At 38.3% G+C, this 72,089-nt stretch overlaps 1 protein-coding gene across 1 annotated transcript; it reads left to right on the top strand.

The window, feature by feature from the left end:
- The first annotated feature begins 581 nt into the window (after positions 1-581).
- On the top strand, positions 582-9,180 carry LOC100755649 (non-histone chromosomal protein HMG-17-like). Its single transcript, XM_035445825.1, has 2 exons — positions 582-639; positions 8,897-9,180. The coding sequence occupies exons 1-2, from the start codon at positions 582-584 to the stop codon at positions 9,178-9,180; spliced, it is 342 nt and encodes a 113-aa protein (XP_035301716.1).
- The last annotated feature ends 62,909 nt before the right edge of the window (positions 9,181-72,089 follow it).

A 72,089-nucleotide genomic window follows, 5' to 3' on the forward strand; every position in this document is an offset into this window, starting at 1 on the left:
TGAGCTAACAATTATATAAGTTTCTTAGCTGTCCTTTGTTGTGGTAACTTGGCCATTCTGTCAAATGACTAAAGGTATTGAGCAGGCCGGCCCTATGGGAGTGGTCTTCTCTGAGTATCTGATAAGAACTCAGGACTGTCAAATCATTTGGGGCAGGACCTAGGCCCTCCACTATGCAACTAGGCTGAGAGAGTATCCATTCATAGTGAATGGGCTCCCAAAGCCTATTCATGCACTAGGGATAAATACTGGTTCCTCTGCTAGTGGCCCAGTAGACTGCCCAAGCCCCCAGTGGACAGCCATGTTGGGAGGGGCTGGTTTGGTCTTATGCAGATTCCCCAGCTGTTCCTCCATTCGAGGCCTCACCCTGAAGAGTGGATAGGGTTGGGATGGGAAGATGTTGGGGGGAATGGGAAGTCTTGAGGAAGAGGGAACTGGGATTGTTATGTAAATAAGATTTTTTTAATTTAAATAAAAATTAATTTAAAAAAAGAACTGAGGACTAAGGGTCACTAGCTCTCTTGGACAGTGTGGGTGCTAGCAGAGCCACGACTTGGTTCGCATCCCCTTTGGGGGCTGCAATGGAACAGCATCGGTGTATTGGCTGGACCTGCAGCAGCAGCAGTTTCGTTCTGTCCTGTGAGTGCAGTACTTTGATTTCCTTATTTGTCTGTCAGTAAACTGTACGTGACCCCATTTGGATTCTCACTTTCATTCCTTTCATACTATAGTACACACAACATGTTTTATGAGCAACTAACTCACCAACTATCATAATCTATATTACATGCTGGACGATAGGTCAGAGGCTATTCTTACAATGTTAATGTGGTCTGAGGATTTAAAAGGTTGGGGAAGAAGAGAGAAAGAAAGTTAAAAAAAAAAAGACGAGAAAGAAAGTAAATATGAAGGACAACTTGGAAGAAACAAGAACTAAAACGAACTGAGACGACCAGGCACAACACACCATAATGCACTTGGATTCTTAACACTAGCTTTTGTTTCTACACATTGAAAGTTGGCAGTGTCCAATGAAACACATCTATGATAGGTGGCACAGTAGGAAATATAAAGAAAAAAATCTATAAAAAACATGTAGCTTACTTAACTGGAATATTTTTACCACCAAGTAATGTAATTATCATAGAAAATATTGTAAAATTAATATTAAAATATACTAGCTTCTCAGAACTGAAATCATTGTAACTATTCATATTCCTCAAATAATTTAAAATCTTAAGTATAATATGAAAACTATTGTCATGAGTTTACTTTGCTAAATCTAGAGTATAAAATGAAACAGTATTTCAGCTCTCACTGAGAGACACATGAGATGTTTGCACCATTTCTAATCCTACAAGTTGATCTACCATGGTTTCGGAGATACCAGAGATACAAACTATTAACCCTAACACAAAAGTCCTGCTATGAGTAATAGGTGTTACCAGAAATGAGCAGCCAGAGTGTCAGTGTTTTTGAACCCTAATTTCCACAGAGTGACAGATAGAGGCCAAGATGACATCTGCATGCCTGGTGTTTTGTACTTTAAGAAGAAAGTCTGAGCTTAGGTAATGTAAGTCTGTTAGCATAGAATTAGATTAAAAACAAAAGTAGTCAGAGCCTCTGCTTGCCAAATGGGCAGAAATGTGATAGACCTGTGGAGAGCCATCTACTAACAACCACCCAAAGAGTAAAAATGAATTTCATCTAAAAGACTATGGGATAGATACTGAGAAATTTTGTTTTATGGATTATGAATTTTGTTTTGCAAAAGTCTTTCACTGAGGAGAAGGCAATGGTCAACAAAGAAAGAGTAGTTGTCTTTTGCTGGAGAAGGACTTCTCCATATTAACATGAGAAAAATTATTATTTTTATTATTTTGTTTGCAGGCTTTTCAACAAGTTGTGTAAAAATGGACAAGAGAAACGTCCTGGACTGGGCATATAATTTTTGTTTAAAGGAAGTCATACTTTAGGTAAAACAGATTGCATCTAAAATGTGTCACAAGAGAAAAGTTCCAACCTCAACCATTTGCTGTGAAACCGTCGTTTTAAATTCTACATTCATCCTGTATAAACATAGCAAAGCCACACAATGTGCAGTTCTATAAAGTACATATATGATGCTGAAGTTCACCAATGTTGCTCATTTGAAAGAGACACAAGCAGTGAAACAGCAAAGGTAGATTCTAGGTCAATTTAAATCACTTTATGTAAATAGAGTGAGATAGAAAATTCAGATATTATAAGTCTTCAGAATAGTCATATTTTCCACTACAGGTAGAACAAGACAGCTCCTTATCAATCTGCTCACTCATAAGTACACAAGCTCAGTCCATATGTGGACTAAATGCAGTAAATATCAACAGCAAGAAGTTATAAAGAAAATGATTGCCAGAAATATACATAAACTATGGATGAATTTTCTTCTTATTAATTGCTGTCACTTACAGAATTTATCCGTTCTCCATCCCCTAATAATAATCTCCATCAGATGCAAGATGGTATCAGTAATTTGACATAAATATTGAGGAATGAACACTTGACAGTTTGGAATACATTTTTATTTCTTCCATTTTACATATTATTTTAACATTATTTCCTTTCTTCAGAGTTTTAAAACTTACCTACCTAATCATTTAACTTCACAATGCAAAATAACAAAGTTGTTAAGATCACGGATTGAGACAGTCACTGTTCCCATTCATACATCTAAGCATTTTCTAAAAGGAGGTCAAATATAGGGGGAAGCATAGATGAGTTTAAGAGAGAGAAACGTACACCTTTATTTCTCTCTCTTGCTTCCTCTGCTCTCTCTCTCTCTCTCTCTCTCTCTCTCTCTCTCTCTCTCTCTGTGTGTGTGTGTGTGTGTGTGTGTGTGTGTGTGTGTGTGTGTGACAGATCACCAGAGTTAAAGAGATCTCAGTGTCTGATCACCAACATGTTCAAGTGAATGGTTCAGATGTATTCTGTCTACAGAGGTATTCACTGATCCATTATTACAGCTGACTCTGAAGGCATATGGTGTCATTGTAAATTTTACTGTTCCTCTTTCCAAGCAGCACATGAGCAGTCAAGATTATAGATATCCACACAAAAGACGGCAGAACTTCTTTCGGCTCTGCTTTGTTGCCTGCTGATGTACCACCAGTTACAGATATTAATATTCACATGCTCTAGAAACCCTTATTGAACACTTGTTATGAGACATACAATGAGTGAATTTCTAAGGGATTCAAAAATGAATAGCATGGATGGGATACCTGTTCTTTGTAAAGTACAGTTTAGCAACAGAGCGAAAATTAAACAAATCCAAGAGATATATCCTTCTAAAAAAAAGAGGGCAGAGTTCAAGGAAGAATGCATCAAGCTCCAAGGCAGAGATGGAGAGCTCAGATAAAGCTTTGTAAAAGAGAATCAAAGATTCTGTGTGCTGGGGTAAGAAGCAAGGTACTGAAGGGTTTAAGCACTAGAGGGACAATGTCAAAATTTTGTGCTAGGAAATTAAATGTCTATAATGTGGAAATGCATGAGAAATCAACCAAATTTCTGCTTCTAGGTGATAACTAAATTGAATATTTGCAATCACAAATGCAGGAATAGTTACAAAAATGTTGTATTTCTTTGACATATGAGCTATGAACTCCTCCAGAACAAAGAGTTTACACAGAGCTGTAGGACAGGGTTACATCTTTTGTAATCTGGAACCACAAACAAGTCGTTTACAACCCTAAAAGTGGTTATGGTTATGAGTTGTATAATTTAAAATCACCTTGAGTTTATAATCTGCTATAGTATGAGGGTAGTTTGTCTGCCAACGGTCTGCTCTGAGTGAAGGCTTTGTCTGAGGAGTGGTGTCACCTGGAGGTAGTCAAACACCTGACAGATTGGTTTATGAAAAAGGGTTTGGGTCACTGGGAAATGCCCCTAGGGGAGACCGTGGAACATCAGCCTCACTTTTACTTCCTGTTTGTTAAGATAAACTCTTACAATCTCTCTCTCTCTCTCTCTTTCTTTCTCTCTCTCTCTCTCTCTTTCTCTCTCTCTCTCAAACACACACACACACACACACACACACACACACACACACACACACCTACTCTGCCTCTAGGTCTGAACACTGGATTTTGAAACTTCAAAATTGTTATCTAAATTTCCATGTGCAGCCATGTCAAATATTCACCACACTGATGCAAAACTGTCTAATTCACTTTTTTCTCCAATGTCATTGCTTTTTCAACTAAATATCATGTCAAAGTTTGACTAATGTTCTATAACTACTTCACTTTAAATGTCACCTACCCTTTATCTTGACAATTCCCTTATTCCTGTATTCTGAGAAAGTGAGATCATGGGAGGGGAATAAGTAAGTAAGTAAATAAATAAATAAATAAATAAATAACTCTTCCAGGTATCTTTCCAGGTAATTTCTCGAATAGGTTCTCAATAGGAATACTATGTGTGCTTTAGAATGAATTAACCCAACCGTGATGTAGAAGACAGAAGACCCGCTTACAGGACAGTTCCATATCAAAATTCTTACTACCGGAAGGAAAATTCACCTCTAAACTTTCATCCAGATCAAAGTCTAAATATGGAAGGAAGAGAAAGAGAACCCTGGTGGCAAAAGCAACCACATAATACTAATTAGGTGTCTCCACTATGCTCCTAGGCAGCCCAGCTAGCCAATTAAGCCTAATTGCTGAGCAGGAGGGCCTTTGGGGTCCACCCCTACAGAGCTCACAGCAGTAGCTGCAGGGACATCTTTGCCCAGAGCATACACTTCTTTAACCATACACTTCTCAAACTAATTTCAGTGACACTTTATCCTAATACACAAGAGAGGAGAGAGGGCATATTCTACTTTTAAAGTAATGTGATATTATTTAGGATTGATTTCTAATTAATTTTGTTCTCTGAATTTCAATATATTCCCAAGCCTTTGCTACTTTGGTTCGTTTATGAAAATCCAGAGGAAAGCTGGAAAATAAATACACCTTGAAAGACCCCCATGGGGTGAGACCCCGGGGTGACTACTGGAGCAGAGACCCCAGTCACCAGACAGAGGTGAGAACTTGATGCAAACAGCAAGAGGCTTTATTATTCAGCCACAGGAGCACCCCGACCCAGCACATTACTCACGTAGGAGCAGAGGAGCTTGACCCAGAGCTGTGATCTAGGGACTTCTTAAAGGTAAAAACTGCAAACAGATGGGGTCTGGGGTGAGAGAGACGGAAACAGTTCTGATTGGCTCGTTCCAGGTGGCCAACCACAATCTCTGGGCTCATGGGTCATTCAGGGCAGTTACATCTCTATCTCTGGGAATCATTTGTGAGGGTGGAAACTTCAACCTTAACGGCTCTTTCCTGTTAAGGTCATAAATTCAGGTTCTCATGTATTTGCAAAGAAAACATCTTAGGCTGGGGTCCTTCAGGATCTCATTGCATAGCGGGCAAATGAGATACCACCCAGCCAAAAGAGAACCTTTTAAAAAGGACAGACCATAAGGTAGGAGACCATAAATTACAGAGTTTCCACAGTTACTTAAGGTCATACAAAGAACAGAGTTAGTTAGTAACTATACATTTTAAGGGAGATACATTTGACTGAGATAAGACAGGGCATTGGCTTGTAGGGTTACAGAGTCACTGGGTCTGTCAGTTATCCCCAGGGCTGGGGGATCTTTATGACCAGCAATAAGCAAAGGAATGTTGACAGGAGTGGTGGACAGCTACCTCTCCTTCTCTGAGAGCTGGGGATCAGGATCCAGTCATGGCACTCCTGATTTAAGGAGTTAAATTTTCCTTTATCATTAGAGGTTCCCTAAGTTTTTAAACTTTTTTAATTTGAATTTTTGGTCCTTCAACCTGAGGGAAAAGATGAGTGTAAAATTGTCATCACAAAATCTAAGATGTACAACTGAATGCAAATCAGAACTCACTGTATAATTTTTAGATTTCACACTAAAAATTTTACTCTTTTTCTCTAACTGAGAAAATATTCTAGAAAGTGATGGCTGTAGGAATCCTTTCCCTTGTTTAGTGCTTTCCAGCATCTTTATAACTATGGTTTATCAGTTTGTGTTCTTTGTCTCTGATCAAAATCAAACTGCAGAGCTTAGTCTGCCTCTTCTGATTGATTTTAATAAATGACTAAGATGTTGTGCCTCCCATTCACAGTGACAGCTTTCTGTTGTGCCCCGAAACTTGCCCCTCCACCTGACAAACTTGTCCCACTTAGTTTCCAATATTTGCATTTAAAATGAAGGAAGGCTGGATTTCATTCTTACTCAAGGCCTACTGCAAAAGGGTTTGCATCTAGGTTGCTACTGGAATGTGAAAACTCTCCACACTGCATTCATTAGTCAGAGAAACAAGCAAATAGGACTTATAGGAAATGACTGTGTCCAAGGGCTGTTACTTTTCCTTTCTGACATTATCATTCATTTCCCAAGTTCTTTCCACATTCGTTTAGTACTAGGAACACACATGATAGTTGAGAAATTTGCCAGATGTAACTAATTACAATCTTTCAAGACAAAATGTAAGTGAAGTGGATAGGCGAGAGTGTGTCTATGTGACAAATGCAGGGGAAATGAGAACAAAGGAGGGAGAAAGCCAGAGAGAGATGGGGGAAAGAGAAAGAGAGAAGAAACGCATCAATGACTAGACAGAAATGGCTACAAACAAGAAGAGACTTCAAAAGAGAAAGATACTTCTATAAGGACTTTACCAGTTACAAGGAATAAAATATAGTACAGGTTTTGCAGGTTTTTTTTTTAATTCTGCCACTATGACCTTAAGTTTAATATTGAAAGGGGAAAATTAATAAAAGTCTAAAACCCAGACTCTAAAGCCCAAATAGAAAACTCTAAGTTCCCAAAAGGCAGGCCAGCAGACAAGGTTAAACATAGGTCCACAGGACTCAAGCCCTTAAACCAGATATCATACCCTAGAGTGGTGTCAACATTCCTTTAGTTCAAAGAGGATCAGATAATCATCAGTTGTAGAAATCCCCAGCCCAGGAGACAATTAACAAACTCATTTCCTCTGCAGCATCCTGTTTGATTGTGCCTTGCCTAAAGCATACAACCATTGTCCTGTCCTGGGTAACCACGGAAGTTTTGTAATTTTGGGACTTCCAGACTTACAATTTTGCCTTATAAAAACACCCCTCAGTCAAAAGTAGGTACTCCATTTGTTCCCGAATAAATAGGGACCTTGCTGCGGCTCGTAAAGAAATCTTTGTCCTTGCATTCGGTTAGTTGTCTCCTTGTTGATGGGTTCTTTTGTGATTCAGGAATCTGGGCACACAATATTTATATTCATAATGTAAGACCACCGGAAGCTCAGGCTTCCAGGATCTCAGGCCAGGACCGAGGTCACCCCAATCACCAGGCAAATTCGAAAGCTTGATGCAAACTGCACGAGGCTTTATTATAGTTGTTTAACGAGCTAACCCCATGTTAGCTCGGGTCTTTCATCCATCCACCATGGCGGATGGCTAGGAAAAGACAGCTCGAAGCATCTGCATAGAGATCTTATAGGGCAGCGTGAGGGGAGTGTCTAGGGCTACACACAGGCTCAAGATTGGTGTGCCTTCAGGCTTGGAGGGTTTGCCCTGTGTTGATTGGTCAACTGGTTGTTATGGCCCATAGGCCCTCCCAGGGTGGTTGCTATGATCTTCGAGTCATTGCTGTGCACACCCAGAACCATAAAGCATAGTACCACCAGCTAACTTCTGATTGGTTCCTTGCCACGAGGCAGGCATCTGACCTCTTAGTGACCAAAGTAAGGTCAGACAAGCAGGTGTTCGGCTGTTATGGCTGCCAAAATGGGGAGCTGGTCCCTTCAATATATACTATAATTTGACAGTCTTCTCCATGATGATCAAGTTAATTCTATGGTTTTGATCCTCTAAAACTACATTTAAAAAAAAATAGGTGAAAGGAAGGCAAGATCATAAAGGGCATTTTCAATCAGATACTATCTAGTTATGGATCAATAAAATCATCAGCAAACTCAGAGAACAACCAAGAAGCCAGAATGTAGATTTAGAAAGTGCTTGTACAAAAAAGCAAGGTCTTCACATAGGCTTGTAAATTACCAGAAGTAGGATAAGTACCTCACATACCTTCCTTTATTTTACATTGGGCTCCTTCCCTTTGTGTCAGATCTTGGCTAAACTCTGCACACAGACATCTTAATCATTCACAGAGTGCTGCCTAAAACTGATGATAACTAGCCTATGGCATTCAACTTCAAGGCTGAAGGCACAGAGATAAGAGTACCTAGCTTATTGAACTTTAGGCTAGGTACTTTTAAGATGTCCTGTTCTAGACCCCATAAAAAAGCTGCTAGAGGTTTCTCCTCAATGTTTTAAAGCTCGGTTCCCTTTAATTCTAAGAACTGTAGAGCCTGAGAAGAACATTCATTGATAAAGTCATCTGTAGACAGAGGCATTCATCTTGAGGAAACTAGATAGTTCTCTCCAGTAATTAGGACTTCTCTAGAGGCATCTTGCAGAACCACAATTCAGCCAATTACCACCCGCAGTTTGACCAAGACTGATAAACAAGGAAGCGCTTAACCTGCCCCATTTCTCCATAGCTAAAGCATTTGGCAGACTCTTAGAGAACGTAGAGCAAAATACTTAATCTCCATTTTCTCTAAATAGACTTGTTGATGAAAATCCTTTCCTCCCTTTTCTCCATTACTTCCAATTGCCTTCTGTGATGCCAGTGGCCAAGCTGGTTTATTAGAGGTTTCGGAGTCAGGTCTCTGGCCTAGAACTCCAGTTATAGTGCTTTAAAAATAAACAAATAGGAGCAGTGTGAAGAAGCGAGAATGACCCCTGGATCGACCAAACTCGGGCACCGCTGTATCCCCAAATTCAGCGCCAACGTCCCCGTCGCCATTCCCCCAAAGAAAGGGTGAAGGGGATACTAAAGGAGATAAAGCCAAGGTGAAGGACGAGCCACAGAGATCTGCAATGTTGTCTGCTAAACCTGCTCCTCCAAAGCCAGAGCCCAAGCCTCAAGAGACAACCTGCAAAGAAGGGAGAGCCAAGGGGAAGAAGGGGAAAGCGGATGCTGGCAAGGATGCAAGTAACCCTGCAGAAAATGGAGACGCCAAAACAAAACAGGCGCAAAAAGCTGAAGGTGCCAGAGATGCCAAGTGAAGTGTGTGTATTTTCGCTAACTGTATTTCTGGTGACTGTACAGTTTCAAATACTATTTTTTATCAAGTTTTACTAAAATGCGGAATTTTGTTTTACTTTTTTTAAAGCTATGTTGTTACCACACAGAACACTTCATTATCTATTTTATTTATTTTGGAGGGTGGAGGAACATGTGTCACTAACAAAATATCTCCTAAGCTGGATTAACTGATGGTGGAAAACATCTTTTCTTGACGATTTAGAAAGTCTCCTCTTGGCTCAAGAGAGACGTCATGGTGTTGAGATATGTGGCCACCATGCCACAGAATGCCTTGTGTGCAAAACTCTAAATTCATTCTTCTAACCTCTTCCCCCTGTACCATCAACATAGACTTAACTCCCTTAAAACCAGAGACCTGTTGGAACCTGACTCTAAAAATGGTTTTGCTGGTCTACTGGATAATCTGGACTTTGCAGTGAAAATGATACCCTCAAAAGAGCAGCAGTTCCTTTTATATACAAGATCAAGATTGTGGATCTTTCGATTGGTAATTCTGCCATTTTCATTTCCTTTCCTGAAAGTCAGGGTCAACTTGTGAAAAGTTGTTAAACAACATCCTTAATGTGAAATATCAACCCTCACTCTAAGCTCTTCCCCTTTTCAAAGCATTGAATGAAGACTTCAATGGATTTTACAGTGGCTTTCTGATTTTGGTAGTCCATACAAGAAGGGAGTCTGGAAGTTCTTGTAAACTGTTACTGATTGTCTGCCCATGTCCTGCCTGAAATACCATGACTGTTTATGGAAAGTACCTTTAATAAAACTGGATACAAAGTTTGGCTTTGAAAAAAATTAAAATAAAAATAAATAAATTAATAAATAAGTATAGAGCTGGAGAGATAAAATGTTACAGTTGGAGTGAAATTTTTTCTGAGAAAAAGATTGGTGTGTAAAAAAAGAAGATGCAGATGAATAAACTCTTCCTCTGGAAAAAAAGAAACAATTGTTAACTATAAAAAAAGATTGGAGTCACAAGACAATAAAGAGAATGTTAAAAAATCTCAAATTAGCAGATAAAAGGAGGCAGCATGACTTCTGTGGCTGAGGCAGAATAGTCAAAATGAAGGCTGAAAGCTACAGTCTGTAGGTAACTCTCATATTTTGCTTTAAAAATAATCATTAAGGTGCCCCATCAGTAGATCTTGGCATTCTTAGGGACCCACGCTGACTGTTCAATGGGAAATAGCTATCTCACCAGAACTGTTGGAAACAAAATGATCCAAGCAAGATCATGCCCCTCTGGGTGTCACCATACCTGTGTGTGTGTGTACAGCATCAATTGGATTCAATAAGGTATTTTTTAAATGTACATGAATTTGAGAGTGAATGGAAGCATAATGATGGTTCTTAGGGTTTTAGAGGAGTTAAGAGAGGAATATGAGGTCAATATGACCAAAATATATAGTATACATGTATTAAATTCTTAAGGAACCAATTAAAATTTTAGATTTTAAAAAATCAACAATAAATATCTAGAAAACAACCCTAAAGAAATGGATGCATAAGACTCATTTGAGAAAGAATTCAAATCACCATCATCTTGATGATTCAAGAGAGGACAAATAGACAAGCAAGTATAACCATAAAAAGTACACAACAACAAAGTGAGACTCACAATATATAGAACTATTAAATACACAGGACCAGGTGACTTCACTAAAGAACCTCCAAAGTTTTCAAATAGATATCCTGGACCTGAATATATATATAATTAAAAGTACCCAAGATACAATCAGTAATATCCTCCAACAACCAGAAGAATCTCTAAGACAGATAAGTTATGAAGCAGAGAAATGAAAAGGAAAATAATAAAGAAAAATGAAGAGACCCAATGAAGGTTACAGAACACCATGAAGTTTGCTAAAATGAACATTGTAGAATTCCCAAAAATAGAAAAAGAGAGGATAAAAATGGAGCAGAGAGCTTATTGGAAAAGACAATGACCCAAATTTCCCAACTCTGAGAAAGAAAATAGACCATCAAACTTAAGCTTGGAGCATACCAACTAAAATTAACACAAAAAGTCCCTGTATTCATTGACATTAATAAACTCCTGAAATTCAAAATCAAAAGCAGATTGCAAGTATCAAGAGAAAAGCAACTTTACTATTACACAGGAACATGAATAAGAGCAGGAAGGGCTCTTTTTACATCAGATGAAATACAATTTGATTTTAAACTGTCACATAAAACAAGATGATACAGCTGGGAAATCCCACCCCGGGGTCTGCAGGCAAACTGAATCAGTCCCTGAATACCCAGGGACCCTGACTCTGCTGAGATTGCTAGGCTATTCTGACCACCACAGAGTGCAGAAGTGAGCTGCTTTGGCCCCTGCATTGGGCTCAACTTCAGCCCGACACTCTGGGAACTCCTGCTCAAGGGTCTGCAGGCAGGTCGACTCAGCCTCTGAGGACCAAGAAACCCAGAGTCTGCTGACATCTCTGTGCCAGTCCTTCTCTCTCCCATCTGGAGAGCAAGTGCCTCAGACCTGCCTGCACCCACCATGAGACCCATCAGACCCCAGAAATTAAAGACTTCCTATAATACAATGAAAATGAAGACACAACATACCTAAACTTATGGGACACTTTGAAAACAATACTACGAGGAAAGTTCATAGCTCTGAGTGCTCACATGAAGAAACTAGAGAATACTCACACCAGAGAGTTGACATCACAGCTGAAAGCTCTAGAACAAATGGAAAAAAATGTAACAAAGATTTGGTTCTTCGAGACAATCAACAAGATAGACAAACCTTTATCCAAACTAACCAAAAGGCAGAGAGAGAACATGCAAATTAACAAAATCAAAAATGAAAAGGGGACATAACAATGGATACTGAGGAAATCCAGAGAATCTTCAGGTCATACTTTGAATACCTGTACTCCACAAAATTTGAAAATTTAAAGGCAATGGACAATTTTCTGGACAGATATCACTTACCAAAATTGAATCAAGAACAGATAAGCAACTTAAACAGACCTATAAACTCTAAGGAAATAGAAGTAGTCATCAAAAGTCTCCTAACCAAAAAAACCCCAAGACCAGATGGCTTCAGTGCAGAATTCTACCAGAAATTCAAAGAAGAGTTAATATCATACTCCTCAAATTGTTCCACACAACAGAAGCAGAAGGTTCATTGCCAAACTTTTTTATGAGGCTACTATTACCTTGGTATTCAAGCCACACAAAGATACAACTAAGAAAGAGAACTATAGACCAATATCCCTCATGAACATAGATGCAAAAATACTCAATAAAATATTGGAAAACTGAATCCAAGAACATATCAGAAAAATCATCCACCATGATCAAACAGGCTTCATCCCTGGGATGCAGGGCTGGTTCAACATTCGAAAATCTGCCAATGTAATCCACCATATAAACCAACTGAAGAATTAAAAAACACATGATCATCTTACTAGAGGCCGAAAAAGCCTTTGACAAAATCCAACATCCCTTCATGATAAAGGTCCTAGAGAGATCAGGAATAACGGAACATACCTGAACATAATAAAAACAATATACAGTAAGCCAACAGCCAACATCTCACTAAATGGAGAAAAACCCAAAGCTATCCCTCTAAAGTCAGGAACAAGACAAGGCTATCCACTCTCTCCATATCTCTCCAATATTGTTCTTGAAGTTCTAGTTAGAGCAATAAGACAAGAAAAGGAGATCAAGGGGAAACAAATTGGAAAGGAAGAATTCAAGCTTTCACTGTTTGCAGATGATATGATAGTCTACATAAGTGAACCGAAAAACTCTACCAGGGAACTCCTACAGCTGATAAACACCTTTAGCAAAGTGGCAGGATACAAAATTAACTAAAATAAATCAGTAGCCCTACTATATATGGATGATAAATGTGCTGAGAAAGAAATCAGAGAAATATCACCCTTTACAATTGCCACAAACAACATAAAATACCTTGGGGTAACGCTAACCAAAAAAGTGAAAGACCGCAGAGCATTGGTGGCGCATGCACGCCTTTAATCCCAGCACTCTGGAGGCAGAGGCAGGTGGATCTCTGTGAGTTCAAGGCCAGCCTAGTCTCCAGAGCTAGTGCCCGGATAGGTTCCAAAGCTACACAGAGAAATCCTGCCCCCCCAAAAAAAAAAAAACAAAAAAAGTGAAAGACCGATATCATAAGAATCTTGAGTCTTTAAAGAAAGAAATTAAAGAAGATACCAGAAAATGGAAGGATCTCCCATGCTCTTTGATAGGTATGATCAACATAGTAAAAATGGCAATCTTGCCAAAAGCACTTTACAGATTCAATGTAATCCCCATCAAAATCTCAGCACAATTCTTCACAGAACTTGAAAAAACAATTCTCAACTTTATATGGAAAAAACAAAAGGCCCAGGATAGCCAAAACAACCCTGTACAATAAAAGAACTTCCAGAGGCATCACCATCCCGGATTTCAAGCTCTATTATAGAGCTATAGTCCTGAAAACAGATTGGTATTGCCACAAAAAGAGACATGGAATCGAGTTGAAAACCCTGATATTACCCTGCATACCTAAGAATGCCTGATTTTTGTCAAAGAAGCCAAAGCTATACAATGGAATAAAAAAAGCATCTTCAACAAATGGTGCTGGCATAACTGGATGCCAGCATGTAGAAGACTGCAGATAGATCCATGTCTATCACCATGCACAAAATTTAAGTCAAAATGGATCAAAGACCTCAACATAAACTCAGCCACACTGAACTTATTAAAAGAGAAAGCAATAAATACCCTGAAACAATTGGTACAGGAGACTGCTTCCTGAACATAATACCAGTAGCATAGACACTGAGATCCACAATTAAAGGGATCTCCTGAAACTGAGAAGCTTCTGTAAGGCAAAGGACACAGTCAACAAGACAAAACAACAGCCCACGGATTGGGAAAAGATATTCACCAACCCCACATCTGACAGAGGGCTGATCTCCAAAATTTACAAAGAACTCAAGAAGCTAGTCTCCAAAACACCAAATAATCCAATTAAAAAGTGGGGTACAGAACAAAATAGACAATTCTCAACAGATGAATCTAAAATGGCTGAAACACACATAAGAAAGTGTTCAACATCCTTAGCCATCAGAGAAATTCAAATCAAAACAACTCTGAGATACCTTCTTACACCTGTCAGAATGGCTAAAATCAAAAACACCAATGGCAGTTTATGCTGGAGAGGTTGTGGAGAAAGGGGAACACTCCTCCACTGCTGGTGGGAGTGCCAACTCATATAGCCACTTTGGAAATCTGTATGGCAATTCCTCAGGAAAATGAGAATTAGTCTACCACAAGATCCAGCAATTCCACTCTTAGGAATATACCCAAAAGAAGCACATTCCTACAACAAGGACATCTGTTCAACTATGTTTATAGCAGCATTATTTGTAATAGCTAGAACCTAGAAACAACCTAGATGCCCCTCAACTGAAGAATGGATAGAAAAAAATGTGGTACATTTACACAGTGGAGTACTACTCAGTGGGAAAACAAGGCAATGGAATTTTGAAATTCACAGGAAAATGGATGGAACTAGAAGAAACCATTCTGAGCGAGGTAATGCAGTCACAAAAAGACAGGCATTGTATGTACTCACTCATATGTAGATTTTTAGACAGAGTAAAGGATTTCGAGCCTGCTAGTAAACAAGGAGGACCCTAAGAGAGACATACATGGTCCCCTGGAGAAGCAGAAAGGGACAAGATCTCCTGAGCAAATTGGGAGCATGGGGGAGTGGGGAGGGAACTAGGAGAATGAGAAGGGGAGAAGAGTAGGACATGATGGGGCAGAAGGTTGAGTTTGGGGAAGAACAAAAGAGAGCAAGATAAGATAATATAATAGAGGAAGACATTATAAGTTTAAAGAGAAATCAGGAATGAGGGAAATGTCTAGAGTGCTACAAAGATGACACCAACTAACAGTCTAAGCAACAGAGGAGAGGCTACCTTAATTGCCCTCTCCTGATAATGAGATTGATGACTAAGTCATATGCCATCGCATAGCCCTCATTCAGCAGCTGGTGGAAGTAGAAGCAGACACCTTGAACAGAACTGAAATCCAGATGCAGAGAAGGAGGACTGATGATCAAAGGGTTCCAGATCCCCTGAATATGGGTGTCAGTGAGGAGACCTTGGAAATCTATGGGGCTTCTTGTAGTGGATCAGTACTTACCACTACCATAGGAATGGACTTTAGGAACCCATCCCACATAGAGGGATACTCTCTGAGCCTAGACACAAGGGGGTTGGCCTAGGCTCTATCCCAAAGAATATGACAGACTTTGAAGACCCCCCTATGCAAGGCCTCACCATTCCTGGGAAGCAGAAAGAGTATGGAATGGGTAGAGCGTTAGTTGTGGGGGGGCAGGGGAGGAGGGGAGGGAGAGGAACCTGGGATTGACCTGTAAAATAATTTTCTTTCTGAAAGAAAAAAGAAAAAAAAAAAAAGGTGATACATAATGATGAAGTGTCATATCACTAGGAAAGTACACTCTGTCACACTCTAGCAGGAAACCAAATGTAGTATTCAAAACCTGATAGATTAAGAGGATAAATAAACGTGGCATAATAAAAAGGAAGATCGAAGTTTCCCACATTCAATAACAAATAAATAGGCCAGAGAGAAGATCCGTAAACAACGATGAACTGAATGAAGAGTATTATAGAACAACCACACCCAAGTTCATACAGATGTTTTCTGAGACACCACAGACCACAAGACAAATATTAACAAATTTATGAAGAGATAAATACTATGAAGCATCCTTTCTGTCCATAATGAAATAAGTTGGAAACCAATAGCAAAAGGAAATCACCAAAACTGATAAATATGGGTATACTAAAAAATGCATTGAGTAATTAATCCTAGATATTAAAAACGTCTTGAGACAAATGGGAATGCAGAACTCCAAGCATACAATAGGCAGTAGAAGCACACAGGGAAGATTACATTAAAGAATGTCTATACCTGAAACAAATCTCAAAGCAACCACTTGACCTTAAACCTTAAGGAAATGATAAGGTTAGAAGAAAGAAGGGGATGGTACATATTAGGACAGAAATAAGAAAAGATATAGAACAACAAAGAAAATCAAACCTGAGAATTGTGTATTAACATCTTTGTCAAATTGTCAAGGGCTTAGTCAGATAGACTAAGGAGAAAAAGGAATCAACAATATCAGTAATGAAAAAGGGGGAATTCTACCTGATGTCACAGATACAAATAGGACCTTGAAATGAATGAATAAATAAATAAATAAATAAATAAATAAATAAACAGGCCTATGAAAATAAATGTAAAACATTAGAAATGAATCCACTCCTAGAAGCACACAACCTACAAGAATAAATTATGACAAAATTTTAAAATATGTAAAAAATGAATTACAAAAAAATGAAAGTAAGCAGGTAACCAAAACTTCTCAACAAAGAAAAGTACTAGACTAGATAGCTTCCCTGGAGAATTTATTCCCAAGTCATTTTATACAGATAACACTATCCTAACACCAAAACAAAGATAAAACTACAACATGAACCAACTTTTTGCTCAATTGATTCTTTGTTTTATTCTCCATTTTTTCATTTTTTTAATTATTTTAATTACTTATATTTATATATCCATCCCCCGATTCCCTCGCCCTCCCATTCTCCCATGTTCCTCACCCAACCCACCCCAACCCATCCCCAACTCCTCCCCAGGGATACTGAGGCCCTCTACCAAGACCTTCAAAGTCTGTCATATTGTTTGAGGGAGGGTCTAGACCCTCCTTGCTGTATCTGGGCTGCAATAGTATCCCTCCATAGGGAATGGGCTCCCAAGGTCCATTTGTGCTCTAGGGATAAAGACTGGCTCCTCTGTTAGAGGACCCAAAGACTGTCTTGGACTCCTAGCTGGTATCCCACATTCAGAGGATTTGGTTTGGTCCAATGCTGATTCACCAGCTTTATGACTAGGGTATCCATTATATCAATAGGTCAGGTCCACTGTTTCTGCAGGTCTCCCCATCCCTGTCTTGGCTCCTTTGCTCAACCCTCCTCCCTCTCCACAACTGAATTCCAGTAGTATGGTTCAGTGGGTGTCTGTTTCTGCTTCGAACAGCAACTGGATGAAGGATCTCCTTCCTCTCCCTGCCCCCAGGCTCCAATTTGGTCAGGGGTTCTTGTCTCCATCACCTTCTTCGAGGGACTATGCAATCTTCTCTTGGGCTTCTTGTTTCCTAGCTCCTCTGGAAGTGTGGAATGTAGGCTAGTGATCCTTTGCTCTATGCCTAAAAATAAAAAATGAGTGAGTACATACCATGTTTATCTTTTTGTGATTGGGTTACCTCACCGAGGATAGTTTCTTCTAGTTCAATCCATTTTTTTATTTAAATTAGAAACAAAATTGTTTTACATGTCAATTCCAGTTCCCTCTCCCTCTCCTCCTCCCCTGGCCCCCCACTAACACCCTACCTATCCCATACCCCTATGCTCCCAATTTGCTCAGGAAATCTCTTAGGACGTTTTTTCCTCTCACTGAGTTGCCTCATCCAGCCTTGATATGATGGTTTGTACCTTGTCTTATTGTAACTTGCCAGACTGTATACCATTGATATCCCTTGAAGGCCTGGTCTTTTCTGAAGGGAAATGAAGGAAAAGTGGATGTGGGGGAGAAAAGGTGTGGGAGGAACTAGAAGGAACAGAGGGAGGAAAAACTGTGATCAGAATATAATGTATGAGAGAAGAATAAATAAAAAAATGAAAAAGAAATAAGCTCTATTACCTTTGGCTATTAATAATACAAAACATGTTTAAGATTTTTTAAATGGAGTACAGATGTAAACAGAAATCTCAAAAGAGGAAACAAATGGCTGAGAAGCACTTTTTCAATGTCCTTAGTCATCAGGAAAATGTAAATCAAAACTACCTTGAGATTTTATCTTAAATTAATCAGAATTACCAAGATCTATAAAACAAATGACAGCTCATGCTGGCTAAGATGTGAAGCAGGGAGAAGGCTTAACCCTTGCTGCTAGCACAGCAAATTTGTATAGCCATGATGGAAATCACTGTGGTGGTTCTTCAGGAAGCTGGGAATAGATATGCCTCAAGATCTAGATATGCCAACTTGGGGATGTACCTAAAGGACTCTAAATCCTGCTACAGAGACACTTTCTCCATCCTATTCATTGTTTCTCTATTCATAATAGTCAGAAACTGGAAACAGCCTAGATGTAGATCAATGGATGAATGGATAAAGAAAAAGAGGAACATTTACACAATGAAATATTAAACACCTGTTTAAAAAAATACTCTGAAATTCAGAGGTAAATGGATGGAGCTAGGAAAAAAAATCCCAGACACCAAAAGACAAAATGGTATGTATTCACTTATATGTGGATACTAGCTGTTAAGTCTTCAATAAGCAAGGTTACAAACCATATAACTACAGGTATGAGATACAGAGTAACAAAGTAGATGGGGAATGATGGATCTCCCAAGGAAGGGGAAATAGAATAGATAGTTATGGATGGATTAGGCAGGGATCATCTGGGAAAAGGGGATCAAACAGGGAAGGAGAGGAAAGGGGGTGGTGAGAAAGGAACAGCTAAAACTTAGGCTATTTGAGCAGTCACACAGAAACTAAATACAGTAGAAGCTTCCTAAAATACATAAATATATGAAGGAGCTCTAAATGGAACCTCAAAATAATGGGGAAGACAGATCCCCAACTGGATATCTCATCTCTGAATGAAGCCTCTAGTTCAAGGAATGGATTACAACTTACTGAGAACCATAAAACAACCGAGGCTATTGCCAAGGCTATTCGCTGCTCTCCAAAAAGCCCCTACTGTTCAAGTCAACGCCTATGTTCTTCATTGAACTTGTCACAATCCCTGGTTTCAGACAAGGAATAGTGTCCTTTCTTTAGACATCAGGGCTGCAGGAAAAACCTTGGGTCAGCCTGGCTAACAACAATAAAGCCATCACTTTGTACAATTTATATACTCTAATTAAAAACAAACTTTTTGAAAACATAACAAGGCAGAGACATATAATTACCACTTCCATTCAACATAATAGGAGTCTCATACATATCAATCAGGCAATAAAAATAAATAAAAGACATCTAAATTAGAAAAAAAGTAAATGTTCTTGTGTCCACATGGCATATGTCTCACATCACCTGTAGAAAATCTTAGCAGTCTTACAGACACACACACACACACACACACACACACACACACACACACACACACACACACACACACACTCAAAGAGGACTAGCCAGATTTCAGTAAAATTTCCAAATACAAAGTCAAAAAACAACTCTATTCTTTCATTCTAAGAAAGCAACTGAGAAAGGAAATTATGAAGGCAAGCACTTATATAACATCAAAATGAATAATCCATTTAATCATAAATTTAACCTAAGTGGAAAGAAATCTTATACTCTGTAAAACATAAACTATCACTAAAGAAATACTGTAGAAATCAACAAAATTAACAACTATGTTAGTGTATTAGGAAGCATGCTGCTTTTAAATGTCTGTATTCTCCTAAAGGGCCTCTAAATCCAATGCAACTACTATCAAAAACACTGTTAAAGGCATATTTTTCAGCAGTAGGAGGAATGCCTAAAATTCATATATATGATCTCAAAAGATTTTGTATAGCCAAAATAATCTGAGAGATAGAAATAAAAGTAGAAGCTGTATACTTTCTGATAGCACAATAAGTGAAAAACTGTAAAAATCAAAATAGTATAATACTGACATAAAGACATACTGACCAATTGATTCGAGTAGAGTACTCAGGAATAAATTTTGACATATATGGTCAAATGATAGATGGTTATGATGCCAAAGCTACAGACATAGTCAACACTCATAGGAAAAGATGCTTAACAAAACACTCACATTGAGAAAATGCCAGACCACACTGCAATGAAATATTAACACTCCCTTCTTAGGATGACACATTGGGAATCAATAAAAGTAAACAAAACCAGCATAAAAAGGTTGGATAAGTGGATGAATATGATAAAAATCACTGTACACAATTCTCAAAGAATAAGTAAGAATATTATTAAAGAAATAATAATAACAGAAAATAATAAATGCTGGCAAATATATGGAGATATTACAAGCCATGTGCAAGTTTGGTGGAGGTATAAGATGAAATATATGCCATGGCCAAAAGTGTAGATGTTTCTTGAACAGTAAAAAGCAAAACAATCGTATAATCCAATAGTCTTATAAGTGGATATATAACCAATATGAGCTCGATCGCAAAGAGATTTGTGTTCACCAATGTTCTCATCAATATTTTTCAAAATAGCTGAATGTTTATCAGCAGATAAAAGGGTAAAGAAAACATGATGTAAGCATATAATAAAATAGTATTTAATCTCAAAAGGGAGTCTTGTCATAAGCTGATTCATGAATGAATTTATGAATTTCAAAAGCACCAACAAAGGCCACAGGGTACTGTTTATAAAGTATCTGAAACAGGGGAATTATTCAAAAAACAAAGTAGAAGGTTGGTTTACAAGAGCTGATACAAAGGGTGAAAAAGTAGTGGGTCAATGGATCTATGGTTTCAGTTTTATCATATGAAAAGAGTTTTAGGGATGAGCCACCTTAAAAAATGAGCATATGGTTAATATTCCTTTAGTGCACATTTTAAAATGTCTTGGGCAGCAAGTTTGTCATTGTCTTCATTTGGTCTCCTTTGTTGTGGTAAACATTCTGACTGAAAGGAACTTGGAGAAGAAAGAGTTGATTCCTGCAGTCCACCACTGAAGGAAGACAGGGCAGGAATTCAAGCAGATACCAAGGCACGAACCATAAAGGAAGGTCACTTACTTGCTTGCTCCCTCTAGCAAATGTTCAGCCAGCTTGTGTTTACAGCCTTGGACTCTGCTTAAAGGTATTACTACCCACAGAGGCTAGGACCTTCTACATCAACAAGTAATAAAGAAAATGCTCTACAGATAAACCAATCTGATGGAGGCAATCCACCAAATAAGAGTGCTTCAGATAACTGTGAGCTGTATCAAGGTGACAGCTGAAACTTACTAGATAAAAAAATAAAGAGATAAAAAATTACAGAAATGAAATGAATGTGGCCCTGAAGTGACCTAATGGTATTGAGTGACCACATAGTCATTCAATTAATTCAGAATGTGCTTAAATTTTTTAGGTATTTGTATGAGCATATTATTTTAATTACATATATGTGTGTATTTGTGTGTATGTTCATGTTAGCATAGGTACCCACAGGAGTCAGAAAGAGTGTGGAAGGCAACCTGAAGGCTGGAGTTGCAGGCTGTTGTGAACCACCACCCATCAGTGCCAGGAACCAAACTTAAGGCTGTAGAGAAGGTCCTGATGGGTGATGTGCTTGCCCTGAAAGCAGAATACCTATACTCAATCACCAGCACCCACGTAAAATATCAGGTATGGTGGAGCATGCCAGCAATGGGAAGGCCACGACAGGTTGATCCTAAGCTGTTGTTGGACTGTCAGTATGCTGAAAATGGTGAGCAACAGGTTCAGTGATAAACCTTTCCTCCAAAAGAAAGGAGACGAGATCCAGGAAGACATTCAGATGTTGACTTCTGGCTTCCACAAGCATCTGCATCTTCCTGCAAATTAACACACACACACACACACACACACACACACACACACACACACACACCAAATGAGCACATAAGCCTATGCACATTTTAAATCCCCACAAAGACCTCAAATCCCTCATAAGCTATTTCTAGAATACAGAAAGTAAGTAAAGAGAAGTGGAGGAATACCCTACATTCCAATTTGTAAACAAATGTGATTAATCTGTAACTGATATATGAAGAGTAAGTACTTAGAATAATTGAACAGCCAAACATCTAGGAAGTCACATTTGAGAGGTTATAGGCCTCTGTAAATAGCTCTGATTTTGTTCTCAACTTTAGCACTACCACATTCCTATATTATTCTTCTAGATAGTAAGAATTTCATGTAAAGTCACAGCCTCATTTTAAAAAGGAGATACAATTAATAAAGCCACTTTTAGTTATAATAAATTAGGCTGCAGTCAGATTAAATCTCCACCATGGCTGAAACCTCCTAGACATTAAAAATTTTGTAATAGTCTCTGTTTCTCATTGCCACGTCTTAACACTCAATTTTGAAATATACAAAATGGTTATATACTTATTTCATAATTTCCAGAAACTGGAATTCAACATATGAAAAAATACACTATTATTGTTAAAAAAGTTTTCCGTTATAGTTGCCATAACTTAAGGATGGTATTTCGCCACCAAACTTGATATACAGAAGAAATTATTCACTTTCTTTATGTGTGTTTTATCAAAACTATGTTTCCATCCTTTGCTATAACTGCTATTGAGGAAAGATATTAATATAAAACATTGTTGCTAAAGAGAATTGTCCAATTGAAAAACACAAAATCTATTCAGACCAAGTCAGATGTTCCGTTAATACTAGACAAACAATATTGTACTTTATAATTAAATTATAATACCATATTAAATAAAAGAATGGTCATAAACATAAAGAGAATATTTAGCAACCATCTAAAAGATAAATGTCTTCATAAAATATTTGGAAGGAACATGAAGACAGTAATGTCCCCCAACTAATGTTCAAATGCTAGCATTATAGCACATTTATGCTTGAGATAGATCGGATGATTATTATATATCACTGTAAATATTTACTAGTAAGCATTCATGTAATTGACCCAAGTAATTAGATTCTCCTAAATCTATGAACCAGGTATTCTACAGGATGGTAGAACCAATAGTTCTACATTTACTATTGTCAATGACAATCTATCATATTATTCAAAAATACAAAAGGGGTGATGCCAAGTATTCCTCACCTCAAGTCATCATTAATTGGGATAGTACATCTGCTAAATATATTTATTAATTCTTCTATATATTCTTAAAATATCTTGTAGATATTTTTGTCTCTGTGAAAAATTTTGTCTCTCTGAAAAAAATTAAAATGGGGCTAGGGCTATGGAATCAGTGGTGGGGTGTTTCCACAGCATGCATAAAGCTCTGGATTTGATACTCAATACTTCAATAAATGAAGTAAATCTAGAAAAATTAAATTTAAAAGATGATAATTTAGACTTTAGCCTCTTCCCCTACATACAATATATAAAGTTATCACACCCAACACCTACTAAGGTAAGTTTGTAATTATAAATAAATACCCAGGTGCATGTATTAGAATAGATTGTTCTTAGAGAAGTTTGACATATTGGTAATATTAAAAGTCCAGTGAATAATAATGAAGTTACAAAATCGACACACTAAAGAATTAGGAAGTGTAATTAAACAAGGGCTTCACAAAGCACTTTTGTTAGTAAATAAATAATTCTAACTGTTTGTTCCAAGACATAGTTTATACAAAGAAATATCTATTGATGATTTTTATTCCTACTGTGCTATTAGTTTAACATCAAATAACAGGCTTTTTAAAGAAAATTCTAATGTCATGCAAGCACTCACCAACTGACATATAGCACAGGCCTTTAGTGCCTCTGAGTACTGGTGAATGTGGAAGACACTATAGGGACAGCCACAGACTTAGAATGCCATTTATTTTAGCAATAAAAGTGAACAAAAAAAGAAAACACCATGAAGTTGGCTGTCAAGCTAGCCCAAATCATCACGTGCCAAGATAGAAAAATGGGGGAAATGCTAGTAAATTGTTAGTGAGATGGTTTAAGATGAACTTCTCATTATAAAGTGTCCCTGGGTTATAGCTTGGTCCTAAGGGAAATCAGTTTTATGGGCGGTGACCCAGAAAGCTTTGACACTGACTTCAGCTTTACTTGACCCTTGACCCTAGATCCCTGACCCACCTTTACTTAGAGCATTTACTTGAGAACATTTTCTTTGGCCCTTTGATAAGTTGGTTTTTTAAGCTTCTAATAGGGTTTATGACCCAGAAAAGTGTTTCTCAAGGACCCAGGAGTCATCTTTCTGAAATTCGTCCATCAAGGAAGAGAGCATCCATAGCAGTTATTCTACAGGGGGACAGAGGACATATCCTCAAGTGCTTTGGTCCAAGCTGTAAAACTATTTCCTGTCATGGAGATGAGAGAAAGTTTTCTTCTTTAAGGTCATCAAACACTGTGTTTCTCCACCTTGGCTCTTAGCCCCCCTCACCCCCCTACCCCCCACTCCCCCACCCCCACCCCCACCCCACCCCGCCAACCCAGCACTTGCTTTTGCAGTAATTGTAAATATCCAAGCGGGTCAGAAACTTCTGACTACACCATTTCCATTCCATGTTGCTGCAAAGAACATCTGAGTAAAATCAACTTCCGACAATGTGTCATGCTGGAGCAATTTCCATTGGTTAGCTGGTGAGTTTTGAAGAATGTCACCCCTCACACAGTATGATTGCTTCTGAGTTATATAGTCAAGGAGGTGAACAGATAAGACAAAGGGTTAGAAAATGGCCTGGGAGAGAAAGGAGCAACTCCACACACTGATTTTCGGAGGTGTTACTATCAATGCTAGCTTAACAGTTACACGACCAGTTCAAAATGAAGAAAGCAGCATGGTTTCATAACATGGTAGATGAACTGTTCCAGTTTCCTAAAGCATCATGAGACAATGTCCCACCGAACCTAGCATGTCATGACATCACATCCCCACACTCCACAGTGGAAGAAGTACATTCAAGGTAAACCTTTCAAGAAGGAACAAAAAACTTAGAAGCCAATTGTAGTATTGTAGTTCTTCTTTTTTTTTTTTTTTTTGGTTTTTTGAGAGAGGGTTTCTCTGTGACTTTGGAGGCTGTCCTAGACTTAGCTCTTGAAGACCAGCCTGGCCTTGAACTCACAGAGATCCGCCTGCTTCTGCCTCCCGAGTGCTGGGATTAAAGGCGTGTGCCACCACCACCTGGCTAGCTCTTCTTTTATAAATACAGTTTTTAAAGTAATAGTACTAACCAGGACATTTGACTAACCACAGATTCAGACTCTGTCTCTCAGTTCTCAAGGTTGATGAATGCATGGGATGTTTTTGTTTGTTTGTTTTGCTTTTTGTTGTTGTTTTCTTACTTTTATGCTTCTTATGCAGGTCCCTAGAGTTTTTCAGATTAAACAGATAATACTGCTTGCTTAATGCTAAAGGGAACAATAAAAGCAAGATTGGAAGTCTAGTGCATTAGAGCTCAAAAGAATTACAAAGCAACTTTCAAATTGCAAGAGTTTCCCTAAAAACCAAACCAAGTTTATTGAAGTAAACTCCTACTTGTGATGAGACTGTCTGAAGAAAAAAAAAGTAAATTGCTCTACTTTCCTTCTGACTAGGAAAAGCTCATTTTATGTGGAGAACATTGCATGGAGTTTTATTTAACCACACACATTTGACTGAGTGTGTCTGAAGTACTTCAGCACTTCTTGGTATTCCATCCTTCTGAACTCATTTAGAATTCAAGGAAACATCACAGAGCATAATATATTCACTTAGTATCCATTTGGATGTCACACTTATTTCTATAGGTATTCAATTGTAATTCAACATTACTGGGCACTCAGGAGAAGCGTTAGCCTTAATTTCTTCAGTTGCCCCACTGTTCGAATGCATTCTCTGCATGCAAATGAGCACATTTACATGTACAATTTATTCTTGATCTGAGCTTTCTATTTTAAAAAACTCCCTTTTTTCCTGATTATCACGTTTAAATGCAAATTGTTTCATACAGTGCTAGTCTGTTACAGTTGTGTGGAAATCTTATGAAGCAAGAGATTCCATAGGTTAGGTGTGTCTGCAAGAGATAGTGTTATTTACATACATACATCTCCATTATGCCAAAATAATAAAAGCATACCTCTTGCCGTTCTTTTCTCAGTTAAAATAAACCAGCCCATGATAAAACATAAATATCTGTAGGAAATTAGTCCTAAATTCTGTGCAGTTTTGAGAAATGATATCTCTCACTTAAAATGTGACCTCTCTATATTTTAGTGACAGGAGCTGAGCAATAACACAAAGGGTCATAAAGTAGTTCTAGGAGTCAGGAGAATGGCTCTGTTCTCTGAACTTCAGGAGTTTTACTGCCAGCAGAGGAACTGAAAACTGGGAGTGAGAATAATATTCCTGAGAATGTTCCAGCCAGCTCTAAACACAGATGCAGGAGAGTTGATGCTAATCAGAATTTCAGTCATTGCAACTGGTTGAGGTCAATCTCCTGGAGAAGAGTAAGATATGTACATACAAACATTTTCGTTTGGGCTAAGAAAAATTCTCTATTCCCAAATCAAAAGCTGCAACTATTTAAACTAAAGTTATTTGTAGACAAATATGAGCATGTCATGTATGGCTAAATATTTTAATCAGTTGCTATTATTAGTATACAGCAATAATTAAAACTAGCTGTGATTAAGATATAAAATACATTCAAAAACTAAATCACTGCCTCAGGTACTTTTCCTTTTCTATTGCTGCCATAAGACTACCAAGGCAACTTATAGAAGCAAAAGTTTATTGGGGTTTGCAGTTTCTGAGGGTGAGCATTCATGACCATCATGGCATGGGAGCACGGCAGCAAAAAACGAAGGCACTTGCTAGAGCAGTAGCTCAGAGCTCAGATCTTGGTCTACAAGCATGGGGCAGAGAGAGACTGGAAATGGCAAGAGTATTTTGAACCTCAATATCTGATGCTAGTGACACATCTCCTCCAACAAGGAGACACCACCTAATCCTTCCCAAACAGTTCCATCAACTGGGGATCAAATGTTCAAATATATAAACCTATGAGAACCATTGTCATTCAAACCATCATAATTATACACAATACCTCATTGAAGATGGGACTGGAGAGATGGCTCAGTGGTTAAGAGCACCGGCTGCTCTTCCAGAGGACCGGGACTCAATTCTCAGCACCCACATGGCAGCTCAGAACTATCTGTAACTTCAATTCTGGGGATCTGAAACCTTCACACCAATGAACATAAAATTACTTTAAATAAATTATAAAAAGAGACTCAAGGTATAGTTTATGCCTTATTTTATAGAATAAGTTATAGTTTCTACTTTCTATGTATTGTATATGTGTTAAGTTGTCCTTAGTTTCCCCAATACAATGCATGCTGTTTTATTTAGGGTTTGTTCTTCTTCTTGTTGTTCTTGTTGTTCTTGTTGTTCTTGTTGTTCTTGTTGTTCTTGTTCTTCTTCTTGTTCTTCTTCTTGTTCTTCTTCTTGTTCTTCTTCTTGTTCTTGTTCTTCTTCTTCTTCTTCTTCTTCTTCTTCTTCTTCTTCTTCTTCTTCTTCTTCTTCTTCTTCTTCTTCTTTTTGCTTTTTTGAGACAGGGTTTCTCTGTATTGCTTTGGAGGTTGTTCTGTAACTTGCTCTATAGACCAGGATGGTCTCAAACTCACAGAGATCAGCCTGCCTCTACCTCCCAGGTGCTTGGATTAAAGGCGTGCACCACCAACGCCTGACATTATTTAGAGTTTCTATTGCTGTGAAGATACACCATGACCACAGCAAGTCTTATAAAAAAACAACATTTATTGGTGTGGCTTATATTATCACCATTTTGGGTGGCAGATGCAGGCAGACATAGTACTGAAGAAGTAGCTGGGAGTCTGACATCTTGCAAGCAACAGGAAGTGAACTGTCTCACTGGGTGTGCCCTGAACATATATGAGACCTTAAAGCTTACCTCACAGTGACACACTTCCTCCAACAAGATCACATCTACTTCAGCAAAGCCACACTTCCTAATAATGCCACTCCCTTTGGGTGCCATTTTCTTTCAAACTACCACAGATGCTTCTGAGGAAACAAAGTTTCAACCAATGAATCATAAGTTAATATAATTTAATGCATGAAGGAAATATTTATGTTAAAACAGCATCTTTATGTTTCGAAATTTTCAATTACAGGCATTCAGTATTTTACATTTATGGTATTTCCCAATAAGCACTATCAATACATATGTACAAATATCAGAAGAAGGATCTTCCAATGAACTCCTTTGGTTTTGGTTTTGGTTTTTTGAGACAGGGTTTCTCTGTGTTGTCCTGGTTGTCTTGGAACTAGCTTTGTAGACCAGGCTGGCCTCCAACTCACAGAGATTCACTAGCCGCTGCCTCCCAAATCCTGGGATTAAAGTCATGCACCATCACTGCTCAGCTAATTAACTTTTATGTCATTAAAAAAAAACATAGATTTGGGTTGTCACACTCAAATTGTCTCTTAAGGGATGGGAAAAAATGGTTCATCAGTTAAGAACACTTCCTCCTCTGTAAAGGACCCAAGCTCAGTTTTAAGAACCCCTGTTGGGTACTTCACAACTGCAGGTAATTTGAGCTAGGGAGGATCTGCTACCCTCTTCCAGTTTCCATGGGTGCCTTCACACTTGTGCATATACTCACATACATTCATAAATAATAAAACAAATCATGAAAAAAATAGTAACAATAAAAATCGATTTGGAAATGAAGGATTTTAGTCCTGAGATAATGAATACACCATGCTGAAATTTCTAATTTTACCTTATATAATGCAATTGGCCTTGTGTGTCATTTAAAGGTGACAAGGAAACAATATTTCTCACAAGCAGGTACTAACCCCTTTTCTAATGAGACTAATTTGTTTCTGTATTGGTTGGAGATATCTGTCTAGAAAGATTTTTATTCAGTGGGGTTTTTGCTGTATCAGAGGTGACAGATAAGCAATTCATCAACCATGTCCTCTCTTTTCCTTTCTCCTGCCCTGTTATCTAAGAGGGCAGCTTTTGTTGCTGAGCAACAGATGGCCTGAAAACCCTTCATCCCTTCACCTTCTTTAGTTAGCAAAAGTCAGGAAGCTGAAAAGCAACCTAACTAGGGCTTGGACACCAAGGAGGAGCTTTGGGTAACCCATCTTTCCCAGCCTGTACTGCATCCCCATCAACAGAGACTTTGGCTGCTGAACATCGGGTGCTTTTGTACTAACAGTCACAAAATTAGAGTGAAGCCAACATTTTAGAAGATCTAAAACTATCCAGCGTAATTGTTAGAATAGTTAATAGACTGGAGAAAATGGCAGTATTCAATTTACCCAGTCTATTATTTATTTGTCTATTTCTACACATATTTATTCATTTACATTGGTAAGACATTTTGACTAATTAAAAATGCATAACACACTTATCCTAAATGTTATTCATTACATTTTCCCTGAATTCAGTTGTGTTCTTCTGTAGTTTATGATTGATTGTAAATTGCAATTTTAGTTCATTTTATAGAGATTATGACCTTACTTTTGCTTTCTGTCAATGAAGAATACTTATACCTCTATGATTTTTTCATTTTTCATTTTCAATTTTAAGCAATTTTAGCACTCTTTTGCCATCAAGCAAATTTCCACCTTTCAATTCTTCTGTAGAGTTGCCATCTGTGTGGGCTACTTTTATGTCACCTTGACACAAGCTAGAGTTGTTTTAGAAGAGAGAACATCATTTGATAAAACATTGCCACCAGATTGGCCTGTGGGCAAGCCTGAGTCTATTGGACATTTTCTTAATTAGTGATTGATGTAGAGAGCCCAGTCCATTATGACTGGTGCCACCTATGGGTAGTGGACTTGAGGGTATATAAGAAGACAAACTGAGCAAGCTGTGAAGAACAAGCCAGGAAACAGCCCTTCTGCATGGCCTCTGAGTCAGTTTTCTGTCTTCAGGTTCCTGCGCTGATTTGAGTTCCTGCCCCAACTTCTCTCTGTGATGGAATGTTACCCTGAAGCATAACATAAAATAAACGCTTCATGCCCACATTGCTTTTGGTTGTGCCTTTATCACAGCATTAGAAACCCTAATTAAAACACTATCCCACTAAAATTTTTAAACCAGTCAACTAGACTAAATAAATATTGCTATGATTCAGAATTCAATGCTATGCTTCCAGCAAATGAGTCAACATCTCACAAAGAAATTGGCTTGGTCTCTTTTTAGGAAGTAAAAAATCTAGGAGAACCTGGCATGCATATGTTTGGTAACATGAATTCTTTCTATGGCTACTTACTGAATAACCTGTTATTAGAATGAACTGTGACAGAAATGCTCACAGTCTTGTCTTCACCGAGCTTTTGACCCAGCATATTGTTTCGTTGTGTTTTTTATACAGTCCAGCTGCTGAGGACACCACAATTAATTATGCTAGTGGGTATCACCTTGCTCTGGAGAAATCACATCTTCAGGGATAGAGGCAAATAAGGAACAGAGACACATCAACATGACAATCACTGACGACCAGTCCCAGGAAAGTGGCCAGTGCAAAGTGTTAAAACAATAAAATCTGACAACGCAGGTAGGAATGAGAGATGTGAGCAGGGGCTGAGTTTTTAAGGGGGATTTTCCAGGTAATTATAACAGCTGCACCAATTTTCTGATGTTTGCCTGATGAAATATTTTGGGTCCCAACTCTCATTTGTCTTCTTGCAGCCTATCTGGGACCAACAAAACCAGGTGGGCTGCTTCCTTTAACCCCAGGGAAAGCTTAAACCATAGAGGTCCCTGCCCAGCACAGAACCCTAGCCTTGCCTAACCACAATAAGTGTGAAAGCTATGAGCCTGTCATTTCTCACAAATAAGCCTGTGTTCCTTTCTTGAGAACTACTTCAGGTGGGTACCATACCTTTCATCCCATCACAGTTTACACGGTGATGACTGGGTCCACATCCAGACCAAATTTTGGACGGGAAGTTGATTCCTTCTTCTACTGGGGCAAGTAATAATACAACAGCTACTTAGAATTTGTAACTAACTATAAAAATTCATAACATTTATATAAATGATTTGATCAGTGTGCACAAAGTATTTAATAGTATCTTGTAAGACATTTTAGTAGTAACAAATGTATAAACATTGAGCAAGGAAAACAGATATAAAATGTTGAAACTTTCAACCTAGATGTTAGTGTACCTTCATATCTACTGCATGTCTCATATTTATTATATTAATATTATGGGACCCACTTGGAATTTCAATGTGACATTAGGTAAATAAAGTATTATGCTATCTGATATATACAAAACACTGGTGTGGAATATTATTGCCAGTGACAGAAGAATAAACAAAATTGCCGGCATATATTCCACATGTGAAATATTTCCAGCAGCTGCCACAGAACATATGTTGTGTATTTGCAGACATTTTCCCTTTGAATTTGTATTTTTTCTGATTATATGAGGAAAAAACTAATCTATTTTGTCATTGTGCTAAGAAGCATGTGAATCTCCATTTTAAAAGAAAGACTCGGACTGACATATGGGCTAAAGAGCGTGGGAGAGATGGGCAGGTGATTTCAAAGACATGCTTAGCCCCAGAAACAGGTGGGGTTAACTCCAGTGTTCACTATTAGGAGAACAGCGATGGTTAGAAACCTCAAGTTCTGAAACATAAAGAGAATTTCCTGAATATCACATATAAAACAAACTGACTTATCTGTAGCAGCTGTAAATTGCAGTTATTTCAACAGAAGACATAAGGGGTGAAGCAGTTTGCCCTGAATTAGGCATCTCTTGTATTTTTAAAGACAAAATCAAAGTCCTAAAATAAGAAAAATAATAGAGAGAAATGTAGCAGAGCCACTGGGAATGTCCCATGATCCCTCATGTCACTGAACAGTGCAAATACAAACCCAACTGTACATGAGCTGTCTAAACATGACAGTCTGGTAACCTTTCAAAACACAATTACTATTCCCTATTATTTCTTCTTCTCTTTCTGTGGTTTTATTCTGACTTGACACCTGCATAGTACATTTTAGGCAACTTAACTAAATTCTGAGCTTTCTTGACTTCAAAGCAAACTTGAAGCATTATAGGACTCCAAAGAGGTTTAAGTATTGAAATGAATTATGTCCCAAACCATAATTATTTAATGTGTGATAAATGTAAAAATGGGAAGTTAGTATTAAAACCATGCTCTCCTGCCTGCTTTTGGAAGATAAGGGTGAATTTATTAGCTTTCTTTCAATACTCATGAATAAAAAGTAACTCTCAATTTATTTCAATTCCAAAATGCTCTTAAAGAGGCAGAATAAAATTTGGATGATGGCTTTATCTTGTCACCTTCAGGAAACAAAAATGATCAGATTGTTAACTGGCAATTTTGTATTTGAACCAAGGTATTTTATTTATGTGCCACTTTGAGCTCTACTATATATTTTGTTGTTCTTCTACCCTAAACTAGAAGAAGCACAATAAAACAGTGTTTAAATTATGAAGTCCCATTAAGGATAAAGCAATATGATCCTTCCTGCTTATCAGACTTGCCCATGGAGCTGAAAGTGCTAGGCAATTAAAGTCTAAACTGGAAGTTGATGTTACATGGATTATCTCTTTCTTTGTGGTGGGGCCATTCGGTGCTCTTATTGTATTGTTGCATTTTTCTTAACTTGGAAAATTCTAATATAGGCTGAAATTTTTCATACATGTTTTTAATGGGATGTTATAGTGGCTTCCAATGAGGTAATTAAAATTTTATTTTGAACCCTTAATACGTCACTTCATTTGACCTCAAGGAATAACTTAAATTATTTTGCATTTTTATTTTTATGTATTATTCTGAGCTCTGTGTGATTTCTTAGCCATGCAATGTCTTAACAAGCATTTGAAAAATAAATATTTGAAATAGAGAACTACATTTAGTAAGTACTTTCTATAGTTGAGAGTATAAATTAATTGGGGGTATTTTACAGTAGATGTTTCCAGTCTTCCCATATGGAAAGATTTCCCAGTATATACACAAGTGTCCACTTATTTTCCAATAATCACCTCAAGCAATCCTTATACACACAAAATTCTTGTGACTTCATAATAGACTACATGAGTAAGGCATGCTAAAGGAGGAAAAGTAACATAGAACACTGACACATGGATGAACATCTCTTTCACAGAAGGAATGACTTCATGAGAAAATTTTCAGTTTATCGATGATGTGTAGAAACCCATGTCAGGGTGGTTTTGTATCATTAAAGTGTATCAAGGATCAGATCACCCAGATATGCTGGACCCCCTTGAATTCTTCTTACCTCACTTTTCCTTAGACGTGAGATGATTAAATAAATGTGGTTCTATAGTTAAACATTAGGATACTGTTATCCTTCTCAGTGTGATTTCCATCACTATGGAAGCAGCCAAGAACACTGTATGAATACAACGCTTACGAGGTCAGGAGGATTTTCTCTTAAGAAAAAAAGATATTCAAGTAGAAATTCAGAATGGTACTTCTAAAGTTCTTTTTTTTGAATTTCTAATTAAATTATTATATCACCCCCCTTCCCCAACCTCTTCTGCATTCCCACTTTACTCTCAGATTGATAACTCACTTCACCTTATTACTGTTCCATACAGGTAGCTAAAACTTCAGATGAAGATATGAACAAATATGTAAATACAACCCGATGAGTACCTACGTTTGTTGTTTGTGTGTGTATGTTTGAGGGTGTGTATGGAGAATCAACCAGAGGTGTCATCAGTAATTTGAGGACATACTGGGGAACACGATGAAATTATGTCTCAGAATAAAAAAAAGAGAAAGAAAGAAAGAAAGAAAGAAAGAAAGAAAGAAAGAAAGAAAGAAGACAGTGTTCACTATGGCACGTGACAAAGGGTATAAGTTTTCATTCACATTCAAGAGATTCTGTAAAATTTATGTATGGTCCTTTGAAATATTTTGGATAATAAATTATAAAAATACTTAATAATTATTTGGTATATACTTAACGTCTTATTTATTAAATATTTTAAATTGTGTATTAATAAGATGGATATGCTTTTTACATACAGAATAAAATATTGACTTAATATCCAATACTTCCCAATTGGCGATAGCTTTAATTGTCACAGCTTGACACAATCTAGAATTTACTAGGAAGAAAATCTCCATGAGAAATTGTCTGCATCAAGTTGGCTTGTAGGTATATTAATGGGGAATTTCCTTGATTGTTTATTGATGTAAGAAATTCAGTCTACTCTGGGCAGCACCGTTTCTTAAGCATGAGGTCCTGAACAGTATAATAGACTAGAAAACTAGCTGAGATCACATAAACAAGCAAGCAAGCGTCAGTGGGTCTCTTCCCTCCTGTATGGACTATGAATATGAGTATTTAATCCTCTCCTACCTACTAGACAATCATGTGCTGTCATCTGCAATCTTAAGCGGAAATCAACCCTTGCCCCCTAAAATGATTTTGTCACAGCAACAGAAATGTAATTAGGTGAACACAGAGTATCTCCACTGCTTTTCAGAGCTGATTACTTTTTGAACTTATAATCATCGGTCTTAAGAATAGTTACTGCTTTTTCATAAGTACATAATACAAAATAGCAGAAATTTGTTTAGGACCACCTCAGAAATTGTTGGAAATTTTGTCCTAATCCAAAGCCAAATTTCATTTAGTGGTTTTCATTGAAACTCAAGTTACAAATTCAACTAGTCATTTTTGTTTGTTTGTTTGTTTTTAAAGAATTGGGTTTTTTTAAGTTTATTTATTTGTTCTGTATACAGTGTTCTGGCTGCATGTACCCCTGCAGGCCAGAAGAGGGCATCAGATCTCATTACAGATGGTTGTGAGCCACCATGTGGTTTCTGGGAATTGAACTCAGGACCTTGGAAGAGCAGCCAGTGCTCGTAACCTCTGAGCCATCTCTCCAGCCCAACAACTAGTAATTTTGTAAATCACACATTAAAACACAAAAGAATTTGTGTTTTACTAATTTGATATTTGCATGCTGAAAAATGACAGCAGGAAAGTATTTTAAAATCTTTGTTTTCTTTAATTAGTTAGGATTCTGTGAAAGCAGAAAACTTGATGTGCACAATAAACCAATCCATATTATATACTATTCTCTAATCTGAACTGAGGTGTTTCAGACAGCATTCATTGGAATTCCATGGCATGTGATAGCATGTGCATTTAAAAGAAGCATGTGTGTTCAGAACCAAGGTTCCACACAATTCACATGTTACATCTGTGAGCACTGTCAGGAATCCCTCACAGTCATCATGTTTGACTTTTTTATTACTTTATTAAACCATATGTTATATAAATACTTACTTATTGTTCTAAAATTCTGTTACTCTTTTTATCAAAATTTCCTTCTTTTTTTGCCTGAGTTTTACTTAGAACAAGTCCTTCTTTTCTTTTTTCCTTTTAACTTCCATTTTTATCAGTTGTTTGTGTCTTTGACATCATGCAGACCTATCCCATTCATTTCCCCATCCCTTTGTATGCACCCTCTGCCCTTGCAACCTCTGTGCTCTCTAAAATAAAGTAAAATTTAAGAGAAAGAGAAAAAGAAAAAAGAGAAAGAAGGAAAAATCAACCTCTTATGGAAGCTGTAGCTTGACACAGCGAATCACGCAACAAACCCTTTTTATCTATAAGTCTTTATTTGCAAGTGTTCATTGCAAAGTCATTGACTGGTCTGGTTCGAGGTCTCTGGTTTCTGCTACACTATCGATGCTGGGCCTTCACTGGGACTCCTCGTGGCTATCCTGCTGTTTCCCTGTGTTGTGAAAATCCTGCAGCTTTGGGTCTATGGGACCAGTCCCTTCAGGTGCTACAACAAATAACAGACACAGATTGGGTGAATGTTGGGGTGGGCCAACACATAACCTTGCTTCTGAGCCTGGGTAGTTGCAGGGTTGCTCAGCCAACCAGCTCTTTCCTGTCTTCATGGTCAGGGTGAGTTCTCCTGCATTGCTGTGGAGAGTTCACCCCTTGCACCAAAGAGCAAGAGGCAGGGACAACTCTCCAACTTTCATGTCCTGAGAATCAGATATCCCACACCTATACACCTTCACAGCCAGCTCTACTGTGTTGGCCAGACATAGGGGTTGCACTCCTGAGTGCTGCAGCTGATGAGGGGCAGGGACAACTCTCCTGCTCTTATGACCTCAAGGCCAACTCTCCCACCTGCCTCAGATGTTGACACCTGGCAGGTGTTGGGGGGAATTTTTCCCCTGACCATGCTGCCACATGACAGATGAGTAATGGGGGCAGCTTTCCCATGCTCAAACTTTTGAGGTGGGCTCATCCACAACTCTGCCAATTGTGTTGGCCCTATTGCAAGTGCACTTTTTCTAATATGGTAAGATTTTTGTAGAAAAGGTCTACTTCATTTCTCCTGTTTAGGGGGTATCGCTCAGTGGTAGAGCATTTGACTGCATTTGTGCTATTTATGCTTTAATATACAGATTTAGTTGTAATTACATTTGCCTTGTGAGACCTAGCACGTACATTGCATCCATTGTATAATTTTACACAAGAATCTTCAGAATAAATCATATTTTTATATTTTTAAGAACTTATACTATCTTTGTTGATTTATTGGTTGGTTGACTGGTTTTTGTTTTTTGAAACAAAGTCTCATATTTGTAGCCTGGGCTGCCCTGGAACTCACTATGAAGAACAGAATAGCTACAAACTCACAAAGATCATACTGCCTCTTCCTCCCAAATACTATGATTAAATGTGTGTGCCACTTCACGTGACTACACTAATTTTTTAAAATGCTATATCAAGAGTGATAGCACAGTGTCCTATCTGAGTCTAGGCTACTTCTCTAGAACTGGTATTAATCACTACTAAACTTTAGCTGCTCTGAGTCTTCCCACTCTGCTTTGCAGAGCGTCTTTTTCTGTGTGTCTGCTGCATTAGTATCTCCTCGCTTCCAACCAATAAATCTCCTGGCTTCAACTATGAAAAAAATAGCTGCTTAAAATTTGTAAACAATTTGACAAAGTCAAAGTCAATAATAGCATAATTCTTAATTATGGTGAATTTAAATCAGAATCTGATTAATTAATTAATTAATTCTACTGTTTTCTTTTATAAAGATTTATTTCTTTCTATTTTATGTGCATCAAAGTCTTCCTATATGTGTATGTGTGCATTGTATATGCCTAGTGCTTTTGCAGAATTGGAATTATAGGTGGCTGACAGTTGTGTGTGTATTTAAAACAGTGTTTCCTTATGTATTTCTAGAACTTGCTGTGTAGACCAAGCTGGTCTTGAACTCATAGAAATCCACCTGCCTCTGCCTTCTTGAGCTGGGAATAAAGATATGCACCACCATTCCCATCCCCTCTGCTGTTTCTATGTATGACAGTGTTTCTCAAAATTACACTAAGAGATAAAAATTTCACTCCCTCTAAATATTTCAATTTCTCCAGTACAGTTACTACTTGTCAATACCTGTGTTACTGGTCAGTCCACATACCTGGCTGAAAGTTATTGCAAATAATAATGATATTGGAGTTGATGAAACATTTAGAGTAAGCTACCTACGATGAGATTCTGAGTCATAAACAACACTATAACAAAAGCCATGTTTTAATTCCATTACACGTATTCTGTCTCTTTTGACTTCAAGGAAAGTTAAAAAAGAGAAAAGGTTGTCAGTCTCCAGAAAGGCTCCTAATGACATATGGGAGATGTGGTCCATCACACTGAGCACTTGAACCCCTAGCTTCCAAGGGATGGTGCATTTTTATTTGCTATTTATATGAAGCTGGTTTTATCGTTGTACATTATTTCAAAGAGGTCTCCATTCAGTTCAGCCTGTCACAATATATGCTCTCAATAGCATAGTTATGATAACTGAAAACATTGTACATTTGTGTTAAGTGTCACAAAAGTCAGAAGCAAAATCACCAAAAAAAATAATAAAGCAATTTCAGAAGATGTTAGAGTAACAAAGGAAACTGGAGAACATTTTGAAGCATGTCTTAATTTTACATAAGAGAAACTACAGGTCTGCAAGAGGAAATGAGGGTTTCTTTCTAAGATCACTATTTTATCAGTTATACACTTATGATTATACACTTCACAGAATCTCTTACTATGTGTGTGGTTTGAATAAGAATGGTGCCATACAAATGGATGGAACTAGACGAAACCATACTAAGTGAGGTAACCCAGTCACAAAAAGACAAACATGGTATGTACTCATTCATATATGGATTTTAGACATAGAGCAAAGGATTACCAGCCTACAATCCACACAGACAGAAAAGCTAGGAAACAAAGAGGACCACTCAGAGAAGGGGAAAGGGACAAGATCTCCTGAGCAAATTGGGAGCATGGGGAGAGGAGAGAGGGAGTTAGGTAAAAAAGGAGGGGAGAAGAGTAGGGGAGAGGAGGACATGAGGGAGCAGGAAGGTTGAGTTGGGGGAAGAATAGAGGAGAGCAAGATAAGAGATACCATAATAGAGGGAACCATTATAGATTTGAAGAGAAATTTGGCACTAGGGAAATGTCCAGAGATCTACAAGGATGACACCAACTAACAATCTAAGCAATAGTGGAGAGGCTACCTCAAATGCCTTTCCCTGATAATGAGATTGATGACTGCCTCATATGTTATCCTAGAGCCTTCAATCAGTAGCTGATGGAAGCAGAAGCAGACACCCACAGCTAAACACTGAGCAGAACCCCTGGAATCAAAGTGCAGAGAGGGAGGATTGATGAGTAAAGGAGTCAAGACAAGGCTGGAAAATCCACAGAAACATCTGCCCTGAACAACAGGGAGATCATGGACCCCAGACTGATAGCTGGAAAACCAGCACATGACCAACCCATAGCCCCTGAAGATGGGTGTCAGTTAGGAGGCCTGGGCAATCTATGGGACCTCTGGTAGTGGATCAATATTTATCCCTACTGCATGAATGGGAGCCCATTCCACACAGAGGGATACTCTCTCAGCCTAGACACATGGGGAAGGGCCTAGACCCTGCCCCAAATGATATGACAGACATTGAAGATTCCCCCATGGAAAGCCTCACCCTCCCTGGGGAGCAGAAAAGGGATGGGATAGAGGGTTTGTGGGGGGCAGGGAAGGAGGGGAGGGAGAGGGAATTGGGATTGACATTTAAAGCAAGTTTGTTTCTAATTTAAATTTTAAAAAAAGAATGGCCACCATAGGCTCATATATTTGAATGCTAACACACTCATTAAGAAGTGTGGTCTTGGAGGAAGTGTATCACTGGGGGTGGTTTGGAGGTTTCGAAGTCCATGCCAAACCCAGAGTCTCTGTCTCTGTCTCTGTCTCTGTCTCTGTCTCTCTCTCTCTCTCTCTCTCTCTCTCTCTCTCTCTCTCTCTCTCTCTCTCGCTCCTCTTTCTTTTCTCTCTCTTAAAAAACAAACAACAAAACCCAAGAAATATACAAAACAGACAAAAAGACAAAAACAGAAATGAAAATATACAAGCAAAAGACCAATAATATAAACACAAAGGCCAATAAGACAAAAAGTCTACAGAACATACCATTGAGTTGATTTTACATTGGCCAACTACTTCTGAACATAAGATCTTCCCTGAAGGGCACTTTATCCATCCAGTGAGACTCCATTAGAAAAAGAATATATGCCTTTTTCTTTTGTCCATGGACATCAATTGCAGATAGCTTCTTGATTAGGGGTGGGGCCTGTGTCCACATCCCCCTCAGAGCTGTTTGTCCTGTCCTGACATGTGTGTTATGATAAAACTGTATTCCATATTAAATTCAGATGCTAAAGATTAGTAAAAAGAGATTTATACCATAGAGAACTAATTCCAAAATGCAAGATTTATTTCAAGTCAGCATCTGTAATGGTTCACTGATTGATCACTCCCATGATTACAGTAATAGGAAGTGACTTAGTAATTGCTGATTTGTTTTCTCAACCATTGAAGACTAAAACTCCTCTTTCTAATAGCAGTTAAAACACTGCTGTCACAATGTTTAGATTCCAGCATCAAAAAACTGAAATTGGCTACTTCCAACTGCAAAGGGTCACAGAAGATTTTAGTGCAGAAACACAGCTAATGACCTGTTAAAGGCTATCTTTGCTTCAGATAATGCTTTCTCCATGCACTCATTGGAGATATGCCTAGCCAGCTTACATGCCAAATATCACCACTTCATCTCATCTTAGCAACCATATGAATAGGTATAATCATTCATAATATATATCTTACAAATAAAGAAACTGAAAATAACTGAGATTAAGTAACATGGTCAAGGTAACACAACAAGAACAGGGCTGCTTCTGGACAGTGTAGCTGGTGTCTGTAATCACTTAGAAGTTAATGCCAGAGGATCAAAAGGTCAAGGCTAACCTGTATAACATAGTGAATTGTGATGTCAGCATGGACTGCATGACACTATGTCAGGTAAGAAAATAATATCACTTTTTTGTGTTAATTACCACATTTTTAAAAATTGTAAGTTATGACTGAGTGGGAGGAGGAGACTCACACACCTGCTCAGGATGCCCTGCCTCAGGTATTGTTGTTTGGCTCAGCTGTGGGAAACACAAACCACAAAACTCAACAAACACACACACGTGGAGTTTATTGGGGGAAGGAAACAAAGGGAAGGGTTGGTGTTGGCCAACCTGGAACAGAGATGGAAGAGGGAGAAGGGGAAAGAAGCAGGGTCTAAGGAGCGAATAAGTGAGAGGTGTTCACTTAAAAGGGAAAGCTTGCATATTCGTACAAAGCACTCAGCCAGGTAATGCATTATGTAGCCATGCAACACAGGGCCCTTTGAGCTGTCTAACTATCTACCTGAATGCCAGATGTGCCAGTTTTCAGGGAGCAGGGTCAGCATAACACCAAGATGCAAACACCAGGGGGCTGAGGAGAAAACATGGGATCCCCAGCACCCTGTGGTAGTCACTATTATAGAGTGAAAACAGATGGTGGGGTATGGGCGAGAGGATGGGGCAGGGTGGTTCATGTCTTGTGGAGAAAGGCAGATGAAGAGATGAAGGCAATGAGAAGCAGGCTGAGGTGGGGGGCTTGCTTGCCACCTGGGCCATGATGTCTGGGCTTTGGCTGCTGCCAAGGCCCATGTCTGAATCTGTGGACCTGCTGCAGCCACAGTGTGTGTTGATGTCTGTGGCTCCTGTTACCACCAAAGGCCAATAGGATAAGACTGCCCATAGTTGGCCCTGCCCTTCACTGGCTGCAAAACTAGGGAGAACTGGCCCTGCCCCCTCACCAACTACAGCACTCAGGAGAACTGATCCTGCACCTCACTTGGTCTGTTAACAGGGGCAGGGGTAAGCTGGGAGTGTGGAAGATCTGGTCCCACTCCTCATTTGTTATGTGGTGGAATGGGTGAGGGAGAAATAACCCCGACCTACCTCCCCACCCCTCGCTACATGCAAGAAGAGCTGATCCTGAAGTCATGAGAGGAGGCTAGCTGTTCCTGCCCTTCACCAGTAAAGATGATTACAAAGTGGAGTCAGAACTAGATTGATAACAGATAGTTTATTAAGGAATAGTACTCATGCAAGGGAGGCCGTGACCAGGTCTGCACTAGAGCAGAAGTGACCCACAAGATGCCTCCTAGTTCACTCAGCCAGGTGGGCGAGAGATAAAGGGAGCTGCATGTGTGCCTCCCTTCTACTTAAACCCTTGCTCAGTCACTCTGACCACGCCCAAGTGGGCATGGTCAGCAGCACCTGTGGGCAGCCCCAAGCATGTGTAGTCAGCAGTACCTCTAAACAGGTTTTCTCCCTATAGACCAGTTGCAGTACTCAAGACAGCAGGGCTTGCTCCTGTCCTGTACAACAAGTAGAGCTGGCCGAGGTGGTGTATGTGTGGGTGAGCTGGCCCTCAAGGAGGATGAGGAAGAGCTGGCCCTGCCCCTTGATCTTTGCTGCTGGAGAGTTTCCCTGTAGTAAAGATGGGGCGCAACTGGTGCTCAACAACCCTGCAACCTCCCAGGCAGGAACCAGGGCTGACTCAGCCCACCCCAACATCCAGCCATCTATGATCTGCTAGAGAATGTAAAGGAGCTGGTGCTGCAGACCCAAAGCTGCAGGATCTCCACAACACAGGACAACATCAAAATAACCAAGAGGATTACCAGGATTGATAGTGTAGCAGAAACCAGAGACAGTGACTATTTGCAACAAACACTTGCAAATAAAAATATATGGATTAAAGGATGTACTAAGTGACTCACTGTGTCACACTACAGCTTCCATGATGAGGTTTTTCTTCTTTCTTAATTTTTTTTATTTTATTGGAGGAGTTGCAAAGGAGCAGAGGGTAGATACAAAGGGACAGGAAAATTGATGGCATCAAGATGCATGATATAAAAGCCACAAATAATAAATTTTTAAAAATTAAATAAAAAACACTCTATAAAATTGCAGGTGGAATTTTGATACATCTAGATACTGTTTGTGTTCAAATCAAGGTAAGTATATGCATCTCTCCAAACTTAAGGTTCTTTTATAGAAAAGCATTTCCAGTCATTTCCTCTAGCTTTTCAAACTTATATAGTACATTTTTGCTATGGTAACCAGCATACTAAAATGTATTTTGTATCTCAGTGGCCTAGGGCTCATCAATTCATATAGGCTGTCTGTCCAGCAGGCACCAAGGTTAGCTTACCTCTTCAGCACTGGAATCATAAACCTCTGCTAGCAGGCCCAGATTTTTGTATAGTTTAGGGAATTAAGTACAGGCTGTCTGTTTGTGCAACACTTTTCAGAATGAGAAATCTTCCCAGTTATATCTGTTGATACCTTTGAGATAATGTCTTGTTAGGTAGCCCAGAGTGGATGGGAATCTGTGATTCTTTTGCCACAGCTCCTAAATGTTGAGATTATAGGCAATGTGTACCCTGTGGTGTGGTTTGAATGAGAATGGCTCCTGTAACTCATATGTTTGAATGCTTAGTCACCAGTTGCTATGTTGAGGAAAGATTAGGAGGTAGGGCCTTGATGGAAGAGGTATGTCACTAGGAGTGAGCTTTGAGATTTTAAAGGCCCGTACCAACAACAGTGTCTGTCTGCTCACGGCCTGAGGATCAGAATGTATAGCTCTCAGCTACCACTATAGCATCATACCTTTTTAGTTCCCACTGCGATAATTATGAACTAACCTTCTAAAACTGTAAGCAATGTGTACTCCTATAACATTTTACTTTTATTGTTTAGAATATTATATCCAATTATGAAGCTTTTAAAACCCAGAGCCTTCAATATGACCTAAAGGAGAGTTCTTGTGGTAGTATTGTTATGACAAAATAATTTGGAAAAATAGAAATAATATGGCTTTTGTTCAACTTTATTCATTTAAAGAAACACTAAAATGATGTTATTTATATAAAACATTTTGTTCCTATTATATGTTTTTACATAGTTGCAAGTAGACATTTCAAGTTCAATAACATGTCAATATTTTCCAGAAGTATATATAATAAGGCAAACAACTGTTCATGTCTGCATTATTTTGGGTCTTATCATATAGCATAAAAGCTTCTAAACATTTAGATTTGATGTTTCTCTAGATAGTACTATCCTACTTTTAAAATCAAACTTTAAAAACAAAACAATAAACTAAGTATGTGTGCTGATAAAATGATGTTCTATGGAAGTGTGACACACATTGCATTTTATAATTTAGAATGATTTTAACATATTATAATTGATCAAAATAAGTACATATTGTATTACAAGAGTTTTATTAATGATTATACTTCCTGAGATTCTTCTATACAGTACATGTGAGAAACATAAATCAAACACCTTTCAACTCCTCATTGCCCTTGGATTCATAACCACAGCATCCACAGCCCACAGCACAGAAAACGAATTACAAGCACAATACAGCTATAGAGGAAAAAGAGAAGAGGGCAGGGAAGAGAAAGAGGAGAGAAAGAAAAGAGAATTGGTAAAAGGCTAGGAGCGGTGGAACTGCTGGTAGAACTGAAAATAAAATGATTTCTATTTAAAAACATTAATTCCAAATGGCAGTTTTGATTTTTCCCTGTCGACATTGCTGGGTGGGAAAGCCTTCCACATGTGCTCATCAAATAAGCTGCAGACCCTGACTTGTTTGATAACTTACTAACTAATCAGAAATCAAATAAAAAGGGGATGAACTGTTCTTAAATAATCACATATTGTTTTTTACCAATAAGCAATGAGGATATCATTTTATAAATGGTTGTTTGACTATCAAGAAGTTTTTCTAAAATTAAAATTCAACTTAATGAACCTGTCAGTTTGGACCAATGGTTTTCAGTCTAGGAGACTGAACTCCAGAGTTCACTCAACACAGATTCCAAACTAACATTAATATTACCAGTGTTTTCCCTGAAGGAAGATGCCTGCTGGCTTCTAATAATAATTCCAGGTAATTTACAGGTATTTAATATTTAATCTTCACAAATAAGATATGAGTCCATAGTTGTCCATTCCCTAGATAAAATGAATACACAGAGACATAAGGAAGAATGTCCCAGGTCATCAAGGTAATAAATGGCTCGCCTGAGATGCAAAGCCAAGTGACTTAGCTATTTTCATCAGTATACACAATATCTCTCAAGATAGCCATAGGAAGCAACGCACAATATCAGTTTCTATGTGGTCATAAATGTATTTCACATTTAACAATTTGGAATGAACAGAATTTAAAATGTTTCTTTAGCTGGGCTTTGGTGGCGCACACCTTTAATCCCAGCACTTGGGAGGCAGAGGCAGGTAGATCTCTGTGAGTTCGAGACCAGCTTGGTCTACAAGAGCTAATTCTAGGACAGCCTCCAAAAGCCACAGAGAAATCCTGTCTCGAAAAACTAAAAAAAAAAAAAAAAAAAAAAATGTTTCTTTAACTTTATCAAAATTGTGTAAGTTCAGAGTCCCAACACTAATTGAGAACTAATTATTATCAGCCCTTCATAGGAAACCTGAACACACAGGCTAGGATTTATCTATCATCTTTTTCAAAATTCAAGCAAGAAAATCTAGTTTCTTGGTTTCTTTCCAACACATTCCTGAATCTCTGTCTACTTCCCTTAATATAATCGTACATCAGAAATTCCTTCACAAGAAGTTTGAAAGTGCTCACTGAACTCTCTAACCTTAGCACATTTGAAATATCTAGAGCAAATGCTTTAAAGACTTGCAAACTTTTAAAGTGGCTTATAGGCTCACAAAATATGAAGCAAGGTAAAACCCACTTTTTATCTAGTCAGCACATCCTTTCATAACATCTTCTGTTTCTTCCATCTAATTTAAGGTGCCTAGCTGCAATGGTGTATAACAACCTGACCAGGTTTCATTGCAAAATTCAGTCACGGGGTAGGTCAATCTGAAAAATATAATGTCCATAAATCCAATATGGATCAAATTTTTTATTACAGACATGAAAGCAAGCTAAGGAAGGGGTGGAAATGAAAGAGCCACAGAAATGTACTACACTCATAATCTTTCACTTTTGCTCTGAAAAGACTTGAAACGTTGAAGCCGGGAAATAGGATCTGATGAAAAATCTCTGCTTGTATGGGACTAAATTGATAAAAGCCATGAAAACCTAAATTCAAATTATAAAGTGCATTCATGGAATCCAATCAAACTTAACTGTTATATTTTGGTTTTTTAAATAGAAATTCTCAACACTGAATAATGGATCAATAAGTGCTTAATGGAGGAATGAATACATGTTTCTGCCAAGTGATGTTTTATCATTTTGTGACACTTTCTCACACATTTCAAATTCCACAGAAAGCCAATACTTACAGGATATATTCTGCAGGATTTGTAGGAGAGAGAAATTTGCTGCACTGTGCATATAAGGGATTCCTGCAAAATTTGAATATTTGTAAGTTTATTTAAAATAGAAACAAACACAATGTGTGACATGAACTTGTCTGTTTACAAAAAGTTGTCACAACATACCACCAATCTAGTGTTCAAAATTCATGAAACAGTAATACTGGCCTCAAAGTAGACTTGTAAGCAATTTACTTAGGCATTTTCTATTAGCATGTCTTCATTGTGTTGAGTGGCAGGCTTCACAGTGCCCTCTGTATACATGAATATCATATAAATTGATCATACTTTCCCTCCCTATCACTGCCTGTTAGTACCTCTATTCCTCTTCTTCCTCCCAAATCATCCTCCTACTTTCTCCAGTCATGTTTCATTTTTTTCCTAGTTGTAGATTTCATATGTCTCAGTTACTTTTCTTCAGCTGTGACCAAATACTCCAAAAGAATCAACAGAAGGAAGGGTTTCTTTTTTGTTCGAAGTTTAAAGTCATAGTCAACAATGGCAGAGAAGTCATGGTATTCACAGATGATTAAGCCTCTGGTTACCTTGTATTCTCAGTCAGAAAGCAAATGATGTCAAGTGCTTCCTAACTGTACTTCACTCCATTTCTCGGTTTCATTTGGTGTGATAAGGAATATTGGTGACAACTTGACATACCTGGAAAGAATTGTCTCCATCAGATTGGCCTGTGAGTGTGTCTGTGGCTCATTGTTTTGATTGCTAACAAGTATTGAAGGATCCAAGTCACTGCCATATCTAGGCAAGCAGGCCTGAGATACATAAGAAAGTTGGCTGAAAGAGAGCCTCAGAACAACCCAATAAGCAGTGCTCCTCTGTGGTTTCTGCTTCAAACTCCTTCCTGGCAAATATTTTTCACCTATTAGTCAATACTTCTCCAAACTAGACAATGAAGGGAAACAACTTCATAGTTTATTGTGGTGAAATAATGATGCTTTTGATACGGATAAACAGAGTATTTGACAAACATGCATTAGTTTTTTCCAAAAGTTTTTATGTTATTGACATAAAATGGAAAATTTTCACCAAAGTGAGTGTGTTTTAATGAGATTTTTTTACAAAAGTTAAAAATATAATACTTATTGTTCTTTATAAACAAGCATAACTTGAATATTATATTAATAAAGGAAATGAAGAAAATGGGGTAGTAATTACATCAGGTACAAAGAGACTATTCTACTACAGCTGCTAAATAAAAGAGAGCTAACATGGCTCCTGATTTTATTTTGAATATAGTTCCAACAGTGACATCAAAATCATAATTTTTTCTTTATTTCAATAGAAATGCACTTTAACATTAACACAAGTGGCAAAGTTTCCAAGAGCTAAGAAATAGAACAAAAGCTTAGACTATGTCACTTGGTATGCTCTGTGGACCAGATTGTTCTGATAATAAACAATCCATAGAATAGTTACTGTAGATAACTTTGAGCTAGCAAAGGCATCTGCAAAACTGGTGACTGTTTACAGGAATCTAGATATACTCATTTTATTGGTCATTACCTGTGTGGCCACCACCCTAAAAATGCCAAGTTGAGTACTTCCTGCAGAGACCATCTGATTCATGAAGCCAACATAATTACTATACAAACCTTTACAGAAAAAGCTTGACAGAAAATAAGTAGCATTTGGTGAGGTGTTTATAAAGTAAATTGAGAATTAAAACCAATAACTAAATCAATACAAAAACAATTAGACATCTCGAAATTGAATGGCAAAACATAAATTGTTGATAGTATGAACTGGGAGAAATGGACGCACAATACAAATGATAATGCATTTCTAGTCATGTTCTGATGTGACTGAGTATCATTAAGTTCAAATATGTAATATCTCCTATAGTAGGAAATTACCAATACGGAGTCAGGTAGAAATATAAGGGTATTTAATAGGGAAAAGCCTTACTTACAGAGCGAACCAGCCAGCCGGTGGTAGTCTGTAAGCAAGAAGCAAAGAGAGAAAACGAAACCGAAATGTAGCCCCCTACTCACTCTGACCACGCCCTCACCAGCCTGCTCAGGTACCCCTGTAGCCAGCCCCTAAGAAGGCGTGGCTACAGCTTCCCCTACAATTCCCCTTTTAGTCTAAAAGAGGATTAAAACTTAACAGTATAAAGGTAAAATATAAGAAGATACAACAATCTGTTTATGTCACCTCCTAACTATCTATTTTAACTAAACCCTAAAGTCATCTTCCCCTACAATCTCCTAAATGTTCAGGTGTTGAATGAAGGCTTGATTCCAAGCTGATATGGTATTGATGGGTGACTGGACCAGAAAAGTGCTATCTTCATCAATTGACTAATCCATTTACAGTTTCTTACTGAATGGTGCTTTGGGAAGTGTGGCCTAGCTGAGAGGCAGCCAATGAGGGTGTAGCTGTAGAGGTATATCTGGCACATTGCTCTTCCCTGCTTTTATCTGCTTTCTATTTATAATGAGGAAGTCAGCTGTCCTCCTCCATGACTTGATTCCATGATGCTCTGCCTCATTACCTCAGGCTCATAGCCATGGAACCAGCAACCTTGCCAAGATAAATCCTTCCTCCATTCAACTCTCCCAGAATTTGTCACAGTGTTGAAAAGTCGGATTGAGTCATATGTCAAGAAGAATTAAATATTTCTGAAGAAAGAAGTTGTTATGATTATTCATGTTTCCATTTGAACAATATCCAATCTGGTATGTTAGCAACAATAAAGAGTTTGTCATTCTGTTTTCTAAGATGATGAAGGAATTCCACATCTGGAAGCTATTTTTGTTTCTTTTTATAAAAGCAGAATGCATTCTAAAGCTAACCTGGAAGAACTTTCACAGAATTAAAAACCTAAGATTATGTTTTCACTAGGCAAAAGTATATGTCAGAAAGAGTAAATTTACAAAGTCATAGATAAAAATAAACAAATCAAAGAGGGTCATTCCAGGCCAGGGAGATGGCTCAAGGGAGGGATGCTTTTGTTGATGAGCCTGCCAACCTGAATTTGATTCCCTGTATCACTGAGAGAACCAATACCTTAAGCTGTCCTCTGACCTTCACACATGCATTACGGTGTATGTGTGTCCTGTTCCTGTAAATAAATAAATAATATCGAAATAAGAATATTATAAGGCTCCTTCCCCTATTAGTATAGAATGTCATGGAAATTATAAAGTTTTAGTTTTTCAATGTGTATGAAAATATGTGGCTCTTTATTCCTTACCTAAATAAAAATCTTATGAGAAAATATAGTATTATGTTTAACTTGAAGAAATGGTGATTTATATGAATGAATATAAGTGTGTATGTTTGTGTGTAGGAAATAAGAAAAATATCTTCTATTCAGAATTTCTAAGCATAACTGCAGAGCAAACTCTGATATGGATTGTGCTATGTCAAGTGAACATCAATTTACATACAGTACCTGATAAATGATAAATGTTCATAAGATGTAAAAAGTTTGGTCAGATTTGGGTGTGATTCCAAGATATGTAACACCATAGAAACTACTAGTTTTCTTGGGAAATAAAATGAATTAGCAACTAAAGAAATTCATATTCAAATCACTGGACAAGAGTCCAAAGGTTGCGACGAGTCCGTGATCAATAATTAAAAAGGAAAATGTTCATGTTTGTTTTACAGCATACTTTATAATAATATATGTGATCCATCTGTCACAGGAAGGATTATTTTTACTCTACAATGAGAGATCAAAGGACAAGAAGCAACAACCCTTCGGGGAACTGCAAGTAATGCAAATAGTGACACCTGTACCACCTCACCTTTGACCACTTTTCCCTGGATGGTTGGACGAGTAAATAGGATGAATACAAACAAGGCCAGTCTTGTGGAGAAAGCTTTGAACATAAAAAAGAAAGAGCAGTCGCCCTGCAGCCTAGGGGATGGAGAGAGCAAAAGCTCTGTTTTCACATGGAAAGGAGCCAGGTTCTATTGGGAGTGAAAATAAAGCCTGCAGAACAGTGGAAGCTTCTTAACATATCCACATGAATGTATCCACCACAAACACACACACACACACACACACACACACACACATACACACACATACACACACACAGACACACACACACACATACATACACACACATACACACACACAGACACACACACACACAGACACACACACACACACACACACACACACACACACACACACCTCTTCACAATTGCTGCTCATGGAGTAAAAGTGAAGCAACAATCGATGTTCACTGTGTGCTTTTTGTGTTTTAGTATTATTGAAAGTTCCTTTGTTCTTATTTAAAAGCAAATTAGCTAAAACTGCCATTAGAGAAGCTTGAAATCATGTATTGTTATTCTAACGAGAAGGGAAAGCATGTAGAGCTGTAGGATTTTTTTAAATGCCCTTACCTTTTAGGCTTGTCCCTGATCTATAGGAATGTACTTTATCTCATTGTCAAGAGCAACAACAGTAGGGATTGGAAGATATAAGGTGTTGGCCTAGGCAGAAACTGTAATGAACTGTGGACTTGATCTTAATCTAACTTAGGATCACTTTTTTTTTTTTATCAGATCATTCATTTTGGTAGCATAGAATTAGAGAGAATTAGACTCTTCATATGCAGAGAACTCAAGAAGGAAAGAAACAAATCTATATGTAACAGGCTTGTCAAGTAAGAACACACATAATTCTCTTTATTTTTCACTTTAATCAGTGGGTTTCTTCATGACCATTCATTAATATTTTCATGGATATTTTTTAAATGGATAATAAATTCATTCTATCTCCTGGGGGAAAAGTGTCTACACACAGGGATGGCCATGTCCTGGTCATTCTCCAGTAATACTTCTGGCACTGAGATAAAGACAGATTTTAGGTTTCCATGTAATGTAATGATTCAGAATCCCAAGACATCACTAAAAAAGTTTAGAATTCTCCAGATGATTTATGATAATCTGATACCATTTAACATTTGTCATATATGGTACTTGTAAACAAGTTGATCAAAATAATATTTGAGCCATATGACTGGGTGCCTTGGATCCAGTGCCCACAGAGACTGTTGCCTGCTTCCATGGTGCTTCACAAATGATGGAGAAGTGTAGACCTGAGCTTTGGAACCCTCCAAAATGAAGGCCAGACACAAACATGACTATAAAATATGGCTTTCCTCATTAAATGCAGTAGATATAGTAGTGAATCCTTCACTTACTAGTTACACATAAATGAGAGAAGCAAGAATTGTGAGTGGTTTTTAATTCAGTTAAGAAAACTTTTTTTTTTACTCAGTGGAGTTTGAGAATTTAGAAGAAAACATAAGAAACAAATATTTTAAATTTATAACCACATTGAATGAGTATCAAACACTAGCATAGGAGAAACACAACTTCACACGAACTCATGAGAAAGAAAGGCAGTCACAGAATAGTGATTAAACTGCAACTGTACTCCAGGCTTAGCTTTGTCATTCTACCCCTGCCCTTCCAACTTTTCCTGCTTGTCATAACAGAACACTTTATAGTAAGTGGCTTAATGGGAGAAGCAGGAGTGTTGGCTTACATTGGGAAAGGATATAGCCTGCTGTGAAGGAGGATCCATGGCAGTGGGCAGGTCCATGATGGGACAAGTAGGCAGCTGAGATTCCTCACTGCCTCACATCTTGGCAGAACAGGAACCTGAGGGTGGATGGGAATTGGAGTCAGGACATTTAATTTTATTTAAAGAAAAAACAAACAAAGGAATGAAGGAAAGAAGGAAGGAAGGAAGGAAGGAAGGAAGGAAGGAAGGAAGGAAGGAAGGAAGGAAGGAAGGAAAGAGAAAAACAAAGAAGCAGGGAACTTCGAAAGATTCCAGAACCTTCTAAAACAACACCAACTAGGGTTCAAGTGGTCAAACACTTGGATATATAGAGTATATTTCACAATCAAACCATACATGCAATTATTGCTGTCAAAAGACTGCTTTGATGATGAAAATATTCAACAAGAATGTATAGTATCTGTGAACAACTGAAAAATCCTACAGATATAAATTATTGCTCTAGTTTGGGTCTCCAACATTCCAAGTGATTGAACCTTGATCTAAATGTAGGGACATTGTAGAGAAGTAGAGTGCATCTTCAAGAGGTAGGAAGTCACAGGAATTCTTCAGGTTGTTTGTTGCAGGCCGTCCAAGAGACTCAACACCACTCTGTTCTAAGTTCAACATGCAACCATTTGCTTGCTTGCAGACATGCTACTCACAATACTACCTGTGAAATACGGTAACGGACTCAGTGTGGGACTTGCTGAGTCTATACTATATCATATGAACTTTAAACTTCCTAAACTGGAAACTAAGCAAAATTCCATAAACCGAGGGTGCAAGTCATAGGAAAAGCATTTGGGATCCTGGGTAGGATCCTTTGCACTTTTAGAGAGAGAGAGGAGAGAGAGAGAGAGAGAGCAACCACATTTACTCCAAATATAGTACCTATGAAGTGAACAGGTAAAGAATGTAGGGTGGAAATGATGTAAATCTAAAATATGAAATTCTCAAACAAATAAAATAAATGTTAAAATATTGAAACTTCACACCCCTTCCAAAGTATTTTGCACTTAATAACTATTAATGATGAACCACAAACATCTGATACCCTCCACCCACTCCAAACAATTCCTAAGTGCCACTCCAAATTTCAAAGAGGCTGTAGAGCTTCCTGAAGCTTTTATTGTTCTGTGTTACAGTTTATCTTTTCCTATACCTAATCTTGATTTCCTTCCTTGCATACCACTGATCCTGAAAGCACTTCCTAACAAACACTCCACATCCTAATATTTACCTGAGACTGTTTCCTGAACTGTGGCACCAGCTATGACATAACTAGGATGATGAACATTCCAAGAACAGACTATGAGTACTAATGTTTTTGTCCCAGTAGTAGTGATGATATTTTTAAAACAGTTGGAGTTTAATTTTACTGTATAAGAAACCAAATCAAATTCAGCAATTCAGATCACATGTTCTATGAAACCAAGAATATGACATTTGATTTCTGAGAATAATAGGAAATGATTTACATTTTATTTACAAATGAATATTTTAAAACCAATGACCACAGTTAGAATAAGCTGAAAATATATTTACACATGGAGAAGAAATCCTAAAAAAAGAAACTCTGTCCCTGTCTGTCTCTGTCTCTGTCTGTCTCTGTCTGTCTGTCTGTCTGTCTGTCTCTCTCTCTCTCTCTCTCTCTCTCTCTCTCTCTCTCTCTCTCTCTCTCTCTCTCACACACACACACACACACACACACACATACACACACACCAGGTTACCAGGTTATTGCTGTGTAGTCCCTAGTCAGCAGGAATTCATTATGTAGACCAAACTGGCCTCAAAGCCACAGAGATCTGCCTGCCTCTGTCTCCTCCCGAGTGTTGGGATTAAAGGAATGCACCTACATACCCAGAAAATCCTTTTGGCAGGAGTAGATCCAAACTTTATCTTTTACTATATTTTCAGGACAGAGTCTCCCACTGTAGCCCATATTGTGCATCAACTACCAATCCTCCTGCCTCAAGAGTACCCAGAACTGGGCTAACAGGCATATGCCACCACACCTGACAACTTTTCTTAATATGGCATTGAACAAAGAAAAGAGAGAAAAAATTCTAAGTTATGTTTCTCAGGTTTGGTTTTGTTCCAATTTGGTGACTGAGTCTCATATAGCCCATGCCATTCTCGAACTTTCCATGTACCTGAAACTGACCTTGAACTCCCAACTCTCTTGCCTCCCCACACATTGCCCTGGGTTCTGGCATTGCAAATCATGCTCGGGTCATGAATGTTTTTTAAATAACTTTTTTTGTTTGAGTTAGAGTCTCCTTTTCCTAGGATGACCTTGATTTCCTGACTCCCCTACATTTCCTTTCCAGCACACTCCACATGTGCTGCCATGCTCACTTTCACAGTGTGGCTGAGTGATTGAATGAAGAGACAAAGGTTGCTATCATTTGTATTCTGTATTATTATTTGGGGTTTTTGTTTTGTTTTCTCCTTTTATTGAAAATAGATTCTTTTCTCATATAATATATATGCTGATTACAGGTTCCCCTCCCTCTACTCCTCCCAGTTCCTCTTATCCTCTCCCCCTCTCCAGATCATTCACTTTCTGTCTCACATTCGAAAATAATGGGCTTCTAAGATAACAACCAAACATGAAAAAATAAAATATAGTAAGATAAAACAAAAAAATCATAACATCAAGGCTAGACAACAGACAAGGAATGTAACAGAAGGCCAAGAGCCCCAAGGGCAGTTACAAGAATCAGAGATCTATTTGTTCACACACTCACGACTTCCATGAAAATATTACAGTGAAAGCTATAATATATCTGTGGAGGACCTGACACAGACCTATGTTAGCACTGTGCTTTCTGCTCTAGTCTCTGTGTGTTCATATGACATTTACTCAGTTGCTTAGAGGATCTAAGTCTCCTAATGTCCTCTATCTCCTCTGACTAACCCACTCCTTCTGCCTACTTTCCCATGGGGTTAACTCATCTCTTAGGGGAAGAATTTGATGGAGACATCTCATACAGAGCTGTGAGTTTCAAGATCTCTCTGTGTAATGTCTGGCTGTGGTTCTCTGTATTTGTTTCGATCTACTGAAAGAGGAAGCCTCTCTGATGATGGCTGAATAGGGTACCAATCTGAATATAGCAGAATATCATATGGAATCTTGTTATTGTTACTTTAAAAAAACAATAGCATTTAGTTTTACTCAAGTCTCTGGATCTTGGTCACCCAAACACTGCTGGGTCTGGGCTCCAGCTCATGGAGTGGGCCTTATGGAAAATCAGACATCACTTGGTTTATTACCTCTAGGTTTGTGCCACCATTGCCCTAGCATATTTTGAAGGCAGGACAGACTGTATATCAAAGGTACTGTGGTTGGGTTAGTGTTTACCTTTCTCTAATGGTAGCCTGCAGCGTACCTTGTAGGGGATGCTGTAGCCAGCTGTAAGTAAGGCTTTTCCCTATTAAATTCCCTTGTATTTTTACCTGGCTCCATATTGGTAATTTCCCATATTAGTACCTTTCCATGTCATAAACTTTAGAACATGGGGGTGAAGGTTTTAAATAGGAACCAGCTTGACCTTTCCACAGTCAATGAATTGGAGGGGGCAGGGTTTTATCTTCAGCAATGGGGCTTTGTTGCCAGTTTGTGGTGAACAACTTCTTGTCTTAGCAACAGCCTGGGTTGTTTGAGGATTTTTGGCAAGAACTCAATTGGATGAAATTCAGTCCCAGGACTGGAAGCTTCATTTGGTTATAAGAGACAGTAGGGTTGTGTTTCTATCCTTATTTGGAGACTTCATTCGGATAACCTTCATATATTACAGGAAGTTTCCACCAGGGTGCCATATTTAGAGCTCCACAAATGCCCTTCAATTCTTACAATCTCTCACCTCATTCTGTCCCTCAATCTCATCTTCCCTCCCCCTTCCCACCTGAACCTCCTGTTTTAATGGTGTCACCCAACACTGACAAATTCAGCTCTTTCAAATGGGTGTTTTCTTTGCAAACAATACCAAAACTACTTACCCACTAAGCCTGGCACCCTGGTAGGAAGTAATGGAACTTAACATCTAAAAATGTTCAGTCTTTTCAAACTTTGTGATACATGCCTGCAATGAATCTTTTCTCTGCCATGCACAAGCTAAAGAAAACTCACATGGCTTTATCAATAATGGTTCCATTCAAAAGCAGAGGAATGTGACAGAAAAGATGTCTGAGAAATGTAACAGAATTTCAAAAACTCCCCCATTCCATTTCTTTCCACTTAAAGACAATTCAAATAGCTTGCTTCTGCCTGATATGACGAGGTGGTATTGAGCTTTTAACCTTGACAGAGAGCAAAACTGTAATCTCATTGTGTAGAATGCTTCCTGCTGAGTGCCACTAGCAACTTAAAATTCTCCCTCAAGTGGAAAGATGAAAGTTCTCAGAAAATTTCATCAAGAAAAGTCAAGCATTATATTTCTGAGATGTAAAAAGATGGACTTATATTAAAATTTCCATAAACTCTCTGCATGCACTACTAATATTAAGATTTCAGTCACTCAAGAGATGAGAAAATGAAATTCAGATGGATGTTAATTACTTTCAGTCATGGACCTAATGAATCAGAGTCTATAAACACACAGATAAAAACACTGTATTAATTCATCAACTCAGTTTTGGAGCCTTGGTAAAATGAGTTAGCTGTAAACACAGTTGGTCCTTATTAATGATGAGTGCAGAAACTCCTCTATGTGCAGCACATTTTACAAAGCATTTTCATAGATACTTCATTTGATATTATGGCAATGCTGTAAAACATCCAGAAGAGACCAATTATTATTCTTACTTTAAAGATGAGAACGTGAGTTTAGGTTCATCATCCAATATCATTCAGTCTATAGGTTACAGGAGGATAGAACCCAGTTTATTTTCCATTTTTCACAATTGCAATACCTTCTTATCAATTCAAACCAAGATAATCATTGTGTGGACCACTTCTTCCACTGGAAACACAGAGCATTATCACAGACAGAGCTACAGGTATGTATTTGATGTGATCAGAAAAAGTAAGGCATCAGATTCACACAGGTATAGCAAGCACTGCCAGAGAATTCATATTACATAATCAGTATGCTTTATGAGTTCAGCCTTCTTATTAAACAGTGATATCTTTTTCAGTATCCCTCTTTAGAAAGGCTTTATAATCCTAAAACTGGGGATAAATGTGATTACCTGTGAAAGATGGACTGTATATGGAAGACATGATTGACGATAACAGGCACAAGGGAACTAAATGGAAATGCTTTCAATGAAAGTTATGCCATTCTATTAATTCGCTCATACTGTTGAGTTGTCATCTTATAATGTGAATCTTATAGTATGCATGATCATTAATACTGTCGACTTGACAAGATATAGAATCACCTAGGAGACACACCTCTGAGGTTTTAGTAAGAAGACCTATCCTAAATGTGAGTGGCACCATTTTATGTGTTTGTGTTCTAAACTAAATAAAAAGGAAAAAGCCAGATGAAGACTGAGTCAGACGTAAGAATAGAGGAGAACAAGAAAAGAGATACCTTAATAGAGGGAGCCATTGTAGGTTTAAAGAGAAATCTGACACTAGGGAAAGGTCCAGAGATCCACAAGGATGACCCCAACTAACAATCTAAGCAATAGTGAAGAGGCTACCTTAAATGCCCTTCCCCTATAATAAAATTAATGAGTACCTTAAATGCCATCCTAGAGCCTTCATTCACTAGCTGATGGAAGCAGAAGCAGACACCCACAGCTAAGCACTGAGCTGCACTCTGGAATCCAGTTGTAGAAAGGGAGGACAGATGAGCCAAGGGGTCAAGACTGTGTTGTAAAACCCACAGAAGCAGCTGACCTGACCAAAGGAGAGCCCATGGACCCCAGTCATAAAGCTAGGGAACCAGCATTGGACGGAACCAAGTCCTCTGAATGTGGGTGCCAGCTAGGAGTCCTGGGCAGTCTATGGGACCTCTAACAGTAGAGCCAGCGTTTATCACTAGTACACAAATGGACTTTGGGAGCCCACTCCCCATAGAGGGATACTCTTTCAGCCCAGATACATGTAGGAGGACCTAGGCCCTCCCCTAAAGATGTGACAGACATTGACTATCCCCCATGGAAAGCCTCTACCTCCCTGGGGAGTAGATGGGGGTGACATAGGGGTCGGTGGAGGGCATGGGAGGAGGGGAGGGAGAGGGAACTGGGCTTGATATGTAAAATAAGATTGTTGCTAAATTAAACAAATAAATTAAAAAATAAAATGAAACAAAAAAACTACAAAAAAAGTCAGCATTTAACTCTCTGCTTCTTGAATTTGGATGTAATATAATCAACAGCCTCCCACTCTTGTCACCACACCCTGACTGTGATGGACTGTACCACACTCCAGTCACCACACCTTTCCTATCATTGTAGACTGTATCTGTGAACTAGGACACAAACTAAAATCTTCCTTCCTTTAGTTGTTTTTTGACAAGTATTTTCTCACAGCAACCAGAAAGGCAAGTAAAGATTGTGTATGCTGTACTTGAATGAACCGGTTGAATAGGAGAGAAAGAATGAAGAAAATATATATTACTGCTGAACTGGAGTAAGTATAAGTGCTATATTAAAATAAATACAATTATTGGGTTTGAAATAAATAGGGAATAAAAAGACAGAGTACCCAAATTAAAGGCAGTAAGTACTTGAGACCTAAAAACAACATAAAGAGAATATCAAGCATTTTGTAGCACTTTCCGACTGGGTTACATCATGGCAAATGTTTACTTAAACTTTAAACCTCCACTTATAATACTCTCAGGAAAAACAGGCATGGAATGGGCGTTATCTTATCAAGACAATGGAACAAATCTCAGAGCTTAATTTCATACGAAGCCCTTCTAATATAAAGCCAGCATTTAAAGAGCCCATGGAGCCTACACTGATAGCTGAGAAACCAGGATAGGACTGTTCCAGACCCCCTGAATGTGGATGTCAGTTTGTCAGTCTGGGCAATCTATGGGGCATCTGGTAGTAGATCAGTATTTATCCCTAGTATACAAATGGATTTTGGGAGCCATTTCCATATAAAAGGATACTCTCTCAGAATAGACACACTGCGGAGGGTCTAGGCCCTGCTCCAAATGATATGACAGAATTTTTTTTGAAGATCCCCCATGGAAGGCCTCACTCTCCCTGTAGAGCAGAAAGGGGATGGATAAGGGATCGTGGGCGGGGCAGGGCATGAGGAGTGGGAGAGGGAACTAGGATTGACATGTAAAACAAGCTTGTTTCTAATTTAAATAAAAAGAAAATAAGAAGTAAATAAATAATTAAAAGCATTAGCTATAAAATAGATGTAGAATTGTTCTGAAGAACTTCAGTATTGTTGCTTTGTATCTAAATACACTTTCATACAGGAACATGAAGGAACATATTACTTATAGAAATATGAAGAACTAAAGGCAGCTACATTACAGTGTGGATGACAACTCATGAAAGTTATCCCTGGAGTTCCTGGCATGAGTTGCAAGCTAGTAGGAGAGTTTCTCTTGCCCTCAGTAATTGTTACTGCTTTTGTAATTTTGGGGATGTGACTATGGAAATCTTGTAAGTTTCAGGAGCTTCTGGAACCTTGTAAGTTTGGTTTACTTGCAGAGTCTTCAGGAGCCTCCCTCCATTGAGGGTTGATTATTTAATGTGATAACAATAGCTACACAAAACATGCATATGTAAATCTGTAAAGCCAGCTTTGTGGTTACAAATAAGCCAATCTATGAATGTTTACCCAATTCTCAATATTCCCAATTATTCAACCTATTATATATAGTTTACAATGAAAAATTAATCTTGTATTTTTTTAGTGTTTCAAATTTATATATTAAAGAATTGGAAAGGTAAACAACCAAGTTCATTGCTCTTATATAGACCAAATCAATTTATCCTTAAAATTCATATAAATGCAATAAAGCATATATTGTTTTTTAGTTTTGTTTGTATAATGGTTTTTTATCTGTTTTTGGTTTTGCTTTCCGTTTTGTTTCATCTGGCTGACAAAAACCCACAGAAGCCAAGTATCTTATTTGTTTCAAAGCTCAGTACATAACAGCATTAACATAGTTACTCATATATATTTCAAAATAAATAACCACAAGTCTAGTAATCATTTGAATGTTTATGCTGCACACAATTCCCAATAATTAATACTGTAATTTTAGGTAATTGCTAACTTTATTCTCAGTCTTATTTTTAAGCAGGAAGAATCAACTGGTACTTAGCTATCTATTTTTTGCACTAAACATATTAAAAAGACCAGAATATTTATTATTTGTTTATTTGGACTGAAACTCTGACCTACCTTAGTCTCAGATTTTTTTTCACCTAAAATCATTAAACTTTTCTACAGTTTATTTAAAATACTTTGTGGAGATTTATTTTAAAAATACACATTAGCCAGGTGTTGGTTGTGTGTGCCTTTCATCCCAGCACTCAGGAGGCAGAGGCAGACAGCAAAACTACAGAGAAGCCCTGTCTGAAAACATCCAAAAACTAAAAAAAAATATACATTAATGTGATGTGGGAAGTGCTTCTGTGTATGTTTGTCTTATTGGATAATAAATAAACTACTGTTTGGCCAATGAGGCAGCAAGTTAGGCAGGAGTAGGAGTCAAGGAGGATTCTAGGAAATGTAGTAAAGAAGTGGTGATCCAGGCGGGAATTGACATAGCAGGGAGACATATATAAGCAAGGGCAAGAAGAAAGATAGCCCCTTTTCTCTTGATCTTCCTCCTGGTCTCTGCTCTGGAGTTGCCATGATCCACCTGCAAAAGAAGGTGCCAGTGGAAGTCTTATAAAATATATAGATTTATGATATTTAAGACTGAGCTAGCAAATGAGAAATCCTAGTCATTGGCCAAGCAGCATTTGTACCTAATATAAGTCTCTCTGTGTTACTTGGGACCTTAATGTGGTGGCGGGCAGAACTTGGGCAGCCTGGCAGAAAGCGCCCATGTGGCGGCAGGACTCAGGCAGCTGCAGCAGAAAGACTTATTGTTAGATTAATGGGGCTGGATAGGTGGATCATTGGTTAAGGCTACTTGTTTGTCTTATAGAAAACCTGGGTTAATTCTAGATACCCACATCTGTAACTATAGCTGCACGGCATCCAACATCTTCTTCTGGCTTCCTCAGGCACCAATATACATGTGACATACACACAAACACATGAATAAAAATGGGTGTTTTAAAAATATACATTAATATATACTAAAATAATACTAGTAGTTTTTATTTTTATCAGTAATGCATTTTCAAGGAATATACTAACTGAACCAGATTCTCCAAGCCTGAAATGACTCATAGTTCATATGTTTGTACTGGGGAAATTATTAAGGAGTTAATAAAAAAAGTGAAACAGAATCCTTAGAAAATCTGATTTGTGGGGGAAAAAAGAACATTATGTGTTCCTATTGGAATAAATTGTATAAATACATTTTAGATGATAAATTAATTGCACTTGAATGTACTATTTTATACTTATCAAACATTTCCATTAATTTTTTTTATTATTTTAAAATTACTTTACATGTGGCTGAAATCAGCCCTATAAAGGGACTGTCAAGAATAAATAAAACAGGAAGACTCTCATTTCAAAGCACTTACTTTTCCACTAAGGAATGAACCAGGGACAAAGTCAGTGAAATAAACATGTTAGGTGGTGAAAATGCACGGTTAGACCAATAAAGAATGGCAGGAAGATGAAGAATGATAAAGCAGTTGGGACTGAAGCAAGCAGGAGGATCCTGAAGATTCCACTGGAAAGGTGGCATCTGTACAATAACCTACAGGTCAGAGAGCCAGGTGTTTTGTCACTTTTGTTTTGCTGTCTGGAAGGTGAAGAAACAATCAATGAAACATCCAGGAAGCAGTAGCCAACATAGATCTGAGGGTGAGAACAGGACCAACCTAGAAGGAGGTCAGTTGCTGCTGTAGCTTTGTGTGTCTCCACATCCTTGAAGGCCACTACATCGTGAACTTCCACATCAAAGATTTGAAGACTTTGATTAAGAAATAGTGTCCTAGACTAGGGCATATTTTAAAGGATAGAATTAAAATCGGAATACAAGAAAGACAGTGAAAGCACAAAAAGCCATGATTTAAAGATTAGTTTAAAAAGAACACTAATATTCATTTCAAAATCAATACCGAGAAAATTACCATCTTCATTGATCAATAGGAGAAAGAGGAGGCAGGAATGATGAGATGACCAACCTGAACAGCTAAAGGGATCGTGAAGAAGGAAGAGCTTCTGGAAGAGTTCATTGTATGAAATGCATACTATGAGGTCTTTGGACACAATAAGTTCAGAGCTGCTCTGAGGCAGGCGAAAGGTGATTTTCAACCAAATTATGTTCATTGAGGATTTTAGATATCAGTCAATGATTCTTCAATCAATAAGCAGTCATGCAAATAGATAGATGATCTGCCTGGCCCTGGCACTAGATGAAGTCATAGAAGTAGTTTTCGTAGACACCTAAGAACAAGGGCTGATCCCCAGAGACTGAGGTTTGAAGTTGAAAAACCAGAAAACCAAAGATGGAGTTACAATCCAGATGTTTTTTCAAATTGCTCTGAAGAAGATGATCCTGTCCTTTCCAGCCCAGAGAAGTTAAGGGCTATTCACAATGTTGCCAGTGAAAGTGGGAGGACACACAGCCCAGAATCCCAGAAACAGATTCCACTCTCTCCACACTCCATGCAGGTCATGAATCTGCACAGACTATAATGAGCTTGGATGTCAAACACTTTGATCAGATTCTAGGAAAAGGTATCAGATGGCACTGGGTTTGAAAATAAACCAAATATATGGTCAGAAGACAGAGAGTTACCAAATCAGTCATTCAACTAATACTGATTTAAAATGGAATAGGCCTAGGGATATACACCTGTAATCTCAGCACTCAATAGGCAGAGGCAGGTGGATCATCACAGGTCAGTCTGGTGTACTTAGTGAGTTCCAGGATAGACTTAACTACATAGAGAGCTCCTGTCTCAAAACAGGAAACAAATGAAAAAATAACAATAGAAAGAGTAAGAATTAGCTGCTTGAGTCACTTTCTCAGAAGGTGAGCTCAAAATGCACACTGAATTCAGGACTCATTACTCATCCGAGAAATGTGAAAGTATCATACATATGCATTATATAGCACCCTTTTGAATGATGATAAAACTGGTTTGGTCACTTTAGAACATGCTAAGCTCTATTTAGATATTGTCTTTTTGGAAACTGACTGAAATATCTTTCTTTCCCAGAACCCTCCTGAAATGTGGCTACTATTCTCAGGTGGAATCTAAATGCCCTTTTCTTGGGATCTAGGTTGGATTTGGTAATTCATATTTTAAGCAAAGGAGTATGGGAATAGTGATTTGGCATGGTATCTGAGGCCACTGGGAAAGCAACAAGCCTTCCACTTGGTTCTCTTTGACCATGTTGATACTAGCTGCAATGATATTTCTCTATTGGATAAAGATTAAAAGACAGAAAAAAATGCTCAGGGAAAAACAAATTTTCATCAGGTTGATTGATCAAGCCTTAAGGACACCCTGATTAGACAGAGATCCTAAAACTGGGGCTTTTGTCTCCATAGATGTTAGGTATACATTTGATTTGGGTGCCTTATCTGGAGCTCCTCCTCCTTTTCTTCTGTTGGTCTAAGGACATCTGTGTGCCCCTTTGGTAGTAGGGGCTTTTGGCTCTGTTTCTATTCACATCATGGAAAAATCTGCGTCAGGACCCTCTGCTTTGTTGCATGGGTAGAGAAACCATTGTTGATTAGCTAAGAGTAGGCCCCCAACCCTCTCTTTCTTTGTGATATGATAAGGAAACAGAAACTCATTGTAGGTGAGGCAAATGGAAACTTACTCCTGGGACTAAAAGTGACAACAACAAAGAATCTCCAATGAGGATAATTTTCGTCTTCTTTACCCACCCGAAGAACCCATGACTTCCATTGAAAGACCCCCGAAGAGGTACTTTCGTAGAAGGAGACCCGCACCCAGGAATCAGCGAGGCCACGAACTTGGATGCAAAAGCAAGAGGCTTTATTGGAGATACGGGTACCCGGGGCGACTTAGCTTCTGTATGGCTAAGCGCCCCGAGCCAAGGGAAAGGGGTCCTTATATAGGGAAAAAGGCGCAAGCTAGGAGCAGGGATTCTATTGGATAATTCTAATGAGGCATTGTACAGAGCTATTCCCATTGGTCAATGTATATGAGGCGCTATACAGGGTTATTCAAATGAGGCAAAGTACAGAGTTATTCAAATGAGGTGAAACATAGAGTCTTTCAAATGAGGCGAAATACAGAATCATTTCTATTGGATGGTTCAAATGAGACACAGAGCCATTCCAGATCAGCATATTCTCAAGGTCTGGTGTCTGGTACAACAGACTCAATTCCCCCTCCCTCCGCGTCCAGATGGCTGACCTTGGGGGCGGAGACCTTGGGACGGAGTGTTTCTCATCGGGCGGGGGCTCAGGGGCAGGGCTCCAGGCCGGCTCACTCGGTGTTTGTTCTCGTGCCGACCCACCTGGTGCTCGCCCTCGTGCCGGCCCACCCGGTGCTCGTTCTCGGGCCGGCCCACCTGGTGCTTGTTCTCATGCCGGGCGTGCGGCGGGTGGCGGGGGAAGGCCGCCGGGGGTGGGGATCGGGGAAGCCACTGACAGGAGGAAGAGGAGACAAACTTGAGAAAGAAAGGGCTAAGGGGCAGGGGTCTTTCACCATGTACTTTCCAGCTCGTCTTCCTAGGGACTTAGTCACCAGCCTCAGACAGGACATACATCAGAGCTGTTGAAATCACAACTGATAGAATGAGAGTTAAGAACCCCTGGAGTATTTTATTCTTAGCACTGGGTGCACACTTGCCATTTTGTTCTTCTGAGCTGAGATCCCCAACATCCTTAATTACTGAAACACCAAATACACCACAATAATAGTGTGGCACCAGTGGTGCCACTGAAGGGATTTGAATGAGAATGGCTCCCATTTGCTTATATGTTTGAACACTTGGTCCCCAGTTGGTGGAACTTTTTGGGAAGGGATAGCATGTGTGGCATGTGTTGGAGAAGGTGTGTCAATGTTGTTAGTACGTAGGCATTTGTACTGGCCTGACCTTGAAGTTCTGACAGGATACACCCTCAGCTGCAGCCACTAAGAACACCACCTGTGCCTATTCACTATATTCCCCTTTAAAACACCACCTCCAATCTCTCCCTCTCCTTCTCTCTTCCTCTCTCCCTCTCTCCCCCTCCACCTCTCATTCCCTCCCTCTCTGTGTCTCTGCCTCTCTTTTCTCTCTCCTACTGCTCCTGTGTCTTGAGGCCAGTCCCCCCCTTCCCCTTTTCCCTTTTATTTTATTTTTCTTGTAATTAATTTTTTTTAGTTCAAATTAGGAACAAGCTTGATTCACATGTCAATCCCTTCTCCCTCCTCTCCCCCCAACCGCCCACCTGCCCCCCCCACTCCATCCACCCTCCACTCCCCAGGCAGGGTAGGGACCTCCATGGGGGCTCTGCAAAGTTCACCACATCATCCTGGGCCGGGCCTAGGCCCTCCCCCATGTGTCCAGGCCGAGAGTGGGTCACTTCATGTGGGATGGACTCTTAAAAGTCCCTTCTTACACCAGGGAAAAATGCTAATCAACTACCAGGGGCCCCCTAGAGTGTGTGGGCCTCCTCATAGACATCCATGTTTAGAGGTTTGGATCAGTCCTCTGCTGGCCTCCCAGACAGCAGTCTGGGCTCCATGTGCTCCCCCTTGTTCAGGATGGCTGATTCTGTGGGTCCCTTTCCCCTTTTTATGATCCCTTTCCCCCAATTAAAAAAAAAGCCATTTGAATTCTGTTGCATTGCATCCTTCTCTCTCGATCCACTTCTTTTTAAATTACAGCAACTGTCTTTGAGATTCTACAAAACCCACACAATTTCCATATGTTCTCTTTCTGCTTCTTATTTTTTAATCAATCTGGATATAGGTTCTCAGCTGATGCTCTAGTGTCATGTCTGACTGTTGGCTGCCATACTCCACTCCCTAATGGTGGTGACTCCTATCACTCTAGAACTGTAAGTGCCAAATAAATCCTTGTTTCTGTAACCTGTATTGGTCATGGTTTTCTCTCACAGCAATAACAAAATAAGAGAAAATTATACGAATTATACAAATTATATAAGTAATACAAATTAATAAAATGTATTACTACAAATTATAGAGATAGTTTATTTAGCAGCAATGAATGACTAGGTAGATGTTTATAGTTTTGACACATATCTATCTTTAGAAGAAACATATGAGCTATGTATTATCTTCTGTACTTTACAGGGTGGGCCAGCTTTAAGAGTGCTTAATACAGTTAATGAATGAGAGAACAACCATTTAACTAGCTTTTCAGATAATGTAAAAGTAGCATTATGATACATTTTATGAGTAAGGACAATTAGTCTCATCTCAAAAATCTTCAGTTCAATGACCTAGCAGATGGCATGTGCCAGGGTCCAGCCTGTATCAGTCCCATGCTACAGAGGCCATCTCTTCTGGACTGATGTCTTTGGGGATTCAATCAGAACCAGCCAAACAGCCTCGGGTCCAACCTTGAGTGGGGGAGTGTGTATCAGCAAAGTCCTAGCTACCCAGTAGACAGAGACATCTTGTCATCTCAGCAGGGCTTTCTGTCAGTACTGGAGACCACGGTTTATTCAAGCATCATCTTAAATAGCTTTCCAAAAGTGGGGGTACCGGCAGAAGACATCTATTATCATGTATAGAGCTGATATCAAATATTTTGTTTAATCCTCAAGATAATCCTCAAAGCACATATTCAAGCCCTCAGACATTCCACAAGGGCACCAGTCTTCTAGCACCAGGCACCACATTTCACTAGCCCTCAGGATAGGTGTGGGCCCATGCAGGGCCATCCATAGATAACCAGCCAACATCTAAAAGACAATGGGAGATTCAAGCTCCTGGAATTGAGCTGAGGCCTAATATCTGAAATATTGTATTTGGGCCCCAACAGGCATGTTTCTTAATTAATCAAATATTCAGTAAGTGGCTACTGGGCACCTATCTGAATTTGTTATGGTTCACTAGAGGAACAGAACAGATGAATTGAATACACACACACACACACACACACACACACACACACACACACACACACACTCCTAATCCAACAATGACTGTCTAGCAAAGGAAGGTCCAAAAATCTAGGACTTGTTCAATCACCAGGTTGCATGTCTTAGCTGGTCTTCAGTATATGCTGGAATCCTGAAGTAGGCTCTAATGCCAGTGAAAGAATGGACTTGCTAGTTAGAGAGACAACAAGTAGACAACAAGAAAAAGCAAGCGTCCTTCTTCCATGACCTTTAGAATGCCCACAGAAGGTATGGCCCTGATTAAAGGATCTTCCCACCTCAAATGATCTGGATTAAAGACGTATCTTCTCACTTCAAATGATTTAGTTAAGAAAAAGCCCTCACTGGTGTACAGAGCCACTTGGGTTATAATTAATTCCAGTTGTAGCCAAGTTGACAACCAAGAGTACCCATCACAGTACCTAACATTGTATTAATCAGAAAACCAGGCAAGAGTGTCTACAAAAATGAAAAAGTAACATAATGAGGGGACACTTCATAAATCATTCATTCCTGCTCAATTCTGGGAAGGAGATATCGAAAAGATGATGCTAATATGAGTCAAATTCACAGTATGCTGGGAGACTTATGAAGATGGATCATTAAAAAGATACATGATTCATGAATAGACAGACTCCAAAAGATAATGTAATCATGGAAGAAATGGCTAAAACAGGTCTATATGTTCCATAGTGGGAAACAAGAGGAAGGCTACAAGGAGTACAGAGCATCCCAACAATTGTTTGTTGGAGGAATAAATGAAATTATAAGAAATATGAGACAACTCAAAGTTATCTGCATGTAGTTCAATGATTTTATGTACATACAGTGGAGGTTCTGTACATTTGTGTTCATAGATATATAATGGGATTTTGAAGAATAAATAATTTTCTATGGGTCTAGGAAAACCAAGTATGGCCTTTGAGGATATAAAAAATGTTTTTATCTCTCATACTTTTTCTGTGCCAAATAGCTCATATACATTTTTTAAGCCTAAGTAAATATGTGAAAACGCTAAGAAAGTGTCTGAGTTAGAACACTAGAAGCTGGTTGATGGGCTAGCCCCACTCTGTCCTGAAGCCATCAGGAGACTTTCTGTGTTTGTTCAGAATGTGTTAAAATTGCTCTTCTCTGAAGTCCCTAAAGCATTTTGGTTTTGATTTGTTTATGGGTTTGGGAGGTTCTTTGTCTGGTGTGGGGAGTGAGTGTTACTAGAGATTAAACCAAGTGCTTCACATATACTAGATAGTTGCTCCTCCAGTTCCAAGCTCACTAAGTCTTACAAGAGTCAAAGAACCTGCATCTATACACACTGTGTGTGCAAGATTGTGTGTTTCTCTATGCACTGTTATGTAACAGAAAAGAGGGCTTGGCCAACTTTCTGTAGTAAAAATGTAAATTGTCATGTTTGATGGTGTTATTGATGGAAGAACTATCGCATTTTATGTGATGACAATGTATTTAAACACATTTTCTTTCTTTTCACAAAGCTATCCATTTATCTATCTATCTCCAAGACAGACACAGTGTCTTTATTTAGCATGAGCATTTAGTTCTCAAAAATTAAGTCTCCTTGGCTCTAGTTTTAGCATAGCTGCAACATTTGAAAATAAGCAGAAGGTTTGTAAACAGGGGGTTTAAAAAATTAAAATCTAAACTCCTTGAAGAAGAGGGAGTGCCAACCAGCATATGGCAAGATCAGTGTTGAGTCTAGTTTTCTTCAGTGTGTTTTATAAATGGAGTGAACAGGGGAATGTCAGAGAATAATAAGCAAAACTTGATTTACAAAATGACTAAGATAATGGTTATCTATCTGAACATCTCGTCTTTTAACTTTCTCTCACCTGTACACAATAGAAGAATAGTAACAGGTTAATTATAATATTTATTAGTAGTATTAGTAAATTAATGATAAATTGTGACCACTGTTATTGCTTCAATGCAACAGATCTCATCATTAGCAGAAAAGGCTAACTGTAGAACCATAGCTTAATGTACAGCAGTTACATGCATACCTAGTTCAGTCTTACAGATAGACTATAGATATGTTTCTGTATATATACACATTATATATAATCTAATATATATGAGGCTATGAAACATTTTCCCCATACTTTTAGGAAAAGCAAGGGTAGATTTATGTGGGTTTTTTTTTCTTCTTATATTTCCCTTTCCTTAGGAATGTCTGACATCTGTTTTTGTAGTATTTCTTATTGGAGTTTAAGGCAAATAATACACAGGCAGGTAGACAAATAAAAATGTTCACTGAAAGGTATACTTTCCTTAAAACTGTGTAACAATGCACAAGACACAAACAATAAAGCAAGAAATAAAGGTTACCAGGAAACGTGTCAGGAAGGGCTTTGGAATTAAGGGGCTTTTGAGCAAAGTCTAGGAAGGGATGTAAGAGACACTGAGCCCAAATCAGAACAGCTAGCTTTCACTGAAGAAAATACATATTGTGTGGTTATGGAATATATACATGAGACAAACATCATACAATATGTGTAAGCTGCATGAATATATACATATCAGTACTTACTCAGGTCTGTAAGTGTGCATACATGTGTGTTTTTCTTTTTCTTCTCTTCATGCTTTAAACCAAAGTGACCCTTTTCACCAGTTTGCTGACTGGACTGCTACTACACAAACCTTCTTTGGATCCATTTCTGGCTTAATCCACTTTTTGTTTCCTAACATGTTTTCTCAATGTACACCCGTATTTTAAAGGGCCCAGAAATATGTTTGAAGTTTAAGTTTTTCAATTTGCTTTTAAGTCAACTACATATAAATCTAAATAAATATTTCAGAAGAATGTTACTGTCACTTTGTTGACACGAGTGGAGGACAGGATGACAAATACTCTATTGCCACCTTGTGATCTCTTTCCATATAGCAGCCCATGGATATTATTTCATTTTATTGAGGGAAAAGTTAAAATACCATACTCACGCCTTTAACCACAGCACTCAAGAGGCAGAGGCAGGCAGAGCTCTGTGAATTGGAGGACATTTTGGTTTATATAACTAATTCTAGTGAGGACTTCTCTGAAATAAACAAAACAACATAAACAAATATACCCAAGCATTTGTTCAACAAATATTTTTTTTTTTACCACTGTAATGGTACAAGAAAAATACTTGAAAAATACATTAATCAAAAACACAAGTTAAAAACCTATTTTATCCACGGCTTAATTTTCAATCTTTGTATTTCTAAGGGGCTGGAGCTGAGATACAAACAAAAGCCAGATACCTACAGCAGAATAGACCTAAAAAGTATAAAACTCTTATTTGAACCAGCTTCTGAGTCCAAATGAAAACATGTCTCATTGCCTTGATCGGATTAATCATTTCACAAGTTTTGGGGGACTATTGGAAAATATCCAAAGAATAGAAAATAGTAATAATTTCTTCTTGCTTAACTATTACTTAATAAATTTTTGAATGTGCCAATCGTAGTTCTAAATTGTTGTGACATAGGTTAAAACTTTGCACACAGACTGCAGAAATCCCTTGGCATCCAAGCAGTGCCCAGTGGGCAGCATCTTCTGCTTCTCACTGCACTCCCAGGAACAGCACTGCCATTATACCCAAGGACAAATAAAGAAATGAATGATTTTGATTTAGTGTGTTTTTACCATATGACTTCACTGTGAGGAAAGCATGTTGTACTAAACTTTGGAAGCTTCATAATGAATAGATAGAAAATGGTGCCATGGGAATCTGTTTAGTAAATATAAAGTCCTTAAATGGATTTCTTGCTTGTTTTTTATTGAAGCTATTATTAATGGGATCTTTATTTTAATTTCTTTTTTTGAACTTTTTGATGATTCATTTATGTTATGTATCCTAATCCCACTTACCTCTTTATCCCCTTACCTCCACCTTATGCCCGTGTGACCCTCCCCAAAAGCAAACCAAAATTTAAAAGTATAGCCTAAAAACAAAACAAAACAATTTCTTTCTTGATGAGTTTGTTGTTGGCATATAGAAAAGCTAAAGGTTTTGAGTGGGCAAAATGTCTCAACAGGTAAAAGTGTTTTCTAACAAGCCTGTTGGTCTTATAGTCAAAGAAACAACTCCCAAAAGTTTACTTCTGACCTCCATGCATGCACTGTGGCAAACATAGACACACACACACACACACACACACACACACACACACACACACACACACACAGGCACACACTGTTTTAAGTATGTTTTTGATGCTATAATAAAACACAATGACCAATGTTCCTTCAGACTTTTATCTTGAAGGTATCATTACTGAATATTATCTAATGCCTTTCCTAAATATAGGGATATGGTAATGTGACTTCTGTCATTGTGTCTAATTGTGTTATATAGTATATACTGATTTGCATATCTACAAAAAACCTTGATTCCCTGAAATGAAACCAACCTAGCTGTGATCTATGATCTCAATGTGTTCTTTAATTCATTTTGCAAGCATTGTATTGAAAATATCTGTGTCTATATTCACTTTAGAAGCTGGTTTACTATTTTATTGTGTTGTTACCTGGTTTTTCTATGAGGATAACACTACATATCTTGGAAGGGCCACTCACTCATGTTTCCCTTTATCACTGGTTATTCAGATTCCAGGTGCTCAGTTTAATTCACACCCACTAGAGACACACTGAAAGATAAGCTTTGTATTAATTTTCTCATTTAATCTGTATTAAACCTTGTCAATGGACCCTTTTATCTCCCAATTTGCAGGTGAAGAAATAGGTATTTAGAGACTAACTATATTATTCACATTTTCACAAATGTCAAGTTATGGAGCCACCAAGAGAAACTGTTTCTTGTTTTTTATTGAAATATTTTTTCAAGCAATACGTTCTGATCAGTTTCCCCTCCACCAACTCCCCTGAGATCCTTCCCACCAACCCATCCACCTAACCACCCACCCCTAGGAAATAATTAATTTCTTAATGCCTTCTTACGCTTCTGATTTATACTCTCATACTCAACTCTCTCACCCTCTCTCCCTCTCTTGTTTCTCTTACATGCTCTTTTAAACCAATGTTACTGCATCAACAAAAAGTCTCCATTTTTTTCCCATCAACATTCAGCCCATCTGTCAAGTCCTACTTTCTCCATAAACATTTTCTTCCCAATTTAAATCAAAGTCACCTCTCCCTCCTGCCAAGCCAGTGGTTTCCAACTTTGGCTGCTCATCGGAATCACCTGTGGAGACCTGATATAATTGGTCTGAGAGCCACCTGGGCATCAAGATCTCTGAATCTCTCAAGGTGATTCCAATGCACTGGAAAGGTTGAAGAAACACTAGTTTAAAATCTTAAATGAATATTCTTTAAACTATGCAATTCATTCTGCAATTAAAACCACAAACTTGGATGGTTTAGAAACAGATTTAGAAATAAGATATATATAAATAAGAGTGTTGACAGAGTAGTAATCTTCACATTTTATTTTTGCAAAATACTTGGAGTGAAATCTTTTAGAAGCACACAAAAATGGATAAAAATAAAGGGGTTCCATTAGTCGAAATGGAGAAGAGAAACACAATTCCACTAACTTATCTTTTCT

Source organism: Cricetulus griseus, chromosome 5 (assembly GCF_003668045.3).
Source record: "Cricetulus griseus strain 17A/GY chromosome 5, alternate assembly CriGri-PICRH-1.0, whole genome shotgun sequence".
In the NCBI taxonomy this organism is placed as follows: domain Eukaryota; kingdom Metazoa; phylum Chordata; class Mammalia; order Rodentia; family Cricetidae; genus Cricetulus; species Cricetulus griseus.

Bases quoted from the DNA above. Each gene is read 5' to 3' on its own strand.
- LOC100755649 (XM_035445825.1), top strand. From the start codon at position 582: ATGGAACAGCATCGGTGTATTGGCTGGACCTGCAGCAGCAGCAGTTTC. The intron at 640-8,896 runs GTGAGTGCAGTA...CCCCAAATTCAG, and splicing joins CAGCAGTTTCGTTCTGTCCT to CGCCAACGTCCCCGTCGCCA.